The sequence below is a fragment of the Marmota monax genome, unplaced genomic scaffold (assembly GCF_021218885.2).
Source record: "Marmota monax isolate L192 unplaced genomic scaffold, Marmota_monax_Labrador192_F-V1.1 WCK01_AAM20220418_F8-fsc00151, whole genome shotgun sequence".
NCBI lineage: Eukaryota > Metazoa > Chordata > Mammalia > Rodentia > Sciuridae > Marmota > Marmota monax.
Genome location: NW_026694226.1, coordinates 3,729,476 through 3,801,564, shown reverse-complemented (window position 1 = coordinate 3,801,564; position 72,089 = coordinate 3,729,476). Strand labels below are relative to the sequence as shown.

The 72,089-nt window shown below is 37.5% G+C and overlaps 3 protein-coding genes and 1 pseudogene across 3 annotated transcripts; all 4 read left to right on the top strand.

Moving 5' to 3' along the window:
• Positions 1 to 24,364: 24,364 nt before the first annotated feature.
• On the top strand, positions 24,365 to 25,303 carry LOC124108280 (olfactory receptor 6C2-like). The gene has a single exon (XM_046466729.1). The coding sequence runs from the start codon at positions 24,365 to 24,367 to the stop codon at positions 25,301 to 25,303; it is 939 nt and encodes a 312-aa protein (XP_046322685.1).
• Positions 25,304 to 36,272: 10,969 nt separating this feature from the next.
• Positions 36,273 to 37,211, top strand: LOC124108290 (olfactory receptor 6C2-like; annotated as a pseudogene).
• An 8,321-nt stretch (positions 37,212 to 45,532) lies between these two features.
• Positions 45,533 to 46,048, top strand: LOC124108206 (transmembrane protein 203-like). The gene has a single exon (XM_046466607.1). The coding sequence runs from the start codon at positions 45,533 to 45,535 to the stop codon at positions 46,046 to 46,048; it is 516 nt and encodes a 171-aa protein (XP_046322563.1).
• An 18,893-nt stretch (positions 46,049 to 64,941) lies between these two features.
• Positions 64,942 to 65,871, top strand: LOC124108205 (olfactory receptor 6C4). Its single transcript, XM_046466606.1, has one exon. It carries the CDS (start codon positions 64,942 to 64,944, stop codon positions 65,869 to 65,871), a length of 930 nt encoding a protein of 309 aa, XP_046322562.1.
• Positions 65,872 to 72,089: the final 6,218 nt, after the last annotated feature.

Sequence of the window (72,089 nt, the reverse complement as noted above, 5' to 3'; positions counted from 1 at the left end):
CCCCAGGACCAGCACACAACTGTACTATTCAACAGGGGTTTGGCTATTGCACCCCCCCCAAAAAAAAAAGAAACCATTTCATAAGAATTTTAACAAAAGAAATTTACAAAATGTGTCATATATTTTACCACTCCTACTTTTAACATATATCAGGCACTTTAGAACATCTAGAAAACCTAGATATTTAAAAAAAAAATATTTAGCATTTTCAACTATATACACTAATGAGTAATAAAATGCACACGCAAAACAATGGTTATTATATGAAAAATGTCTTTTACGTAAAACCAGTCTGGCACAGGACCTCCTTCTCATGGTCAGTCTTCTCCATGTCCAACAACCCACTGAACAAACGTGGACAAGTGTCGCTCCTAGAGGTGGTCTAACAAATTCATTTCAAAGTCACTTCCAGAAAACATTTCTGATTTTTTCAAACAAACGGACATTTACAAGACGTTATTTTCTAACTCTATCATACGTCAGGCATCCTCTTTACATTTAGAATGTCCAGATGCAGCACAAGTTTTAAAAGGTTGGGGGGGCAAGTTGAGAGCAGCTTTTTCATATTATATACACAGGCCTTTTACAAAGGGCCAGGAAATCTCCCCAAAGGGTGGCGGGCGTTTCCAACCGGGTAGATGTGGCTTGTGACTCTACCGTTTCTCTCTTTGGTAGAAGGAACACCAACCGCCCGAGCCGCTAACCGTTCCACCCGTCGTCTTCCGGGGCTTCCCTCACCTTCCAGGACGGTTCTGGTCTTTGTTGGCCGAGACAAGGTGCGGTCTCGAGGAGCCGGCACTGAGCACTCACGGAGAGCCCTGGTCAGTGCGGCTCCGCTGTCCAACGCGTGGTCGAGCTTCCAGGCGTCCATCCTCCTTGGGACCTTGAAGCCCCTGCCGGCCTCCGCGGCATACGGGTGGCCGCCATTCTTCTCGCCATGCCACGCCCGCTGCCATCCAAAGGCACCACGTCCCAGGTGGCGGCTTCAGCTGGGACGGGCACGATTGAGCCAGGAGACCCGGCAGCCCTCGGGGTCCGGGGCCGACAGGTCGCCGCCGCCATCAGGTCATCCATCTGGGTGGCAGGTTCACCGGTCCTTCACAGCCAGGGCCAGCCAGTGGGCACTCGCAGCAGGAGCTCCGGAGGTCTGCAGGAGATGCCGTGTCCTGTCCTCGGGCCCCCCAGCGCACCCACCAGCCTGGGGCCGGGGGTCCCAGAGGGCCCAGGGGAGCAGGCCGCACTCCCGTTTCTCACCACGCTCTCTGCCAGAACTGTATCTGACTATTTTAGACACCATATTTAATCAGAAAGGAAAACAGATAAAGAAAACTCAGTTATTACAATTCTTAAAGATTGTAGGAGAGTTTTGCCCTTGGTTTTGTGAACGAGAATCCCCAAATTTACTTACTTGGGAGAAACTAGGGAGGAAATTACAAAAAGTTTGTCTTTCTAATGAATTACCTGGAGGCATAGAAAATATTCAGAAAACTTGGACGCTCTGGAAATTTGTCTTTTTGAATATATGGGCCAGAGTTCATGGCCCCCTGAAGATCTATTGAAAGGCATTCAGAGAGCTATTAGGTCTATTCAAATGGAAAATCCGCCTGAGGCTAAGTTAATTCCCTTTCCCTTGAGCCGTTTAAAAACAAAGGCTCTAGGGGCTAAACCGAAAGTTAGGAATCTGACTTTGAACTTGCTTGATTAGGCTAGCCCACAGGGAGATTATAGAGAAGAAGGTCATAGAAGAGAAACCTCCGCAGTCCTAGAAAATCCTCCGGAGGAAAATCCAGAAGAGATTCTTAGAGAGGCACAGAGTTCTTCTCCACCACGTGGCTTAGAAGCCCAAATTCAAAATGGTGACAGCGGAGATTCTACCCATGAGTCACAGTCTGAGGGAGAAGAATCAGACTATGAAATTCAGGACTTACAGAGAAATTTTAACAGGCTGCGTTTAACACCGCCTGCCCAGGCTATTAGAATTTGGCCATTACCTGCTAAAAGGACAAAATTTAACAGGTACTCTGAATTAACAATGACCTTTCTTACTCCGTTCCAGCGAGGTATTAAGAAGGCACAGGAAGCCAGGGAAGACATTAGCGGTTTTCAACTATTCCCAGTTTTTGAACAGATTAATGAGCAAGGCCAGAGAGTTAGAGTTCATGCTGTAATCCCATTTAAAACCATTAAGGAATTGAAAAGTGCATGCAAGACATATGGTCCGAGTACGCCTTTTGTATAGAACTTAATCGATAATATCTCCTCGCAGCCTCTCCCACCTAGTGATTGGATTTCTTTAGCCAGATCTTGTTTGAGTGGAGGGGATTTCTTACTTTGGCTTTCTTATTGGACTGATTTTTGTACTGAACAGGCAGAAAAAAATAGAAGACAGAATTTACAGACCCCAGTAGAAATGTTTTTAGGAACGGGTGAATTTGCTGATTTGGAAAGACAGTTAAATTTTGAATTTGTAGTATATGATCAAATAACTAATTGTGCTAAACGTGCCTGGAAGCAAATAGTCTCCAAAGACCAGTCTAATTTAGTTCTTACCAGAGTCAGGCAGGGTGTGAATGAGCGGTACTCAGATTTTGTAGCCCGATTGTATCAGACAGCAAATAGGTCTATCTGGGACCCTGGGGCATGCGACTTTATTGTTAAGCAATTGGCATTTGAAAATGCGAATAAATATTGTCAGGACATTCTTAGACCGCACCGTAAAAAAGGGACAGTTTCTGAGTTTATCCGCTTGTGTTCTGAGATAGACTCTACCCATTTGCAGACAGTAACCCTAGCCACGGCACTAAAAGAAACTCTAAAGCTGCAGGAATTAGTATGAAAGCCCCGCGGGAGATGCTATCTTTGCGGGAGAAATAATCATTATGCGCGCGAATGTCGCATGCATAATTTTAAGTTCAGGGCTCCATCTACTGTTTATAATAGATATTGCAGGACTCAAACCCATGTGGCGGATCAAGATGGCGCAGATGAGCCCGCCTTCTTGTCATCATTTCCACCTGGCCAGAACACAAACTTCCAGTCGCCCCCCCCCCCCCCCCCCCCCGCCGAGAATAAGGAAGTAGATGATGGTCACGCAATTTGATGTCATCACGCCGACCATGGGGGCCGCCATCTTTATTTTACCGGAGCGGAACAAACAGTCTCTGTACAAACCCCTAATGATTTTCAAAAACTATTAGGAGATATTAATTGGCTGAGGCCATCCTTAAAACTAACTACTTCTGAGTTAAGTCCTTTATTTCAGATACTACAAGGAAATCCTTCTCCAACCTCTCCACATCAGCTGACCTTAGAGGCTAAAACAGCTTTAAAAAGTGTTGAAAATGCAATTAAAAATGCACAGCTTACTAGAGTTGATCCTAAAGAAATAGTGTATTTATTAATATTTCCAACTGAGCATACCCCAACAGGAGCCATATGGCAAAGATTAGGAGTTATTGAGTGGATTTATTTATCCCACTCCCCTCAAAAAAACATTAATTCCTTTTCATGACTCTATAGCTCAATTAGTAATTAAAGGTAGAACTAGGATTTTACAATTAATTGGATCTGAGCCTGATATCATAATTATTCCATTTTCTGTTCAACAGACTAATTGGCTTTTTCAAACTTCTAGCTTATGGCAGATATCTTTTGCTGGTTTTCCTGGCCAGATAGATAGCCATTACCCTCGTGATAAGATTATCCAATTTGCATCATTAACGTCACTTATTTTTCCAAAGATTGTACGTGCATATCCTATAGATGAAGCTTTATCGGTGTTCCCTGATGGTTCAAGCTCAGGTAAAGCAGGTTTTTATAGTCGTGTTCACACAGAGGTAAAGCAAACTTCATATACTTCTGCCCAAAGAGCAGAGCTTCAAGCTCTGATTTGTGCCTTAAATTACTTTTTCAAATGAGCCTATTAATATTTATTCCAACAGCTTATATGCAGTCGGAGTTACCAAAAATATTGAAACTTCAGTTATTGGATATACTTCATCACAAGAGTTATTTGAATTATTTCATAATTTACATAAGGCAGTGCTAATGCGAAAATACCCATGTTTCATAGGACACATACGAGCTCATACTAATCTTCCAGGACCTTTGTTTCAGGTAATGACAATATTGATAAATTAGTAGCTTTTTATCAACAGATGTCTTCATATGACTGTGCACAAGCTTCCCATTCCTTGCATCATCAAAATGCTTCTAGCTTATGTAAAAAATGTAATATTACCAGAGAACAAGCTAGTCAAATTGTAAGCCAATGCCCTCAGTGTGTTATTCACACACCATCTGCACCATCAGGGGTAAATCTCCGTGGATTAAAACCAAATCAAATATGGCAAATGGATGTAACTCATATTCCTCAATTTGGTAAGCAATGTTATGTGCATGTCATAGTGGACACATATTCCAGATTTATTTTTGCCACAGCACGTACTCAGGAAAATACTCAACATGTAATTTCTCATTGCCTAGCAGCTTTTTCTGTGTTAGGGTGCCCTATGCAGATTAAAACAGATAATGCACCAGCTTATGTAAGCTCTTCAACAATTTTGCCAAGAGTTTCAAATTAATCATAAAACAGAAATTCCTTATAACCCCCAAGGTCAAGCCATTGTGGAACGAGCTCATTTATCTATTAAGCTTCAATTACAAAAATTAAAAGGGGGGAATAGGGTTATGACTCCCCAAAATAGCCTCAATCATGCTTTGTTCGTTTTAAATTTTTTAAACTGTGACACAGAAGGTCACACTGCTGCTGAGAGGCAAATGTCTCCCTCAGTAACAGGCCCTTTAGGCAGAGTTTTGTGGAAAGATTTACAGACTGATCAATGGAAAGACCCAGACCCAGTGATTATGTGGGGCAGAGGTCATGCTTGTATTTTTCCAGAAGGTGTTTTCGTCCTATCTGGGTGCCTGAACGTGCAAGTAGACATGGAAGAGATAGAACCGAGATTCAAGTGACTGAAGATTGACCCGGAGGAGCCCCCATCCAAAAGGAAGAGATATCAGAAAAAGATGAAGAAAAACCAGATTGACCCAGCCAAAAAGCTGATTTCATGGGAAGACGTGAAGAAGCTAACAACACAGGCTTCCCGAATACTTCGACTCCTAGGAAAAAACAGGACCCCAGTCTTGATGGTAGCAACAATAATTGCCCTGCTGAGCTGTCAGGTAAAGGGAAATCAGATAGACACTTACTGGACATATTTCCCAGATCCGCCCCTGGTACACCCAGCTGTGTGGACTGGAGAATCTATTCCAGTATTTACTAATGACCAATTCATGATGAGAGGATTTACAGATACTCATATTACTCCCAATCATGTGACTAGGTTTAATTATTCTGGCTACAGTGCCCAATTACCTTTGTGTTGGTCCCACGATAAACATGCTGGCTGTCCAAAAGTATCATTTGAGGAAAAGACAGCGATTGGTAGACCTAAACTGACAAATAATTCTATTTATGGAGACTTAAAACCTTATAGTAGATCAGTAATTAAGATGGGACTTTCCCATAACAAGGCAGTCATTTCTGCAAAACCTCCATGGATACCCCACTGTCCAAATAGTTCTACAATTGAGATTGGCACCTTTCCTAGATGGATGGATTGTGTAAATAATTTTCCTGTACAACATAAGGTGTCTAAAGAAAGTGGGTATATTTTAGACTGGTCTCCAAAAATTGATAAGAGACAGTTACGAAAAAATTCTGCTATAACACCTGCAGGATTTGTTAGTAATATTTTGACTTACAGTGAGGGTGGTATTCAAAAGGATGTTTGGTGCCTAATTGCTGCCTCAGAATTCTTACATTTTACAGACAAGCCTTAACCAAAATTTGTTGGCAAGAACTGTAAGGAGGGATCTTGCTATGGCTTACGAGCCTGTGTCCAATCTCCTTATGTTTTAATTATTGGAACTGTAAAAGTTACATGGATAGATGACAGATATATTGTTATATGTAACAAAAGTAACCTAACCAATTTTATTACTAGGTATAATGGAGGAAAAGGAGTGCTGATATTTCATCAGCCCTCTTTTGTTTTATTACCTGCTAATATTTCAGAGCCATGGTATGCTGATACTGGTTTACAAGTCTTGCAGCAAATTCATGCCCAGAGAGCAAGACCTAAACATGCTATTAGAATTATAATTATTGGTGTTTTGGCTTTGGTCTCTTTTATTGCCTCCACTATCTCTGCGTCTCTGACATTATCTCAAAATATTCAGCATGCAAAATTTCTTAATAATTTAGCTCAAAATACTTCCAAGCATCTACGTAATCAAGTAAATATTGATGAAAGGATTGAGACTAAATTAAACACCTTAGAGGCGACTGTTATAGACATAGGTAATGAACTTTCAGCCTTAAAATTTAAAGAAAGGCTTAAATGCCATGCAAATTATAAATATATGTGTGTTACAGCTGCCAAGTACAATGCTTCTCTCTGGGATTGGGAGAAGGTTAAAAATCATTTCTTAGGTATTTGGCAAAATAGTAATAATAGCTTGGATATTCTGGAACTTCATCACCATATCCAAGACATTCAAAATAATAGAGCTGATTTTTCGGATCCTTCTCCTTTGGCTAACCAAATATTGAAGGAGTTAAATGGATTTAACCCTGGAAATATTCTTAAACACTCGGCCTGGTACATTATTGGATTGTTCTCTTTGCTGTTAATTCTCTTTTGTGTTGTAATTATAGGATGGTGAGTCTTCAGAACAAGAATGCAGAAACTCAAAAGAGTGAACCACCACCTCATTTTTAAGAGAAAAAAGGACGGATATGTGGGAAGCCATTCTCCCACAATTTGGGCACCTCCCGGATTGGGTGTGAGGTGCTCTGGCTAAACTGTGTCAGAGCTATACCAACCCTCTCCTGGTGCGAGAGCCTGTCCATGTGGGGGTGTGACTGACCACTGACCCTGAGGCCAATCACTGACCCTGACCTTGGAGTGCTGCCCCCCTCGACCTTCATTGGATGGAATTTTCCCCTGAATTTCTTGTTCCCCAATAAAAGGCCACTCCCTGGTGTGCTCTCCCTCTCTCTCCTGCTAGCCCTGAGTAAGCCTTGCTGCCCTACCAAGTGGTTTGAGGTGTGAGCCAGAGAGGTGAGAGCCGTCTCGTACCTGGTCATAGAAAAAGGTAACTGAGTCTGTGTGTTTATTTTGATCTCATTAGTTAACTTTTATGCCAAGAACCTCTTTAATGAAACCAGTGCACTGGTCACATGGTGAAAGTAGACTCATCAAGCTAATGTTCTCCCAGGAACATTTTTCTCTCATAATAAAAAAACAAAAATCAAACAATTTATTTTGCCTTCTTTTAAGTTTCCTTTATTCAGAATGGTTTCTTCAATAATTGCATGAACCAGAGATTAGTCAAAGTCCCAATGTCATAAAAAGGAAATGCAAAGCAGAAGTTGCATCTCTGGCCATATGCCCTTCTTATAATGTGGAATGGAAATATCCAGAGACCACTTCTCACTTCTGTGAGACATAAACTCACAGAGAACAAGCTCTGAATTTAGAAGCATTATGACTAAATTTTGGTTGGGTAAGTTCTGTAACTATTCAGATTTTCAGCACCTCTTGATTCAAGAACTTTAGAGTTTAGGAATATTGATCAAGTTACCAAAACAAGTTCATTATTTGGAATGTATATCGTAATATGTCAAAGATAAAATCAGATTATGAAAAACATGAATGGATCTATAGAAGGTGGACAGGGAAGGAAAAACAAATATTAGTCATGCATATAATTAGAACTCTATTGACTGATAAACACTCTTTTGTTGTTTTGTGCTTCATAATTATAAAAATAAACTTTTGTGCTTTTATAGTACATATGTAACAATTGTTTTTGTTTATCAAACATCAAATTATTCAACTACACTTTATATTTTGATCAGACATATAAATTGTTCATATTATGGCCATAGTATGGGTATAATCTTCCTTTATACTTCAAAATTATTGAAAAAAAATCAGACTATTGCCAAAGGGCATTCTTCTTTTTGCCTTTCTAAGACACCAACAAAACACAACCATATGTCCTCTAGTTTCTCTTCTGATCATTAATTTAAGCATATATGTGTGTGTGTGTGTGTGTGTGTGTGTGTGTGTGTATATATATATATGTATATATATATACACACACAGAGAGAGAGAGAGAGAGAGAGTTAATAACTTCACCCACATTGTGAGGTTTTAGCAAGCAGAATTTATGTGCAGAATAATGGGCCCCTCCTGGAGCTGGCCTGCGCAGGCACAAGCCTCTTGGAAAGGATAGTTATGCTTGTGGCTGTGGTGACTCCAGTGATTACTTTGGTTCTGGTGACAGTTTCCTTACACATACATCATCAGGACCACTCTGAGAATCCTCTCTGCCCAGCAAAGGACAAAGGCCTTTTCCACTTGCTCTTCCCACATGATTGTCATCTACCTGTCTTATGGCAGCTGCATGTTTATGTACATTAATCCCTCTATAAAAGAAGGAGGTGCTTTCAACAAAGGAATAGCTGTGCTCATTACTTCAGTCACCCCCATGTTGAATCCCTTCATTTATACACTAAGAAGTCAACAAGTAAAGCAAATCTTCAAAGACACTGTCAGAAAGATTGTGACGTTTTCAGAAAAAAAAGAACACCCTTCAATGAAAAATGTATTTGCACTTCATAAATATGTATTGAGAGTTTACTAAATTTCAAGGGTTGAACTGGATCTTGAGGATAAAAATACAGAAATCATATGTTCTAATGTACAAGGAATCTACAAATTTAGAATAGAGGTAAGATATATAGTCTCAACCTTTTTGGATAAATTTACAAAAACTAAATGAAATTACATAGTAAGTGGTACTAGAGACAGTTGAATGATCCAGCAAAGAAAAGAAAGACTTAGCTCTTCTTTACAAAATTGACTTCAAATTTAAGAAGCAAAACACTGCTTGTTAAGGAGAAGTGGTGAAGAATCTGGGGTGATAAAGAAGGCCAGATCATAAAGTATGTAATTGCAAACTGTGGGGTTAGTTGAGTGTCCTGAGTCAGAGGAGTGTTAAGAAATGCCTTATAAGCCTGGTGCAGTGGTGCATACCTGTAATCCCAGCGGCTCAGGAGGCTGAGACAGGACTGCGAGTTCAAAGCCAGCCTCAGCAAAAGCCAGGCGCTAAGCAATTCAATGAGAGCCTGTCTCTAATAAAATACAAAATAGGGCTGGGGATGTGGCTCAGTGGTTGAGTGCCCCTGAGTTCAATCCTCAGTAACCAATGCCTCCCCCCCCACAAAAAAAAGAAAAGAAAAAAGAAACTCCCTGTGGCCATTAGCATTGTGAGGCACTGACCTTGTTCCTCAGTCCCAGACACTGTGCTTCCATTAAAGTGTAATTTCATTTCTCTCCTTTATCATTTAGGTTTCAGTTATACCCATTGCAATCTCAATCCTTTTGTAAGAGAAAAATGAAAGGAAAGAGTATACATTTAGTCCACTTCATTCAAATTAGAAAAAAACTCTCTAGATTTTGTCACCTTACATACCCACTTTCTAGAGGTTAGGGTTAAAAGAGGCTCCTAGAGGAAGGTTGGAGGCCTCTCTGTTGGTGCCTCTCCTTGACAGAATGTATTGTTTATTTCCTTTTTTTTATTTTTTTTTTATTGTTGGTTGTTCAAAACATTACATAGTTCTTGATATATCATCTTTCACACTTTGCTTCAAGTGGGTTATGAACTCCCATTTTTAGCCCATATACAGATTGCAGAATCACATCAATTACACATCCATTGAATTACATATTGCCATACTAGTGACTGTCGTGTTCTGCTACCTTTCCTATACTCTACTATCCCCCCTCCCCTCCCCTCCCCTCCCCTCTTCTCTCTCTACCCCCTCTACTGACCTTCATTTCTCCCCCTTGTATTATTTTTCCCTTTCCCCTCATTTCCTCTTGTATGTTCTTTTGTATAACCCTGAGGGTTTCCTTCCATTTCCATGCAATTTCCCTTTTCTCTCCCTTTCCCTCCCACCTCTCATCTCTGTTTAATGTTAATCTTCTTCTCATGCTCTTCGTCCCTACTCTGTTCTTAGTTACTCTCCTTATATCAAAGAAGACATTTGGCATTTGTTTTTTAGGGATTGGCTAGCTTCACTTAGCAAAATCTGCTCTAGTGCCATCCATTTCCCTGCAAATTCTATGATTTTGTCATTTTTTAATGCAGAGTAATACTCCATTGTGTATAAATGCCACATTTTTTTAATCCATTCGTCTATTGAAGGGCATCTGGGTTGGTTCCACAGTCTTGCTATTGTGAATTGAGCTGCTATGAACATCGATGTAGCAGTGTCCCTGTAGCATGCTCTTTTTAGGTCTTTAGGGAATAGACCAAGAAGGGGAATAGCTGGGTCAAATGGTGGCTCCATTCCCAGCTTTCCAAGAAATCTCCATACTGCTTTCCAAATTGGCTGCACCAATTTGCAGTCCCACCAGCAATGTACAAGTGTACCATTTTCCCCACATCCTCACCAGCACTTGTTGTTGTTTGACTTCATAATGGATGCCAATCTTACTTGAGTGAGATGGTATCTTAGGGTGGTTTTGATTTGCATTTCTCTGACTGCTAGAGATGGTGAGCATTTTTTCATGTACTTGTTGATTGATTGTATGTCCTCCTCTGAGAAGTGTCTCTTCAGGTCCTTGGCCCATTTGTTGATTGGGTTGTTTGTTCTCTTATTGTCTAATTTTTTGAGTTCTTTGTATACTCTGGATATTAGGGCTCTATCTGAAGTGTGAGGAGTAAAAATTTGTTCCCAGGATGTAGGCTCTCTATTTACCTCTCTTATTGTTTCTTTAGCTGAGAAAAAACTTTTTAGTTTGAGTAAGTCCCATTTGTTGATTCTAGTTATTAACTTTTGTGCTATGGGTGTTCTATTGAGGAATTTGGAGCCCGACCCCACAGTATGTAGATCGTAGCCAACTTTTTCTTCTATCAGACAGCGTGTCTCTGATTTGATATCAAGCTCCTTGATCCATTTTGAATTCACTTTTGTGCATGGCGAGAGAAAGGGATTCAGTTTCATTTTGTTGCATATGGATTTCCAGTTTTCCCAGCACCATTTGTTGAAGATGCTATCCTTCCTCCATTGCATGCTTTTAGCCCCTTTATCAAATATAAGATAGTTGTAGTTTTGTGGATTGGTTTCTGTGTCCTCTATTCTGTACCATTGGTCCACCCACCTGTTTTGGTACCAGTACCATGCTGTTTTTGTTACTATTGCTCTGTAGTATAGTTTGAAGTCTGGTATCGCTATACCGCCTGATTCACACTTCCTGCTTAGCATTGTTTTTGCTATTCTGGGTCTTTTATTTTTCCATATGAATTTCATGATTGCTTTCTCTATTTCTACAAGAAATGCCATTGGGATTTTGATTGGCATTGCATTAAACCTATAGAGAACTTTTGGTAATATCACCATTTTGATGATGTTAGTTCTGCCTATCCATGAACAGGGTATATTTTTCCATCTTCTAAGATCTTCTTCTATTTCTCTCTTTAGGGTTCTGTAGTTTTCATTGTATAAGTCTTTTACCTCTTTTGTTAGGTTGATTCCCAAGTATTTTATTTTTTTTGAAGATATTGTGAATGGAGTGGTTGTCCTCATTTCCATTTCAGAGGATTTGTCGCTGATATACAGGAATGCCTTTGATTTATGCGTGTTGATTTTATATCCTGCCACTTTGCTGAATTCATTTATTAGCTCTAATAGTTTCTTTGTAGAGCCTTTTGGGTCTGCTAGGTATAGAATCATATCATCTGCAAATAGTGATAATTTAAGTTCTTCTTTTCCTATTTTTATGCCTTTAATTTCTTTCGTCTGTCTACTTGCTCTGGCCAGCGTTTCGAGAACTATGTTGAACAGAAGTGGTTAAAGAGGGCATCCCTGTCTTGTTCCAGATTTTAGAGGGAATGCCTTCAATTTTTCTCCATTCAGAATGATGCTAGCCTGCGGCTTAGCATAGATTGCTTTTACAATATTGAGGTATGTTCCTGTTATCCCTAGTTTTTCTAGAGTTTTCAACATAAAGGGATGCTGTACTTTGTCGAATGCTTTTTCCGCATCTATCGAGATGATCATATGGTTCTTATTTTTAAGTCTATTGATGTGGTGAATAACATTTATTGATTTCCATATATTGAACCAGCCTTGCATTCCAGGGATGAATCCTACTTGATCATGGTGCACAATTTTTTTGATATGTTTTTGTATCCGATTCGCCAGAATTTTATTGAGGATTTTTGCATCTAGGTTCATTAGAGATATTGGTCTGAAGTTTTCTTTCTTTGAAGTGTCTTTGTCTGATTTAGGTATCAGGGTGATGTTGGCCTCATAGAATGAATTTGGAAGTTCTCCCTCTTTTTCTATTTCCTGAAGTAGCTTGAAAAGTATTGGTGTTAGTTCCTCTTTAAAGGTTTTGTAAAATTCTGCTGTATACCCATCCGGTCCTGGGCTTTTCTTAGTTGGTAGTCTTTTGATGGTTTCTTCTATTTCCTCGATTGATATTGGTCTGTTTAGGTTGTCTATATCCTCCTGACTCAATCTGGGCAGATCATATGACTTAAGAAATTTATCTATGCCTTCACTATCTTCTAATTTATTGGAGTATAAGGATTCAAAATAGTTTTTGATTATCTTCTGTATTTCTGAAGTGTCTGTTGTGATATTGCCTTTTTCATCCCATATGCTAGTAATTTGAGTTCTCTCTCTTCTTCTCTTCGCTAGCATCGCTAAGGGTCTGTCGATTTTGTTTATTTTTTCAAAGAACCAACTTTTAGTTTTGTCAATTTTTTCAATTGTTTCTTTTGTTTCGATTTCATTAATTTCAGCTCTGATTTTAATTATTTCTTGCCTTCTACTTCTTTTGCTGTTGTTTTGCTCTTCTTTTTCTAGGATTTTGAGATGAAGTATGAGATCATTTATTTGTTGGTTTTTTCTTTTTTTAAGGAATGAACTCCAAGCAATGAATTTTCCTCTTAGAACTGCTTTCAATGTAGATTCCGATATGTTGTGTCTGTGTTTTCATTAATCTTTAAGAATTTTTTAATTTCCTCCTTGATGTCTTCTATAACCCATTGATCATTCAGTAACCTATTGTTCATTCTCCAAGTGATGTATGCTTTTTCCTTCCTTCTTTTATCGTTGATTTTCAGTTTCATTCCATTATGATCAGATAGGATGCATGGTATTATCTCTACTCCTTTATATTGTCTAAGAGTTGCCCTGTGACATAATATATGATCTATTTTTGAGAAGGATCCATGTGCTGCTGAGAAAAAAGTGTAACTGCTTGATGTTGGGTGGTATACTCTATATATGTCAATTAGGTCTAGGTTATTAATAGTGTTATTGAGTTCTATAGTTTCCTTATTCAACTTTTGTTTGGAAGATCTGTCCAGTGGCGAGAGAGGTGTGTTGAAGTCTCCCATGATAATGGTATGGTGGTCTATTAGACTCTTGAACTTGAGAAGAGTTTGTTTGACGAACATAGCTGCACCATTGTTTGGGGCATAAATATTTATGATTGTTATGTCTTGTTGGTGTATGGTTCCCTTAAGCAGTATGTAGTGTCCCTCTTTATCCCTTTTGATTAACTTTGGCTTGAAATCTATTTTATTTGATATGAGTATGGACACTCCTGCTTGTTTCCGAAGTCCATATGAGTGATATGATTTTTCCCAACCTTTCACCTTCAGCCTATGTATGTCTTTTCCTATCAAATGCATCTCCTGTAGGCAGCATATTGTTGGGTCTTGTTTTGTGATCCATTCTACTAGCCTGTGTCTCTTAATTGGTGAGTTTAAGCCATTAACATTTAGGGTTATTATTGAGGTATGGGTTGTTCTTCCAGCCATATTTGTTTATTTCTGTTACTAAACATGGTTTGTTTTCCTCTTTGATTATTTTCCCCCCCTTTACTGTCCTACCTCCCACTGTTGGTTTTCATTGTTATTTTCCATTTCCTCTTCCTGTAATGTTTTGCCGAGGATGTTTTGAAGAGATGGTTTTCTAGCTGCAAATTGTTTTAACTTTTGTTAATCGTGGAAGGTTTTAATTTCATCTTCCATCCTGAAGCTTAATTTCGCTGGATACACAATTCTTGGTTGGAACCCATTTTCTTTCAGTGTTTGAAATATGTTATTCCAGGATCTTCTAGCTTTCAGAGTCTGTGTTGAAAGATCAGCTGTTATCCTGATTGGCTTACCCCTAAATGTAATCTGCTTCCTTTCTCTTGTAGCTTTTAAAATTCTCTCCTTATTCTGTATGTTGGGCATCTTCATTATAATGTGTCTAGGTGTGGATCTCTTATGATTTTGCACATTCGGCGTCCTGTAGGCTTCTAGGATTTGGGATTCTGTCTCATTCTTCAAGTCTGGGAAGTTTTCTCGTATTATTTCATTGAATAGATTGCTCATTCCTTTGGTTTGAAACTCTATCCCTTCCTGTATCCCAATGACTCTTAAGTTTGGTCTCTTAATGTTATCCCATATGTCTTGGATGTTCTGCTCATGGTTTCTTAACAGTCTTGCTGAGCTGTCTATGTTCTTTTCCAGTTGAAATACTTTGTCTTCATTGTCTGATGTTCTATCTTCTAAGTGTTCTACTCTGCTGGTAGTATTCTCCATTGAGTTTTTAAGTTGGTTTATTGCTTCCTGCATTTCTAGGATTTCTGTTTGTTTGTTTTTTATAACCTCTATCTCCCTGTATAGTTGATCCTTTGCTTCCTGGATTTGTTTATGTAATTCATTGTCGAAGTGATCTTTCATTGTCTGATTTTGCTGTCTAATGTCTTCCTTGATACTCCAGATCATCTGAAGCATATATATCCTGAATTCTTTATCTGACATTCCATCTGCTGCAGCTGTTACCTCTTCTAAAGTTGAGTTGACCTGCATTGCTTGTTGTCCTTTCTTTCCTTGTCTTTTCATACTGCTTGTGTTTCTTTCTTCTTGGTGAAACTGTTGTGCTTTTGAAATTTCCCCCCCCCTATATATTTATATTGCTCTTGTATAGTTGAAAAGTCTCCCTTGCAGGTGCGGGCGGGGGCTCTGCTCTGCCCCTCCTCCAATTGGTGTGAGGTGTCTACCACGCCCGTGGACCCCTGGGCCTGATCTGCTGGTCTGTTGCAGGTCTGCCTACCTTGCAGGTGGGGGCGAAGGCTCTGCCCTGCCCCTCCTACCATGCCCGGGGACCGCTGGGCCTGATCTGCAGGTTGGTCACTGGTCTGCCCACCTTGCGGGCATGGGTGGCAGTTCCGCTCCGCCCCCACTCCAATTGGGGTCACGTGACCACCACACAGGCGGGCCGCTGGGCCTGATCTGGGCGCGGGCGAAGGCTCTGCTCTGCCCCTACTCCAGTTGGGGTGAAGTGTGTACCATGCTGGCAGGCTGCTGAGCCTGATCCGCCGGTCTGTCGCAGGTCTGCTTACCTTGCTGGTGCGGGCGGTGGCCCCGCTCCTCCCCTCTGGCTCGACGACAAAGTGAGAGAGACTCGGGTATCTGTGACTCACCCTCCCTACCAGGAGACCAACTGTTTCCGTCGCCGCTGGCACCGATGAAGTTCTCTCCTCGGCCGCTCTCCGATGACATCAGATCTCTGCCATGCTGGCATCCCCTGTTCTATGGCTGAATCCCATTTTCTTCTCTTCCAATAGGCGGAGCTGTGCCCTCCGAGCCGAGCTTCTGCCCTCTATGTGCTGTTAACGTGGATTCCGCTGGGAAGGAATTCTGTCGGCGGAACTCTGGTGATGTCTCCTCTCTGCTATGGCGGGCCCCAGGCTCCTTGCCGGAGTGTCCGAAGGGAGGGGTGGGACTGGTTTGTCTCTGGTTGGTTTCAGCTCCCGGTTCGCTATTTCATGAAGGCTTGGCGAGAGACCTCTTCCTAGAGTCCCTGCACCGCTCCTGCTGCGCTGCGCCTCGGAGGCTATCCGCCCTGACGCGGGGGCCGCATGCAGGCAGCTGACAGTCGCCAAGTCGCACGGACAGCAGCTGGCGGGTCTGGACCTCTGCGCTGCGTGGTGGAGATTCACTCGTCTAGGACAAACTGTCACCTCCAAAAATCCTTCCAATTCCCGGCCGGTCTCTCTTTAGTGGAATTTTGCTAGGAGTTTCTCAGCAGGTTGAATCTAAGCGTATCCATGCGTCTCTCTGACCCCGTTGTTGAGGAGGTACTGAAAGCGCTGCCTCCCCACTCGCCGCCATGTTGAAAAATCTGTATTGTTTATTTTCTTAGATGACATATTTTTAAGTTAATAGCAAGAGATTTTCTCTCTCTTTGATAGTTTCTGGTGATGTTTTTATTTATATCCATTCATTATAAACATTAATGGGGTTCAGTGTCATATTTCAACTACATGCAAACACTGTACACGGATCTATTCCTTTATCCTATTATGGTTTTATTTTCATCTTTTTGTTTATATTGATTAGATACTAAAAAGCACAAATTTTGTGGTCTGCTCTATTCCATTAACTTCTTCAAATATACTGCTTTTGTTGCTAACATAAGCCACCCCAGATATCTATTCTGTGAAGTGAAAATAATATAAGGTATGGATTTAGTTTTATATCTAGATATTCCAATTTATGAGCCTTAGAAAATAGCAGGAATAAACTACCATACAAAAAAACTCATCAAATGGATTCAGGGTAACAACTTAAATTTTAACAGGTACTGGTAGGACCTTGATTTCAATGGAAGGACATTTGTTTTTTAATCTGAGCATGTTTATGTAGTTTAATGATATCCTAACATGTTGTGGGATGTTGTTTACTGTTTTGAGTACAAATGCAACATAACCCAGTATATTCATATACTTTATATATGCTAACATGAGCATGGTGCTTCTCAAGCATTTAAGGTAAAAGCTGGATTGTACTGATCATGAATACAAATTGTCAGACCCACAGAAAGTATTGGAGCATGTATAGTATTTCTGAATAAAGGGCTTGTATGGAAAGCCTCTGCAATTTTGAATTTCTAGTATTTAATTTGATTTTCAATTTATTCCAGATTCATTGAGGTAACATTTAACTGATACAGAATGTCCTTAAACAATCACACCTACATTATTAACTTCCTCCACATCCAAATTTCTCTCAAAATCTGTGTGGTAAAATAGAAGCAATGCCACACAGTGATTTAAAACATAGGCTTTAGTTCAAGTCTCAGACTCTCAATGATCTATCAGAATTACCTAGGGTTATTTTCTTGAACTTAATGAAGCTTATCTTTCTCAACTCTAAAATATGGATATTAACAGTGTCTGTTTTATAGGGTACTGGGAAGAATAGATATTAAATTGATTTCTTTAATATAATAGGATTATAAAATGTTGGCCATTCCACTTGAAATCCTTCTGCAACAAGAGGTATATATTCTACTCCTCCTGTATCTAATTCCATGCTTAGATCAGAGATCAGTGAAATTCTTTCCTATGTTCCAGATAAAGACATCAGAATAGTCAGCAATGAATAGTCAGAATTTGGTTAACATTAGCCGAATGTACACAGAATATCTGTGGGAGAGAGGAAATGTATGAATATGCTGGGAGAGAGTGGTAAGCACACCATGTAAGTCAAAGCTTAAAACCACAAGGCAGGACATCACTATCTTCATAAAAATGTTTAAGATCTAATAGTTAATATATATGTTCATTTTAACTCATTTCTATAACTGGAGAGAGTCAGGAGTCTACTTTCAGACTTCTGCATGTTGATATCCAATTCTCCCAGAACCTTTTAGGGAAAAACTCTCTAATTTTGTCAAAAATCAGTTGGCTTAGATGTATATATTTCTGTTTTCTTCTAGGCTATTTTGCTCCACTGGTCTATGTCCCTGATTCTATGCCAAAACTATGCCATTTTGATTACTACAGTTTTACACTGTGTTTTCAACTTAGGTAACAGGATGACTCCTGCTTCATTATTTTTTGAAAGGTTATTTGTAGTTGATTGATTTGGCTATTTGGGTTTTCTTTGGTTCCATACAAATTTCAGAATTATGCTTTCAGGTTTGGTGAAAAAGCCATTGGCATTTTGATAGAGATTTCATTAAACATGTAGATGGTTTGGGATGTTATAGACATGCTAACAATATTGATTCTTCTAACCCAAAAACATAAGATATCTTTCCATTTTTGTATGTGTGTCCTCTTCAATTTCTTTCATCTAAATTTTATAGTTTTTATTATATAGAGAGATCTTGCACCTCTTTGCTTAAATTTATTCATAAGCATCGATTTTTTAACTATTATGAATGAAATTTCTTTCTCGATTTATGATTCAAGTCATTTCCTATTGGTGTATTCAAATGCTATTTATTCTGTATGTTCATTTTGTGTGCAACTTGAATGAATTTGTTAGTTCTAGTTAGTTTTTATTGGAGTTTGGAGGTCTTTCTTTATATATAAGGTCATGTCATCTTCAAAAGTGACAGTCTGACATCATCAGGGTGTGTGCCCCACTGCACTACACCAGAGGCAAAAGCAGTTCATGTAGTACTCCCCCCAACCCAGGATGCTCCATTTGAGACCCAATCCAACTGTGTTCTTCACCCAGTGCAGTGAATGAGTTGCTCTGTGGAGCTGCTGCTATACCCCCCGCCACCAAACTGTGCTTCCCATGGTGATTGAAAGGTACAGGTTGCACAGAGTATGATGCATTACCTAGGTACATTAGAGTGACCCCAACCCACACACAGGCCCTAGAGACTGGCAGGGGCATGACACATACCACAGGCAACCTTCCCAAGCTGCCAAGTGACTGCATTTCACCTGTCTGGTGCAAGTACAATAGCCCCACCCTTGAGCAACCTTGGATACTGACAGGTGACCTCCTGCTGCTATGTTTGCATACAATAGATGATTAATAGAAAAGTGAGAAATAGTTGATAGAATGATGACAGATCAATGATAGATACATAATAGATACAACCAAATAATATTTCCCCTAAGATGGAATCAATTAAAAAGCTTCTGCACAGCAAAGAATTAGGAAGGTGAAGAAAGAACCTACAGAATCACAGAAAATCTTTGCTCACTACTCTGTGACAGAGGATTAATATCTAGAATAAATAAAAAACTAAAAAATACTTAACACCAAAAAATCAAATAACCCAATTAATAAATGAGCAAATGGATTAAACTCTTCTCAAGATAAAAAATAGAAATGGTCAACAAATAGATGAAAAATGTTCAACATCATTAGCAATTAGGAAATGTAAATCAAAACTACACTGAAGGCTGGGCACAGAGGCTCACACCTGTAATCCCAGAAGCTCAGCTTAGAAAGCTAAAGCAGAAGGATTGTGAGTTCAAAGCCAGCCTCAGCAAGGGTGAGGTTCTAAGCAACTCAATGAGATCATGTCTCTAAATAAAATACAAAACAGTGCTGGTGATGTGGCTCAGTGGTTGAGTGTCCCTGAGTTCAATCCCTGGTACCAAAAAATAAATAAATACATAAAACCTACACTGAGATTTTATCTCACACCATTCAGAATAGCAAGCATCAAGCATACAAATAATAATAAACTCTGGAGAAGATGAGGAGAAAAAAGAACACTTTTACACTGTTGGTGGGATTTGAAATTAGTACAACTACTATGGAAATCTGTATACAGTTTCCTCAAAAAACTAGGAATGGAACTAAGAAGCAGGGGAAGGGATTTCACAAAAATCTATTATCAGCCATAATCTTAGCCATGAAGCTACATCAGCTGTCAGGGAAACTGGGTAGTATTTTACCTGGGCACTTTGTCACTGTCAATAAAACTAGCATTCAGTAAATATAAATAAAAAGAAGTAGAACAAGGAGGGAATGACCAGTGTTAGCTAAAGCTCATCAGCTATTCCTCAAAACTTCACTCAAAAAACAGTAGAATGAATTTTGCATAACTTTCCTCTGTTCATATATGAATATACCATCAGTGTAACTCCACATCATGTACAACCACAAAAACAGGAAATTATACTCCACGTATGTACGATATGTCAAAATACTTTCTAATGTCAGGAATATCTAAAAAGAATATATTTTAAAAAACTTTACTCAATAAAGACACATGTCCTTTATCTACAACCTATCCCCTTTATCAGGGATGACAGACAGACACTGTCTGACAGTGCCTCTAGTGGGTGTGGAACAGTGCTGAGAGGGACAGGCAAGACACCTGCTGCAGTGAAAAACTCCATCATGTGACAAAAGAATCAACAGGAACAGCAGGAGCTGGAGTCCAGAAATCATGGCAGAAACAGTCAAAGAAAAAGCCCTTAGTCACTTCCACAAAGTAGTGAGAAGTCAAAGTAAAAAATATATAGAGAGAGAGAGAATGTATCCTAGGACCAAGGACTTTTCATTCAGTGCTTAGATGTAAAATTCTCTGTTGCTTTAAACATCACAGGTAGGTCCACTGCTTATCTGAAAAGATACAAGTAGGAAATGGGGGGTTGACAATGCGGGACAGGCAAACTGGGAGAAAATCACATCTGAAATGCCAGTGAGCCTCCTAATTATTGGGGGAAAGAGCTCATGTTGTGTTCGACAGAAGCAGATACTGGAGTATAAAATAAACTTTTGTTCAAAACCTGCACCACCCCTGGAATCACACTGACTCGCAGTCCTCTGATCCTCAGTTTTCCTATCTGAAAACAGGACTTCTTAAATTTTCTTTGAGTAGAAGATTTTTATTTTACACGACATTTAGGTCAAAAAATACATAACATATAATACAAATGAAGTACTAGGCAGGATTTAGTCCTGGGGGAAATACAGAGATTCAACAAAGTAATCAAAAGAGAATTCAAACATATTAAACTCTCCAGGTCTCTGAGGACACTGTCCCTATTGCTACATAAATTTTTACATTGTTCATTAGACTGCCACCAATTTGTGAATAATTTCTCAAACTGAGTCATCAAGGACTGAGTTGTTTGCTCTGTTGTTCCCTGTGCACTGGTAGCAATATAAAGCAAAGGCTGCTATTACAGAAATTTCAGGGAAGCCTGCCTCCCTGACCAAGACCACATGAGCTCTCCAACAGACTAGAATTTCCCTTTTTACTCTACACCACTATTTTTTTTCTTGAACTAACAGAGTCAAAGGGTAATCTGGTATAAGATGCCATTTTAGATGTGTGGATAGCAGGAGTGATGAAAATCTAGACAGGAACTGTCAATTGCCACACTTGCCTGAGTGTGAGTGTGTGTGCATAAGTGTGTCCACATATACATGTACTCGTGTGGAGGCTTAGGGTGGGGACTGAGATAGGTGAAACATAGTGGGCACAGAATACACACAAAGCTCCTCCACAGCTAATGTTCCTACACTGTGGTTCTGTCAAAGCTCTCTAATGAAGACAGGTCCAAAAAGTAAGTATATAATTAGTATGTAATTTTTGTGACATATTTTCCATATTCTGAAAATCAGGCAGAGGGTGTACAATCAGTTTTAAAATCTTATATTTGGTTCATTGAAGGGGGTTGACAATTAATTCTATAAAAGTGTCATTCTGAAGAAAAATGAAATTAGAATTTTCCTCTGTTGGCCAGTTTCTCCTTTATCCTGGCCATGAGTATCAGTTGAGGAGACTGTTTTAACTCTCTAGAAACATAGAAGACTACAGAAAAGACACCTCTGCTCAGAAGTGTGTGCTAGTGTCATGGATATCAAACAATATCCATATTAGATATGTTATTAGAAGAAACATCCCCTTTTTATCCATCAGGTATTTAAGTCCTTTTACCACAGATTTGGCAGATGCAGAATTCAAACTCTTCTTGAACCTAAACTGTCCAATCTGTGAGAAGTCTTGGTCACAAATGAAGACTAAATGAGGTTTGTTTCAAACATAATATACAAGTGTCTGCAATATATTTTAAAAATGCACTAGACAGCTCATGAAAAAAAATAAAAACCGAATCACCAAAGTAACTAAGAATACATGGGAGAGAAGAGAGGGAGGGAGGGGAACAGGGGTAATTCAGTGTGAATAAATAAACCTGGTCTATCACCTTGTATTTGCCAGGGGCCCTGATGGTACAATACGATCTCTCAGGTGAATTATTCCTCCCATGCAGTTTTCCTGTTCTAAAATCATCTACTTGTACCCTAAGCCATATGTTCTGCTTTTGGTGACACCTTGAACTGCCAAATTTTGTACAGAGCCTGTTGGATCTAAACTGATATAGGAAAATATGAATATATACTAGTATAACTAAGAATAAATGTCAAGGGAGAAGCATAATATAGTTACTATTTTGAATGCAAAATTACATTTCTGCTGTTATCCTGTGTTACCATGTCAATGAAAATGTGTTAATATGCAATAGTATTTTCTACTGGTGACCTCAAATCTTCTTTAGGGAGCAATTTTTTCATAGGTTAACCTATAGGTGAGTATCTGATATAATGCTCTACACATCATAAGTAATTATTGAATATTTATTTGAATGAAAGAATGTTGATTGTTTTCTTGGACAGTAATAAATAAGAGAAAAGAAACTTGTCTTTGATTCTCAAATGGACCACAAACATTGGATGCAAATGAGGCAGTTGTTTAAAAAATTAAAAACTTAGTTTCTTCCTCTTTTATAAAAAAGTTTGTAGTATTTTTTCTACAAATTATGAGCTATATCTAAAACTGAACATTTAACAATCCCCCTTCTAATATACATATTTTATAATGTCATATTTTATAATAACATTTTATAATTTTTAAGTTATGAAATATGCATACACATTGCTGATAATGAATTTATAATATTTTCTTTTACAAGTTGCATATCTGAAAACAGCTGCTTAAAATATGGAACTGCAATGAGGGTTTAAGTTTGGATACAAAGTGAAGCAGAATTCCCTGAGCCCATATTTAACGTGGTTCCTGAAAATACATCAATTTGAATACAAGGAGGCTTGAAACTTCTGGGAAGTGCTGAAATGGACAGAGATAGAGGCCAAAGAGAAAGGTAGGGAACTTTATTATTTGTTTACAAAGATGAGTTTGTAAGAGTCCATCTGTTCCTAGATGTTGCCTGAGCTAGTTACATTACCAAAAACCCAGAGAACATAAACAAGATTAGGAAGACAGTTGGTAAATTAGCAGGGAGAATGATTGGAATGAAACAGCAGGAATCATTAAAAAAGAGGTCACAGACAGACTCAGGTGACTGAGTGGCACTAAGAAGACTGGGTGGACCAGGCTGCAAAGAAAGCAACACCACAGATCTCTCCTCCTGGGCTCTGTCCTTGACCAACACCACAGCAGGACTCAATCAGGTTCATGCTCAGGTTCCAGAAAATGGTTCTTTATACCACTTCAAAGGTTCAAGAAACACAATGCCTAAGAGTCTCAAAACTGTCTACAAATTCTTTTCACTACAGAAGAGAGAACAGTGGAGTAGAGGAAAGGGATCAAGGAAGAGGGAGGGGAAGGGGGAAGAAGGGTGGAATGAATCTGACACACTTTCCTATGTACATCTATGAATATGCCCCAACCAATTGCATCTTCATGTATGTCCAGAAGGCATAAATATAAAAATTATAAATAAATAGAAGGGAAAGAGGAAGTAGTGAGGACTGAATCAGAGAAAATTACATTCCATGCTTGATAAATTATATTAAAATGAACGCCAATACAATGTTTCACTCATACTGTGTATCCTAAAATGAACTCATAAAAAGAAATACTTTTCATTCAAAAAATATAAGAACAAAAAAGTTAAGATGCACCTTTGTGATCTAACTTATCACCCTTTTTAGAGATAATTTAAGCACAAAGAAAAAATTAACACTAACATGAATGTGCTGCTGTTAAAATTCATTGCAACAACATTAAATGATCAACATAAAATCCTAATTAACAGATCGTCCTTGATTTGCAAAATAGAACATTACAGGATGGCAGGGGAAGGCAAAGAAAGATAAAGATGGGAGAAGAGAAGTCTAAAATTGTCATAGTTCTTCCAGAATAAGAACACATAGAGTATCACCTGCAGGCAATATTGTTAATAAACTGCATTCTGCACATACGATTTATGTTTTGTTTGGTTTTTATTTGACACTTTTACAATGCAGTTTGTCATCAGAGAATTACAAGCATAAGATCTATATTTAAAATTTCCTATAGAAACTTTCTTGTAAGATGTCAATGGTATGGGTGTGTTCAATATGATAATTGATTATCAGGTAAAGGAATATTAAGTGCAGTGAGCTGTCTGGCTGGGATGTCTCCAGTCAGGCTCCAATGCTGGCTTCTTTTGACACCTCTCTTCAGGTCCACTCGCTTGTGACTTGGCACAAGGCAGGAATGAGAAATCATACAGCAATAACAACATTCATCCTGCTGGGATTGACGGATGATCCAAAACTACAAGTTCTAATTTTCATATTTTTGTTTCTCACTTACATGTTGAGTGTGGCTGGGAACCTCACCATTATCACACTCACACTTTTGGATTCTCATCTTAAAACTCCCATGTATTTTTTCCTCCGAAATTTCTCTTTCCTGGAAGTCTCATTCACCACTGTTTGTATTCCCAGATTCCTGTACACTATGACAACTGGTGACAACACTGTTACTTACAATGCTTGTGCCACCCAGGTATTTTTTGTTGTCCTCTTTGGAGCAACAGAATTTTTTCTCCTGGCTGCCATGTCCTATGACCGCTATGTGGCCATCTGTAAGCCTCTGCACTACACAACCATCATGAGCAACAGAGTCTGTGCTACACTTGTCCTCGGCTGTTGGTTTGCTGGCCTTCTGATCATCCTCCCACCAGTTGGCTTAGGCCTCCAGTTGGAATTCTGTGACTCAAATGAGATTGATCACTTTGGCTGTGATGCGTCTCCCCTTCTACAGATAACCTGCTCAGACACAGTGTTTTTAGAGAAAATAATCTTAAGTTTTGCCATACTGACACTAATTATTACCTTAGTGTGTGTCTTTCTCTCCTACACATACATCGTCAAGACCATTCTAAAATTTCCTTCTGTCCAACAAAGGAAAAAGGCCTTTTCCACCTGCTCCTCCCACATGATTGTGGTTTCCATCACCTATGGCAGCTGCATCTTCATCTATGTCAAGCCTTCAGCAAAGGAAGGAGTGGCCATTAACAAGGTGGTGTCCATCCTCACTACTTCAGTTGCCCCTTTGCTTAACCCTTTCATCTATACACTTCGAAACAAACAAGTAAAAGCAGCTTTCAAAGACACAGTAAAACGGATTGTATTTCTCTCAAAGAACTGAGAGCCTATTGATGTTTGCTGAGGCTTACTTACATTTAAATCTGAATACCTGTGAGCACTGTTCATGAAAATGACAAACATGGCTTCTTCCAATTTGGTAGATGCATCAAGCTAATGTTCTCCCTGGAACATATTTCTCTTATAATACAAAAACCAAAATCAAACAATTTATTTTGCCTTCTTTTAAGTTTCCTTTATTCAGAATGGTTTCTTCAATAATCGCAGGGCCCAGAGATTAGTCAAAGACACAATGTCATAAAAAGGAAATGCAAAACAGAAGTTGCATCTCTGGCCATATGCCCTTCTTGTGATGTGAAATGGAAATATCCAGATACCACTTCTCATTTGTGTGAGACATAAACTCACAGAGAACAAGCCCTGGATTTAGAAGCATTATGACTATATTTTGGTTGAAATGACATAGTAAGTGTTACTAGAGAAAGGTGAATGATCCAGCAAAGAACAGAAAGACTTAACTCTTCTCTACAGAAATGACTTCAAATTTAAGAAGCAAAACACTGCTTATTAAGGAGAAGTGGTGAAGAATCTGGGATGATGAAGAAGGCCAGAGCTACAGTGTGTAATTGCAAACTGTGGGGTTAGTTGAGTGTCATGAGTCAGAGGAGTGGTAAGAAATGCCTTGTGAGTCCAGTGCAGTGGTGCAGGCCTGTAATCGCAGCGGCTCAGGATGCTGAGGATTACGAGTTCAAAGCCAGCCTCAGCAATAGCCAAGCGCTAAACAACTCAATGAGACCCTGTTTCTAAATAAAATACAAAATAAGACTGGGGATGTGGCTTAATGGCTGAGTGATGCTGACTTCAATCCTGGGTACCACTCCAAAGAAAAAAAAAGAAAAAAAAAACCCTGTGGCCATCAGCATTATTTCAAGGGGAGAAGCACTGACCTTGTTCCTCAGTCCCAGAATCTGTGCTTCCATTGAAGTGTAATTTCATTTCTCTCCTGTATCATTTAGGTTTCAGTTGTAGCCATTGCAACCTCCATCCCTTTGTAAAAGGAAAATGAAAGGAAAGAGTATACATTTAGTCCACATTATTCAAATTAGAAAAAAAAATCTCTAGATTTTGTCACCTTATATACCCACTTTCTAAATGTTAGGGTTAAAAAAGACTCATAGAAGAAGGTTGGAAGCCTCTCTGTTTGTGCCTATCCTTGACAGAATCTATTGCTTATTTTCTTAGATGACATATTTTTAAGTTAAAAGCAAGAGATTTTCTCTCTCTTTGATAGTTTCTGGTGATGTTTTTTATTTATATGTATTAATTGTAAACATTAATGGGGTTCAGTGTCATATTTCAAATAAATGCATACACTGTACATGGATCAAATCCTTTATCCTATTATGATTTTATTTTCATCCTTTTGTTTATATTAACTTGATATTATAAAACACAAATTTTGTGTACCATTCCATTGATTTTCCTCAAATATACTGCTTTTGTTGCTAACATAAACCACCATGGATGTCTATTCTATGAAGTGAAAATAATATAAGGTATGGATTTAGTTTTATATCTAGAATATTCCAAATGATGAGTCTTGGGAAATTGCTAGGAATAAATTATCCTACTAAAGAAAACTCAGCAAATAGATTCAAGGTAACAACTAAATTTTAACAGGTGTTAGTAGGGTCTTGATTTCAATGGAAGGACATTTGTTTTTTAATCTGAGCATGCGTATATAGTTTAATGATATCCTAACATGTTGTGGGATGCTGTTTATTGTTTTGAGTACAAATGCAACATAACCCAGTATATTGATATACTTTATATGTACATGAACATGCTGCTTCTCAAGCATTTAAGGTAAAAGCTGGATTATACTGATCATGAATACAAATTGTCAGACCCACAGAAAGTATTGCAGCATGTATAGTATTTCTGAATAAAAGGCCTTGTATGAAAAGCCTCTTCTATTTTGAATATCTAGTAATTAATTTGATTTTCAATTTATCCCAGATTTATTGAGGTACCATTTAACTGATACAGAATGTCCTTAAACAGTCACACCTACATTATTAAGTTCCTCCACATCCAAATTTCTTCCAAAACCTGTGTGGTAAAGTAGAAGCAATGCCACACAGTGGTTTAAAACACAGGCTTTTAGTTCAAATCTCAGAATCTTGAAAATCTATCAGAATTACCTAGGGTTATTTACTTGATGTTTATAAAGCTTATCTTTCTCAACACTAATATATGGATATTAACAGCATCTATTTTATACAGTACTGGGATGAATAGATATTAAATTGGTTGCTTTACTATAACTAGGACTGTAAAACATGGGCCATTCTACTTGAAATCCTTCTACCACGAGACACATATATTCAACTCCTCCTGTGTCTAATTCCACCAGATCAGTGAAGGTCTTGCCTATGTTCCAGATAAAGACATCAGAATAGTCAGCAATGAATCGTCAGAATTTGGTTAACATTAGCCTCATGTACACTGAATATCTGTGGGAGAGAGGAAATGTGTAAATATGCTGGGAGAGAGTGGTAAGCACTTAAGTCAAACCTTAAAATCACAAGGCAGGACATCACTATCTTCATAAAAATATTTAAGGTCTGATAGTTAATATATACGTTCATTTTAACTCATTTCTGTAACTGGAGAGAGTCAGGAGTCTACTTTCAGTCTTCTGCATGTTGATATCCAATTCTCCCAGCACCATTTAGAGAAAAAACTGTCTTATTTTGTCAAAAATCAGTTGGCTTAGATGTATATATTTCTGTTTTCTTCTAGGCTATTTTGCTTCACTGGTCTATGTCCCTGATTCTATGCCAACACTATGCCATTTTTATTACTACAGTTTTACACTGTGTTTTCAACTTAGGTAACAGGATGACTCCTGCTTCATTATTTTTTGAATGGTTATTTGTGGTTGATTGATTTGGCTATTTGGGATTTTCTGTGGTTCCATACAAATTGCAGAATTATGCTTTCAGGTTTGGTGAAGAAGCCGTTGGCATTTTGATAGAGATTTCATTAAACATGTAGATGGTTTGGGCTATTATAGACCTGCTAACAATATTGATTCTTCTAACCCAAAAACATAGGATATCTTTCCATTTTTGTATGTGTGTCCTCTTCAATTTCTTTCACCAAAATTTTATAGTTTTTATTATACAGAGAGATCTTGCACTTCTTTGCTTAAATTTATTCATAAGCATCTATTTTTTAACTATTATAAATAAAATTTCTTTCTCAATTTCTGTTTAAAATAATTTCCTATTGGTGTATTCAAATGCTATTTATTCTGTATGTTCATTTTGTGTGCAACTTGAATAAATTTGTTAGTTCTAGTTAGTTTTGGGGGTAGTTTGGAGGTCTTTCTTTATATATAAGGTCATGTCATCTTCAAACAGTGACAGTCTGACATCATCAGGGAGTGTTCCCCATTGCACTACACCAGAGGCAGAACCCAGTCCATGTAGTACTCCCCCAACCCAGACTGCTCCATTTTGAGACCCAATCCAACTGTGTTCTTCCCCCAGTGCAGTGAATGAGTTGCTCTTCTGAAGTGCTGCTATGCCGCCCCCCAACTGTGCTTCCCATGGAGACTAAAAGGTACAGGCTGCACAGACTGTGGTGCATTATCTAGGCACATTAGAGTGACCCCAACCCACACATAGGCCCTAGAGACTGGCAGGGACATGACACATACCACAGGCAACCTTACCAAGCTGCCAAGTGACTGCATTTCACCTTTGTGTTGCACGTACAATAGCCCCACCCTTGGGCAACCTGTGGATACTGACAGGTGACCTCCTGCTGCTATGTTTGCATACAATAGACAATTAATAGAAAAGTGAGAAATAGTTGATAGAAAGATGACAGATCAATAATAGATACATAATAGATAGAAACAAATAATATTTTCCCCTAAGATGGCATCAAATTAAAAAGCTTCTGCACAGCAAAAGAAAGAATTAGGGATGTGAAGAGAGAACCTATAGAATCAAAGAAAATCTTTGCTAACTACTCTGTGACAGAGGATTAATATCTAGAATATATAAAGAACTCAAAAATCTTAATGCCAAAAATTTAAATAACCCAATTAATAAATGAACAAATGAATTAAACCCTTCTCAAGATAAAAAAAATAGAAATAGATGAAAATATGTTCAACATCATTAGCAATTAAGAAATGTAAATCAAAACTACACTGAAGGCCGGCCGGGCACAGAGCCTCACATCTGTAATCACAGAATCCCGGCTTGGAAAGCTAAAGCAGGAGGATAGTGAGTTCAAAGCCAGCCTCAGCAAGGGTGAGGTTCTAAGCAACTCAGTGAGATCCTGTCTCTAAATAAAATACAAAATAGTACTGGGGATGTGGCTCAGTGGTTGAGTGTCCCTGAGTTCAGTTCCTGGTACCAAAATAAATAAATAAATAAATAAATAAATAAATAAACCTGCACTGAGATTTTATCTCACACCATTCAGAATGGCAAGCATCAAGCATACAAATAATAATAAATTCTGGAGAAGATGAGGAGAAAAAAGAACACTTTTACACTGTTGGTGGGATTTGAAATTAGTACAACTACTATGGAAATCTGTGTACAGTTTCCTCAAAAAACTAGGAATGGAGCTACTATGTGACCCTACTGTACCAGACCCTGATATTTATTCTGAAGAATTAAAGTCATCATTCTATAGTGATCCATGCATATCATGGTTATAGCAGCAAAATTCACAATAGCCAAACTAGGGAACCAGTCTAGATATTCATCAATAGAAGGGTGGATAAAGAAATTATGATACTGATGTGCATATGTGCACACACACACACAGTTTTATCCCATCATAAAGAAAAATGAAATTATGTCGCTATCAGGAAAATGGATAGAATTTGAGGCCATTATGCTAAGTGAAATAAGCCAAACTCATAAGATCAAAGATCATATGTTTTCCCTCATATTTGGAAGCTAGAGAGGTAAAAGGAAAAGGATCAGGGGAAGGGATTACACAAAAATTAAAAGGAGATGATTAGAGAAAATTGAGGAGGGAAAAATTGGGAAGGAACAGGGAAGTGCTGGGGAGTGATATTTGCCAAATTACATTGTTCTATTGTGTGCAGGCAGGAGTCTGTAACAACACGATGTATGTAACAACATGGAGGGACATAACAGTATGTTCAACTGTAAAGCACCAGTGAAAAAATGTGGAAGGAATGAAAAAAGAATTCTCCTAAAAAAGATGAACATGCTGGCATTTTGACAATATGTATGAACCTAGAGAATACTACTCTAAATTAAATAACTCAGACACTAAAAAGGGTCATTATTTAATCTCTTGCATAAGAAATGTAAAATGGGTAAAAAGCAGAAGAGAAGCAGAAAATAGAACAGTGGCTGTGGGTGGGAGAAGCAGGGAAATGTTTGGTCAGTGGGTACAAAGTTTGCTAAGCAAGACAAGTAAGTTCTGGAGAGCTATGGCACAACAATATGACTATACTTAGCAATGCCATGGCATACATTTTTAATGTGTTAAGAGAGTGAATTTCAAGTGTTGTCACCATGGAAAGACAGAAAAACTATGAGGCAAGAGGAAGAAAAAATAGGCAGCAGCAATGGCAACCCTGCTGCCTAAAAGAAAGTAAATTTTAATATAAGACAGAAATTGAACAACAGATTTTCAGAATGAAATAGCACTATACAAAAAGTTTGATGATAGCCTATAACAAATAATAATACATTGCATTATCCACATTTTTTAAAATTTGGAGTGACCATATTCACAATGAACAATGTAAATTAGACCAAAGAATTTTAGTAGAGATAACAAGTTTGGGGATGATAAAAAGCTCTATTCTTTAAGAAACCATAATTCCTCTAAGTGTTTGTGCATAGAATAATGCTTCAAAATATAGAAAGCATAAACTGATTAAACTACAAGGAGATAAAGACAAATACACTATTATAGTTAGAAACATTGAAACACTTGTGTCAATGATTAATTGACCTAATATAGAAATTCAGTAAGTATATAGGAGACTTAAGCAAAACCCTCTATAACTATGGCCTTCCTGACTTTATTTACACAACACTCCACCCAAAGAAGAGCAGAAATGTTCTAAAGTTCACAGAAAATATTTACTAAGATAGACAGTATTCAGGGCAGATCTAGATGAATTTCAAAGGATTCAAACTATACAAAACATAATATCGGGTCAAAAGAATTAAGATAGAAATCATTCACAAGAGAAACTTAACTGAAAATACATCTAAAGCAGAATTCACAGGGAAATTGATGGTTCTATAGCAATAATAGCAATTAATATGTGGAAAGTCTATCATCAGCCATAATCTTAGCCATGAAGCTACATGAGCTGTCAGGGAGGCTGGAAAATATTTTATCTGGGCACTTTGTCACCCTCAATAAAACCAGCATTCAGGAACTATGGATAAAAAGAAGAAGCAGAACAAGGAAAGAAATGACCAGTGTTAGCTAAAGCTCATCAGCTATTCCTCAAAACTTCACTCAAAAAACAGTAGAATGAATTTTGCATAACTTTCCTCTGTTCATATATGAATATACCATCAGTGTAACTCCACATCATGTACAACCACAAAAACAGGAAATTATACTCCACGTATGTACGATATGTCAAAATACTTTCTAATGTCAGGAATATCTAAAAAGAATATATTTTAAAAAACTTTACTCAATAAAGACACATGTCCTTTATCTACAACCTATCCCCTTTATCAGGGATGACAGACAGACACTGTCTGACAGTGCCTCTAGTGGGTGTGGAACAGTGCTGAGAGGGACAGGCAAGACACCTGCTGCAGTGAAAAACTCCATCATGTGACAAAAGAATCAACAGGAACAGCAGGAGCTGGAGTCCAGAAATCATGGCAGAAACAGTCAAAGAAAAAGCCCTTAGTCACTTCCACAAAGTAGTGAGAAGTCAAAGTAAAAAATATATATATAGAGAGAGAGAATGTATCCTAGGACCAAGGACTTTTCATTCAGTGCTTAGATGTAAAATTCTCTGTTGCTTTAAACATCACAGGTAGGTCCACTGCTTATCTGAAAAGATACAAGTAGGAAATGGGGGGTTGACAATGCGGGACAGGCAAACTGGGAGAAAATCACATCTGAAATGCCAGTGAGCCTCCTAATTATTGGGGGAAAGAGCTCATGTTGTGTTCGACAGAAGCAGATACTGGAGTATAAAATAAACTTTTGTTCAAAACCTGCACCACCCCTGGAATCACACTGACTCGCAGTCCTCTGATCCTCAGTTTTCCTATCTGAAAACAGGACTTCTTAAATTTTCTTTGAGTAGAAGATTTTTATTTTACATGACATTTAGGTCAAAAAATACATAACATATAATACAAATGAAGTACTAGGCAGGATTTAGTCCTGGGGGAAATACAGAGATTCAACAAAGTAATCAAAAGAGAATTCAAACATATTAAACTCTCCAGGTCTCTGAGGACACTGTCCCTATTGCTACATAAATTTCTACATTATCCATTAGACTGCCACCAATTTGTGAATAACTTCTCAAACTGAGTCACCAAGGACTGACTTGTTTGCTCTGTTGTTCCCTGTGCACTGGTAGCAATATAAAGCAAAGGCTGCTATTACAGAATTTTCAGGGAAGCCTGCCTCCCTGACCAAGACCACATGAGCTCTCCAACAGACTAGAATTTTCGTTTTTGCTCTACATCACTATTTTTTTTCCTTGACCTAACAGAATCAATGGGTAATCTGGTATAAGGTGCCACTTTAGATGTGTGGAATAAAGAGAGGATAGAGACTGGTCTCATGATAGCAGGAGTGATGAAAATCTAGACAGGAACTGTCAATTGCCACACTTGCCTGAGGGTGAGTGTGTGTACATATGTGTGTCCACCCATACATGTGCTCATGTGGAAGCTGAGGGTGGGGACTGGGACAGGTGAAAATGAGGGGGCACAGAATACACATAAAGCTCCTCGACAGCTAATGCTCCTACACTGTGGTTCTGTCAAAGCCCTCTAATGAAGACAGGTCCAAAAAGTAAGTATATAATTAGTATGTAATTTTATGACATATTTTCCATATTCTGTAAACCAGGCAGAAGGTAAATAATCAGTTTTTAAATCTTATATTCAGTTCATTGAAGGGTATTCACAATTAATTCTATAAAAGTGTCATTCTAAAGAAAAATGAAATTAGAATTTTCCTTTGATGGCCAGTTTCTTCTTTATCCTGGCCATGAGTATCAGTTGAGGAGACTGTTTTATCTCTAGAAACATAGAAGACTACAGAAAAGACACCTCTACTCAGAAGTATCTGCTAGTGTCATGGATATCAAACAATATCCATATTAGATATGTTCTTAGAAGAAACATGCCCTTTTTATCCATCAGGTATTTAAGTCCTTTTGCCACGGATTTAGCAGATGCAGAATTCAAACTCTTCTTGGACCTAAACTGTCCAATATGTGAGAAGTCTTGGTCCCAAATGAAGACTAAATGAGGTTCGTTTCAAACATAATAAACAAGTATCTAAAATATATTTTTAAATGCACTAGACTGTTCATTTAAAAAAATAAAATCGAATCACCAAAGTGACTAAGAATACATGGGAGACAACAGAGGGAGGGGAACAGGGGTAATTCAGTGTGAATAAATAAACCTGGTCTATCACCTTGTATTTGCAGGGGCCCTGATGGTACAATACCATCTCTCAGATGAATTATTTCTCCCATGCAGTTTTCCTTGTTCTAAAATCATATCTGTGTACTCTGAGCCATGTGTCCTTCTTATGGTGAAACCTTGGACTGCCAAATTTTGTACAGAGACTGGTGGATGTGAATTGATATAGGAAATTATGAATAGGTACTAGTATAACTAAGAATAATTATAAAGGAAGAAGCATGAAATAGGTTACTGTTTCAAACACAAAATTACATTTCTGCTGTTACCTTGTGTTACCATGTCAATGAAAATGTGTTAATATGAAACAGTATCTTCTACTGGTGACCTCAAATCTTCTTTAGGGAGCAACTTTTTCATAGGTGAACCTATAGGTGAGTATCTGATATAAGGCTCTATACATCATAAGTAATTATTGAATGTTTATTTGAATGAAAGAATGTTGATTGTTTTCTTGGACAGTAATAAATAAGAGAAAAGAACCTTGTCTTTGATTCCCAAGAAACCATAAATACTGGGTGCAATTGGTGCAGTTGTTTAAACAATTAAAAAACTTAGTTTCTTCCTCTTTTATTCAAAAGTTTGTAGGATTTTTTTCTATAAATTATGAGCTATATCTAAAATTGAACATTTAACAATCCCCCTTCTAACAGACATACTTTATAATTTCATATTTTAGAATAACATTTTATAATTTTTAAGTTATTAAATGCATATAAACCGCTGATAATGAATTTATAATATTCTCTTTTACAAGTTGCATATCTGAAAACAGCTCCTTAAAATATGGAACTGCAATGAGGGTTAAGTTTGGATACAAAGTGAAGCAGAATTCCCTGAGCCCATATCTAATGTGGTTCCTGAAACTACATCAATTAGTATACAAGGAGGCTTGAAACTTCTGGGAAGTGCTGAAATAAAGTGAAAGAGATAAAGACCAGAGAGAAAGGTAGGGAACTTTATTATTTATTTACAAAGATGAGTTTGTAAGAGTCCATCTGTTCCTAGATGTTGCCTGAGCTAGTTACATTACCAAAAACCCAGAGAACATAAACAAGATTAGGAAGACAGTTGGTAAATTAGCAGGGAGAATGATTGGAATGAAACAGCAGGAATCATTCAAAAAAGAGGTCACAGACAGACTCAGGTGACTGAGTGGCACTAGGAAGACTGGGTGGACCAGGCTGCAAAGAAAGCAACACCACAGATCTCTCCTCCTGGGCTCTGTCCTTGACCAACACCACAGCAGGACTCAATCAGGTTCATGCTCAGGTTCCAGAAAATGGTTCTTTATACCACTTAAAAGGTTCAGGAAACACAATGCCTAAGAGTCTCAAAACTGGCTAGAAATTCTTTTCACTATAGAAGAGAGATAAGTGGAGTAGAGGAAAGGGATCAAGGAAGAGGGAGGGGAAAGTGGAAGAAGGGTAGAATGAATGTACACACTTTTCTATGTACGTCTATGAATATGCCCAAACCAATTGTAGCTTCATGTATATCCAGAAGACATAAATATAAAAATTATAAATAAATAGAAGGGAAAGGGGAAGTAGTGAGGACTGATATCAGAGCAAATTACATTCCATGATTGTATAATTATATTAAAATGAAGCCCAATACAATGTATCACTAATACTGTATATCCTAAAATGAACTCATAAAAAGAAATAATTTTCATTCACAAAACATAAGAACAAAAAAGTTAAGGTGCACCTTTGTGCTCTGAATTTTTCACCCTTTTTAGAGATAATTTAAGCAAAAAGAAAAATTAACACTAACATGAATGTGCTGCTGTTAAAATTCATTGCAACAACTTTAAATTATCAACATAAAATCCTAATTGACATATCCTCCATGATTTTGAACATAAAACATTACAGGATGGCAGGAGAAGGCAAAGAAAGATGAAGATGGGAGAAGAGATGTCCAAAATTGTCATAGTTCTTACAGAAGAAGAACACATAGAGTATCACCGGCAGACAACATTGTTAATAACCTGCATTCTGCACATACGATTTATGTTTTGCTTGGTTTTTATTTGACACTTTTACAATGCAGTTTGTCATCAGAGAATTACAAGCATAAGACCTATATTTAAAATTTTCTGTAGAAAACTTCTTGTAAGATGTCAATGGATGGGTGTGTTCAATATGATAATTGATTATCAGGTAAAGGAATATTAAGTGCAGTGAGCTGTCTGGCTGGGATGTCTCCAGTCAGGCTCCAATGCTGGCTTCTTTTGACACCTCTCTTCAGGTCCACTCGCTTGTGACTTGGCACAAGGCAGGGATGAGAAATCATACAGCAATAACAACATTCATCCTGCTGGGATTGACGGATGATCCAAAACTACAAGTTCTAATTTTCATATTTTTGTTTCTCACTTACATGTTGAGTGTGGCTGGGAACCTCACCATTATCACACTCACACTTTTGGATTCTCATCTTAAAACTCCCATGTATTTTTTCCTCTGAAATTTCTCATTCCTGGAAGTCTCATTCACCACTGTTTGTATTCCCAGATTCCTGTACACCATGACAACTGGTGACAACACTGTTACTTACAATGCTTGTGCCACCCAGGTATTTTTTGTTGTCCTCTTTGGAGCAACAGAATTTTTTCTCCTGGCTGCCATGTCCTATGACCGCTATGTGGCCATCTGTAAGCCCCTGCACTACACAACCATCATGAGCAACAGAGTCTGTGCTATACTTGTCCTCGGCTGTTGGTTTGCTGGCCTGCTGATCATCCTCCCACCCGTTGGCTTAGGCCTCCAGCTGGAATTCTGTGAATCAAACGAAATTGATCACTTTGGCTGTGATGCGTCTCCCATTCTACAGATAACCTGCTCAGACACAGTGTTTATAGAGAAAATAGTCTTGACTTCTGCCATACTGACACTAATTATTACCTTGGTGTGTGTCACTCTCTCCTACACATACATCATCAAGACCATTCTAAAATTTCCTTCTGTCCAACAAAGGAAAAAGGCCTTTTCCACCTGTTCCTCCCACATGATTGTGGTTTCCATCACCTATGGCAGCTGCATCTTCATCTACATCAAGCCTTCAGCAAAGGAAGGAGTGGCCATTAACAAGGTGGTGACCATCCTCACTACTTCAGTTGCCCCTTTGCTTAACCCTTTCATCTATACACTTCGAAACAAACAAGTAAAAGCAGCTTTCAAAGACACAGTAAAACGGATTGTATTTCTCTCAAAGAACTGAGAGCCTATTGATGTTTGCTGAGGTACTTACATTTAAATCTGAATACCTGTGAGCACTGTTCATGAAAATGACAAACATGGCTTCTTCCAATTTGGTAGATGCATCAAGCTAATGTTCTCCCTGGAACATTTTTCTCTTATAATACAAAAACCAAAAAATCAAACAATTTATTTTGCCTTCTTTTAAATTTCCTTTATTCAGAATGGTTTCTTCAATAATTGCAGGCCCCAGAGATTAGTCAAAGACTCAATGTCATAAAAAGGAAATGTAAAGCAGAAGTTGCATCTCTGGCCATATGCCCTTCTTGTGATGTGGAATGGAAATATCCAGAGACCACTTCTCATTTGTGTGAGACATAAACTCACAGAGAACAAGCCCTGAATTTAGAAGCATTATGACTAAATTTTGGTTGGGTAAGTTCTGTAACTATTAAGATTTACAGCATCTCTTGATTCAAGAATGTTAGAGTTTTAAGAAGATTGATCAAGTTACCAAAACAAGTTCATTATTTGGAAAGGATATACTAAGATGTCAAAAGATAAAATCAGAATTTGGAAAACAGGGGTGGGTCTAAAGAAGAGTGCAGAGAATGAAAAAAAGTAGTAGTCATTCACATAATTGGAATTCTATTAACTGATAAACCATCTTTTTTTTGTTTTGTGCTTTATAATTATGAAAAATAAACTTTTGTGCTTTTATAGTACATATGTAATTTTGTCTATGTTTATCAAACATCAAATTATTCAACTACGCTTTATATTTTGAGAACACCTATAAATTGTTCATATAATGGCCATAGTATGCGTGTTCAATCTGTGTTCAATCTGGGTATCACCCCAAACAAAAAACAAAAAGAAAGAAAAGAAAAAAGAAATATCCTGTGGCCATCAGCATTGTTTCAAGGGGAGAGGCACTGACCTTGTTCCTCAGTCCCAGAGACTGTGCTTCCATTAAAGTATAATTTCATTCCTCTCCTTTATCATTTAGGTTTTAGTTGTAACCATTGCAACCTCCATTCCTTTGTAAGAGGAAAATGAAAAGCAAGAGTATACATTTAGTCCACTTCATTCAAATTAGAAAAAAACTCTCTAGATTTTGTCACCTTACATACCCACTTTCTAGAGGTTAGGGTTAAAAAAGACTCCTAGAGGAAGGTTGGAAGCCTCTCTGTTTGTGCCTCTCCTTGATAGAATCTATTGCTTATTTTCTTAGATGACATATTTTTAAGTTAAAAGCAAGAGATTTTCTCTCTCTTTGATAGTTTCTGGTGATGTTTTTATTTATATGCATTCATTATAAACATTAATGGGGTTCTGTGTCATATTTCAAATAAATGCATACACTGTACACAGATCAAATCCTTTATCCTATTATTATTTTATTTTCATCCTTTTGTTTATATTAATTCGATATTAGAAAACACAAATTTTATGTACCATTCCATTGATTTTCCTCAAATATACTGCCTTTGTTGCTAACATAAACCACCGTAGATATCTATTCTATGAAGTGAAAACAATATAAGGTATGTATTTAGTTTTATATCTAGAATATTCCAAATTATGAGTCTTGGGAAATAACTAGGAATATATTATGCTACTAAACAATACTCGGCAAATGGATTCAAGGTAACACTTAATTTTAACAGGTGTTGGTAGGGCCTTGATTTCAATGGAAGAACATTTGTTTTTTAATCTGAGAATGTTTATGTGGTTTAATGATATCCTAACATGTTCTGGGATGTTGTTTACTGTTTTGAGTACAAATGCAACATAACCCAGTATATTGATATACTTTATATGTACATGAACATGCTGCTTCTCAAGCATTTAAGGTAAAAGCTGGATTATACTGATCATGAATACAAATTGTCAGACCCACAGAAAGTATTGCAGCATGTATAGTATTTCTGAATAAAAGGTCTTGTATGGAAAGCCTCTTCTATTTTGAATGTCTAGTAATTAATTTAATTTTCAATTTATCCCAGATTCGTTGATGTACCATTTAACTGATACAGAATATCCTTAAACAGTCACACCTACATTATTAAGTTCCTCCACACCCAAATTTCTTCCAAAACCTGTGTGGTAAGGTAGAAGCAATGCCACACAGTGGTTTAAAACACAGGCTTTTAGTTCAAATCTCAGACTCTCAATGATCTATCAGAATTACCTAGGGTTATTTACTTGATGTTTATAAAGCTTACCTTTCTCAACACTAATATATGGATATTAACAGCATCTATTTTATACAGTACTGGGAAGAATAGATATTACATTGATTGCTTTACTATAACTAGGACTGTAAAACATGATGAGCCATTCTACTTAAAATCCTTCTACCATGAGACACATGTATTCAACTCCTCCTGTGTCTAATTCCACCAGATCAGTGAAGGTCTTGCCTATGTTCCAGATAAAGACATCAGAATAGTCAGCAATGAATCGTCAGAATTTGGTTAACATTAGCCTCATGTACACTGAATATCTGTGGGAGAGAGGAAATGTGTAAATATGCTGGGAGAGAGTGGTAAGCACACCATGTAAGTCAATGTTTAAAATCACAAGGCAGAACATCACTATCTTCATAAAAATGTTTAAAGTCTAATAATTAAGACATGCATTCATTTTAACTTGATTTCTGTAACTGGAGAGTCAGGAGTCAAAGATCAGTTGGCTTATGTTTCTGTGTATGTTTCTGTTTTCTTCTAGGCTATTTTGCTTCACTGGTCTATGTCCCTGTTTCTGTGCCAACACTATGTCATTTTGATTACGAAGTTTTACACTGTGTTTTGAACTTAGGTAACAGGATGACTCCTGCTTCGTTATTTTTTGAATGGCTTTGGGGGGTTGATTGATTTGGCTATTTGGGGTTTTCTGTGGTTCCACACAAATTTCAGAATTGTGCTTTCAGTTTTGGTGAAGAAGTCGTTGGCATTTTGATAGAGATCTCATTAAACATGTAGATGGTTTGGGCTATTATAGACCTGCTAACAATATTGATCTTCTAACCCAAAAACATAGGATATTGCTCCATTTTTGTATGTGTGTCCTCTTCAATTTCTTTCATCAAAATTTTATAGTTTTCATTATATAGAGAGATCTTGCACTTCTTTGCTTAAATTTACTCATAAGCATTGATTTTTTAACTATTATAAATGAAATTTCTTTCTCGATTTCTGTTTCAAGTAATTTCCTATTGGTGTATTTAAATGCTATTTTGTCGCGACCCCTTGCCCGCAAGGAAGACGCAACTCAGGAATCTTCTTTCAGCAGTTTATTCAGGCCCTTGATATTTCTTCTTCTCTCTCTCAGATGCCCCTCCCAGCCTTAATAAAGCATCTCAAGCCCCAATGCGAAGCTGCCATGTGGAGCTTTCTCATAGGGTGGTGAAAAACCATGCGCCAACTCTCCCAAATAAGGAGTTGTTTGTCACAGACCACAGCGGAGCCAGCGCCATCTTGTAATGGCGACCATAGTCTGCAGAAACGGCAGAAGCGGCTCACCACACTATTTATTCTGTATGTTCATTTTGTGTGCAACTTGAATGAATTTGTTAGTTCTAGTTAGTTTTTGTTGGAGTTTGGAGGTCTTTCTTTATATATAAGGTCATGTCATCTTCAAAAGTGACAGTCTGATATCATCAGGGTGTGTGCCCCACTGCACTACACCAGAGGCAGGACCCAGTCCATGTAGTACTCCCCCCAACCCAGGCTGCTCCTTTTGAGACCAAATCCAACTGTGTTCTTCCCCCAGTGCAGTGAATGAGTTGCTCTGCTTAGCTTCTGCTATACCCCCGCCCCGAACTGTGCTTCCCATGGAGACTAAAAGGTACAGGCTACACAGACTGTGATGCATTACCTAGGCACATTAGATGACCCCCAACCCACACACAGGCCCTAGAGACTGACAGGGGCATGACACATACCATGGGCAACCTTACCAAGCTGCCAAGAGAGCTGCATTTCACCTGTCTGGTGCAAATAGAACAGCCCCAACCTTAGGCAATCTATGGATACTGACAGGTGACCTCCTGTTGCTATATTTGCATATAATCAATGATTATTAGAAAAGTGAAAAATAGTTGATAGAAAGATGACAGATCAATGATAGATACATAATAGAACCAAATAATATTTTCCACTAAGATGGCACAGCAAAGGAAAGAATTAGGAATGTGAAGAGAGAACCTACAGAATCAAAGAAAATCTTTGCTCACTACTCTGTGACAGAGGATTAATATCTATAATATATGAAGAACTCAAAAAACTTAACACCAAAAAATCAAATAACCCAATTAATAAATGAGCAAATGAATTAAACTCTTCTCAAGATAAAAAATACAAAGTTCAACAAATAACCCTTTCATCTATACACTTCGAAACAAACAAGTAAAAGCAGCTTTCAAAGACACAGTAAAACGGACTGTATTTCTCACAAAGAATTGAGAGTCTATTGATTTTTTTTGAGGCTTACTTACATTTAAATCTGAATAACTGTGAGCACTGTTCATGAAAGTGCCAAACATGGCTTATTATTTGGTAGACTCATCAAGCTAATGTTCTCCCTGGAACATTTTTCTCTTATAATACAAAAACCAAAAAATCAAACAATTTGTTTTGCCTTCTTTTAAGTTTTCCTTTATTCAGAATGGTTTCTTCAATAATTGCATGCCCCAGAGATTAGTCAAAGACCCAATGTCATAAAAAGGAAATGCAAAGCAGAAGTTGCATCTCTGGCCATATGCCCTTCTTGTTATGTGGAATGGAAATATCCACAGACCGCTTCTCACTTGTGTGAGACATAAACTCACAGAGAACAAGCTCTGAATTTAGAAACATTATGACTAAATTTGGTTGGGTAAGTTCTCCAACTATTCAAATTGACAGCATCTCTTGATTCAACAATGTTAGAGTTTAAGAAGCTTGATCAAGTTATCAAAACAATTTCATATTTTGGAAAGGATATTCTAAGATGTCAAAGATAAAATGAGAGTTTGGAAAACATGGATGGGTCTAGAGAAGAGTGTGAAGAAGAAAAACAAGTACTAGTCATGCACATAATTGGAATTCGGATAACTGATAAAAAGTCTTTTGTTGTTTTGTGCTTTATAATTATGAAAATAAACTTTTGTGCTTTTATAGAACATATGTAACTATTATCTATGTTTATCAAACATCAAACTGCTCAACTACACTTTATATTTTGATCAGACTTATAAATTGTTCATATAATGGCCATAGTATGGGTATAATCTTCATTTATACTTCCAAAATATTGAGAAAAAAATCAGAGTATTGCCAAAGGGCATTCTTCTTTTTGCCTTTCTAAGACACCAACAAAACACAACCATGTGTCCTCTAGTTTCTCTCATTAATTTTATCATATATCTTTGTGATATATATATTTTCTGAATTAATAACTTCACCCATATTGTGAGTCCTTATCAAGCAGAATTTATGTGTAGTAATATTGTTTTCCTTGATTGATGAACAGAAAATTAACATTATAAAGTTTATCTTTAAAATCTTCCCAATTTGCCACTCAGGAACCAAGTGCCTATGGATAGGACCAACACTTGACATGAAGTAGGTTCCGACAAGCTTATCACCTACTTCTGTTCTGGACAGTGCAGCATTCTTCTCTTGTACCCACTCATAAATGGAGGGCATTGGTCAAGTCTCTGTAATCTCAACATGGAGTGCATCAAATAACTGAGGACCAGAATTAACTTTGCCAACTCTGATTAATGAAAATATTCAGAACTTTGTAGAGTTTAATTTTACATGTAGGGTAGAGGGATTTTATACCAAGTGGCAAATTTTAAACATATATGTACGCAATGTGTATATGTGTGTCACCCTGTTTGCCCTCAGCTTTTCCTGATCTATGCCCAATTTTAGTCACTCAGCATTATTATTTTTTTCTATGAAAAATTCTTATTTACTTCTCATACACCTATCATTGCTATCACAGTTCTAATCTAAATATTCAGTCTCAACAAAAATATTTTTATTCTACATTTTTTGTCACTATAATCCTACTGGTTTTCAATGTTTGTGTTATGTATGTATTAATCTTGTTTCTATTATTCTTTGAGGGCAAATGCCTCTGACAGAGGAAGAATTAAAAACTCTTGATAACAGATGCCAGTTCATCACCTATATATGGTTGTCAGATTTTAATACATAACCTAAAATCTTTCTGATGTCATACACAGTTCAATAATATAAATTAAAGATGTGCTTTTTAAAAATATATATATTTGTTTTACTTGTAGGTAGACACAGTATCCCTCATTTATTTTTATGTGGTGCTGAGAATTGAACCCAGTGCCTCACACATACTAGGCAAGCACTCTACTACTGAGCCACAATTGCAGCCTGAAATATCTTCTTAATTAGATATGATCTAGTTTGGTGTCACTTAGACCTTATGCTAAAACTGCTATTTGCATGATTAAGGAAATGAGAGTGTGGTCATGGAAATGTGCTACAATGCAAGATTTAAGGGCAAGGAAGAAAAGACAGTACTATAGTTATTATTTATATCATTACATTTTACTCAAGGCAAGCAAGGAAAATATTCCTACCACTTCCCTCTAAGAACTGCCATTTTAATTTCATTTATTCATTCAACAATTATTTATTGAATAACTGCTTATGGTAAGCATTGTTTTATGCACTGAGAATATGACACTAAACAAATAGGGAAAGATCCCTGGTAACATGGAATTTATATGTCACTCTCAGAAAGAAAAAAAGTGAGTGCTCATAAGGCAAACAGGACTGCTTACATTCACCCCTGACTTTGGTATCCAGAACATTTCTTCAAGTATGAGCCTCCTGAACCATCTTTTTAAGTGCAATTATATAGATAAGGTATGTTAGAAGTACAGAGAAGCAACTGAAAGAGCTGGAACAATTTGGGTAACAAAATAAATAAAATATTATCAAATTATAATACAAAATATCCAATATTCAAGAGTCCACAGTGGTACAAATAAATATTTAAATAAATTAATAAATGATGGGAAAGAGACATCCTGTACAGAAGTAGTCCAAACAATTTATGTAGGTAAATATAAAGCAGGGGAACATAGCTCCCCACTCCTTAGGCGAGGTACATAGGACTTTCTTCCCAAGAGTATCGTATAGAAACAGTGTGGGGAGGAGGGAATCTTTACAGTGGAGAAGTGTGACAAACAGTCTGAGCCAGGAGATCCAGGCCAACATCAACAGTCATACATTATGTTGATCAGTAACCTCAATGTGACAGGCCAAAAATTGTGCTTCACCTCTATGGTCATCCCAAACACAGCAGACAGATTCCAATACTGGAGCATCGTGCAAAATACCTGACCAGTACCCCCTCAAAAAATACCAAGGTCATCAAAAATAAGGGAAGTCTGAGAATCTGGCACAGCCAAGAGGAGCCTAAAAATACATGACAACTCAATGTAATGTGCTATCCCAGGGATTCTAGAATAGAAAAAGGTATTAGGTAAAAGTTTAAAAGTCTGAATAAACTATGGGCTTTATTTAATAATAATGTACCAGTATTGGTTAATGAATTATAAGAAGTGCATTATACCAATGTAAGATGTTAATAATAGCGGATATTGGGCATAGGATATGTGGACACCCTCTGTATTATTTTCTCACTCTTCTATAATATAAAAGTGTTCCTTAATAAAAAAAAAAAAAAGTCTACTAAAAAAATAAATACAATCCTTAAGTTAAATGACTACTTTCTCCATGATGAGAAAGATCTATGGCTACCTAAATGATAGATTTGAGAAAAAAACTTTAAAATGTCTTTTGCAGGCTAATCAATGTAAGGTTGGCATTCAATCCGTTGCTCCATCTCTGCTGCTCTTCTCTCCAGCCTGCTGACCACTTGCCTTTGATGATCCCATTGCAACTTCCTCACAAGTCTCTGTGGAATGGCTTCTCTTAAATATCCATTTAATCTTTGTTCATTAAAGAACAAAGTGTCTTTGTTAGTACCAACACCCCCAGGGGACATATTCTTTGTTAGCACAATTGATCCCAAAGTGGCTTCTCTGAAAAGATTGGAAAATTGCTATTTTGGATATTAAAAACCCTACACAGACCAGCAGGACAAGGCCTTTGGCCACCCTAAGCCCTGGGTGAGGCTGGGGATCAGGGGTGCTCCCGGGCCTGGTCCAGGAGGGGTGGGCGGGGCCGGGCAGGCGGGGCCGCCAGGTGCCTCTTGCTGGAGACAACCCCAGGAAGACAGCCAGAGGGGGCGCAAGGCCTCTAGGCGCGCGCAGAGCTCAGCCCGCACTCTGCCAGCACAATGCTCTTAGGACTAAAGAGGCTGGTTCAGTGGCTGGGCCTCGCCGCCTTCCAGATGGTCCTGCACCTGCTGCCCCTATTGGTGTTCCCCACGCTTCTAGCACTGCGAATGGACGGCCTGGCCACAGGCCTCTCCTGGTGGAACGTGTTCGTGCCCTTCTTCAACCCTGCCGGGTTCAGCACCTGCTTTACCACTATCCTAACCCTGCGCCTCTTCCAAGACTGGGAAAAGCACCTGGCAGTGCTGCGTCTCTTCTGGGTTCTTATGGTCCTTAGCCTCAAGTGCGTCTTTGAAATGCTGCTGTGCCAGAAGCTGGTGGAGCAGACAAGAGACCTCTGGTTCGTCCTGACCGCACCTCTAGTCTTCATTCTGCTGCAGCTGCTGGTGATCTTCAGGGATTGGGAAAAGAGAGCTGCACAACTGAACTGCGGGGCCTCCAAACTGAGTCCCTACATGCATCACTCAGAGAAGAGATCCTGGTCTAAACACAACACAGCACCTGCTTGGCCCGGCTGAGTGACCAGTTTACTCTGTGATGTCTAACATTGTTTCTTCTGCAGGTATTTTGGGTTTGGGGGGGTTTTGGGGTTTGTTGTTGTTGTTGTTTGTTTGTTTGTTTAAAGAGAGAGCATCCTCCGTCTTTAGAATGTATTTCCTGTTATTCATGCTTTGAATACCTAATCCTGAATTGAGATCCTAAGAAGGGACCCAGCCCAGACAGTCCTGAACTATTCGGACAGTAGGAAACTGCACGTAATTAAAATGTCCCGAAGGGCTCTGAGTATTCAGCATGGATCCTGAGGGTATACTTTATGAAGGTGGCAAAATGAATTAGGATTTTATCCAGCCAGCAGCACTGATCAAAGAGCTCACAGCTCCCCTGAGCCTTGAGAGAGAATGGCCCTTTATTCATTCCAGCTCAGGCAGAGACAGAAGAATGCTGACAATGAGCATGATTAGGACCCTATCTGGTTCTGCCACCTGAGAAAAGAATCCCACTAGCAAGTAGTAGCTTGGCTTCCTGTTCCAGCAGATTGCAATTTCAGGACTTTCCCACCATCTTGTGGCCAGCACCATTAGTGCATCTGAGACAGATTTAGGCCTTTCAAAGGAACCAAAGACAGAAATAGGTGTTCTGATATTCCTGACATAAAGACCAATTTACCGGGGCTTGTGAGCAGCCCAGGTTTGTTGGCCTGAGGTCTTTGGTTTGATGCCAGTTAGGTGCCAAGTGAGAACATTCGCTGAGATGATAATAAGATAATGCTTTCCTGAAATGAAAAACGAACAAACAAACAAACCTACACAAAGTTCAGTGTCTCTCACTCAGGTAATCATTTCTCCTGGCAACAGAGAAAGCCCTAGAACTCTACTGTTCAATACATTTTGTTCACACCTTAATAGATATTTGAAAGTATATTCATCATTATGCTGTGTAGCATAGAAATACAAAACTAAATAAATAAATCTGCCCCAGAACAATAGAACAATATATAAGATATACAACCATGAAAGGTTAACAATACAAGAAACTTCACAAAACAGCATACATTGAAATGCCACCTGAGTGGCAAACATGAGTGTCTCCAATACAGAAGAGATTTTTCCTATGGTCAAGTAAAATAATAAGAGCACTTACATTGTTTACTATATGCTAGGCATCACACTAAGAAATATGTATGGCAATAATAGAGTCAACTAATAATCTATAATTATTATGATCATTACTTGTTATTAACTAAAAACAATATACCATTCTTATCATTCTTGTGTTACAGATAAAGAATATGGAGCCCAGGGCCAAAGACACACAACTAATCATAGGCGGAATTGCTGAGATCTGAACCCACATGATCTGGATCCAGATTCCATACACATCACCAGAACGCAATACTGCTTCCTATTGTGACAGACCCTGTGAAGATAACAGAACTCTACTTAGACCTAGAAGATATTTAGAAAGATGGAAGGATACGAAGTGAACAGCATATCTTGCAAGAGAACATGATCAAAAAATGGATTGGACTGTGCTTCAAGCCCTTTGAGTAAGCTTTCCTATGTGGGCAAAATTTTATCTTAGGCAGATATAAAAATTAGAATTAATTAATGATATTTACTATCTGGTTAATAAATGAGAGGAAAATTAAGTCTAAGTCACTCATAGAATTTAAGTCTACATGACTGGAAATACACTGCCCTTGGCATTAAGAGGTAATTAACACAGTAAATCAGTATTGTTCTTCTTTTTTAATTGGTACCTTATAGTTTCACCTAATTTAGGGGTTTATTTTTACATATTCATAACATAATTTGCTCCATTTCAATCCCCATAACTAACCCCTTTCCTACCTTCTGACCTTCACCTGATCCCTTTCCTCTACTCTATTGGTCTTCCTTCTATTAATTTAATTTTTAATTGGTATATTATATGTAAAAGTGGGATTTATTCTGATACATCCACACATGCACATGGCATAATTTAGCCAGTTTTATTCCATGACTCGTCCCCTTTCCCATCCCTCATCCCCTCCCTTGAACCCATTCCTCTATTTCATTGTTCTCCCTTCTATTTTTACAAGGTCCTCTTTTTAAAAAATAATTCATTATTTCTCTCTAGCTCCCTAATATGAGAAAAAACATTAAACCTTTGACTTTCTAAGTCTGGCTTATTTCACTTAGTTCCCAGCAAATGACATAATTTCTTTTTTCTTCCTTATGACTAAAATGCCACATTGTGTATATATATAACCTTTTCTTTATCCATTTGCCTTTTGTGGGACACCTAGGCTGATTCCTTAACTTAGCTATTTTATTGTGAATTGTACTTCTTGGTCATTTTCCCAAAATTGATCTTTCTACCTTCATTTAAATCCTTATTCCTTAAATCCATCATTACTATTATTTCCAGAATAATCTTACAAAAAGAAATACAAGTTCTTCTCATGCCTCAAAAATTCTTCAGTAGCTGCCTATTGAGAACAAATTAAAGTCCAATCTCCTTAAAACAGCATTTCAGAACTTTATTGACCTAGTATAAATTCCTTCCCACTGTCCTTTCTAACACTTTCCCATACCATAGCTTCAGTTTGGCCACAGGAAATTACCCACTAGCCTCTGCAACACAGTCTACTCAGCCTGGAAGAACCATCCTCCTTCACCTACCAAATATGTGATTCATCCTTAAAAGACTCAAACAATTCAAAAAGAACTTCCAAAAACTCCCACCCTCACATGGGCTCTGTGAGCATATGCTTTACTTTCCCTCCTGTTACTACTGAGGGATTGTGATAAGTAAATCATCCCGGGGTGGGAGTATTAACAAAAGGACAGTGGTGGCCACTACCCCGAACTAGCGTGTTATAGATTTTTCAGAATTTCCCAGTAAACAGGAAATAATTTAAAGTGTTTTTCCCCTGATAACTGAGTCAAACTTGTCTAGGGATAACTATCCACCAAGGCCTCTTAAATAGCTTTCAGGCAGTCATATAACTCAGTCAGAAAAAAAGTAAAATTCATTCCTTTTTGACTGTCCCTATATGAGCTCATGGATTTTTTTCCCTCACCCCTCACATTCCTGTTTATTTTTTAAACATCTTAATGATCTTTTTTCCCACATATATACATAAATCTACGTGCACATAACTGAATAGATTGGAGACCAAACCTTCACTATGCAACAGACCACACGACTACTCAGAAAAACACTGCTCCCACAGTCAGCCCCCTCTCCTCCTAAATCATCAGCTTTTAACTTACACATTGTTCTCATGCCCTTACATGCACATAATTTATTCCATTCTAAAATCCCCTTCCCTATCTCCATCAGTGACTTCATCTTCCATTTCTCTTTGGATTTTTCCATAAATACTTCTTAGATTCCTTCTTAGTCATCTCTTCCCATTCACACATAAACCTATTCCCATCAGGCTTTTGCTCTCACCAATCACCAAAATAGCTTTCTCAAGGTCACCAGTGACCACCCTATTGCTTTTTGTAATGATCAAAGTTCACTCATCATCTTATTTGATTGATCTATCTGCAGTACTACACTCGGTTAATCACTCCTCCTGCTGGGGAACATTTTCTTGCTTACTCTTTCAGAATACAACATTCTCTTCTTTTGGTTTGCTTGTTTCTGGATCAAATCACCAGTTAATGGACATTAGGGTTGTTTTTTATATTTGCTATTATTGTTAAAATTGTAATGAACATCATATATAATTGTTTTATAGACATATGTTTCATCTATCTGGGATATTGCTATGCTATGTGACAAATTTATGTCTAACACTACAAAACATTGCCAAGCCACAAACATACATTGGAGAAAAGTAGCCTCTTCAATTAATGGTGCTAGGAAAACTGGAAATCCATATGTAGGAGAATGAAATAGAACTGCTATCTCTTACCTTGACAACTCAAAGTGGATCAAGAGCCTAGGCATGACAACAAAGACCCTGTGCCTACTAGAAGAAAAAGTAGGCCCAACTCTCCATCATGTCAACTTAAGAACTAACTTTCTCAACAAGATTCCTATGCTGAAGAAATTAAAATCAAGGATCAAGAAATGGGATGGTATCAAACTAAAACCTTCTTCACAACAAAGGAAACAATAATGTGAAGACAGCCTACAGAATGGGACAGAATCTTTGCCACTTGCACCTCAGATAGAGCATTAATCTCCAGGATATAAAAAGCCTGAAAAAACATCAGAAAATAAATAGCTCAGTCAATTAATGGGCAAAGGAACTGAACAGACACTTTATACAGGAAGAAATATAAATGATCAACAAATATATGAAAAAAAGTTCAACTGATCTCTAGGAGTTAGAGAAATTCAAATTAAAACTACACTGAGATTCCATCTCACTCCACTCAGAATGGCAATTATCAAGAATACAAGTAACAATAAAATTTGATGAGGATGTGGGGAAAAAGCTACACTCACACATTGTTGGTGGGACTCCAAACTGGTGTAACCACTCTGGAAAGCAGTATGGAGATTCCTCAGAAATCTTGGAATGGAACCACTATTTGACCCAGTTATATCATATACACAAAGGTATTAAAATCAGCATTCTACAGTGACTCAGCCACATTAAAGTTTAGAGCACCTCAATTCACAATAGCTAAGTTATGAAATCAACAGATGAATGGATAAAGAAAATGTGATATGTATACACAATGGAGTATTACTTAGCCAAAAAGAAGAATGACATTATGAGATTTGCCGGTAAATGGATGGAACTGGAGACTATCATGCTAAGTGAAAAAAGCCAATCTCAAAACACCAAAAGCCGATTATTCTCTCTCATATGTGAATACTAATAAACAATGTGGAGGTGTTAATAATAGAAGTTCACTGGGTTAGACAAAGGGGAATGAAGGGAAGAGCTGTGGAAATAGGAAAGACAGTAGAATGACTAGGATATAACTTTCCTATGTTCATATATAAATACTCCACCAATGAAATTCTACTTCATGTATAACCACAAGAATTGGATCCTAATTAGAGTAAGTTATTATCCATGCATGTATAATATGTCAAAATACACTCTATTATCTTGTATACCTAAAAAGAACAAATAAATTCTTTTAAAAAAAATAAGACATTGTCAACCTAGTTTTCAAAGTAATTACAACATTTTGCCTCCCCAAGATTAATGCAGAAAAATTGCTATTGCTCCACATCCTCACCAACACTTGAAATTGTTCCTCTGGAAGAAGATGGTGGAAGGGAGCTTGGCAGCAATTTCTGATCTCCTAGAAACACAGAAAGAAGTCATGAAGGAAAAGTAGAATTGAGAGGTGCTTGAAAAAATGAATGCTCTAAGATTCACTACTACAAAGTCTGAAACCTGGAGTGACTGGGAGATTGGTTCCCAGGGGTGAAAATAAGTGCAGAGTTTCCTAACCCTGAACCCAAACCAGGGTGAGAGAAGGGACAAGGGGCAACAGAGAAAGGGAGCCAAAAAGCTCAAGCTCACTCACTTAAAAACATTTAGAAAGGCAGACAAAATTTAAAGCATGATGGAAACTGCAATGTCCTTGAAGGATATAAAAGAGTTTAAAACCAAATAGTGAAAAGACAGCTGGGGGGCAGGGCAGCAATAGGGTATTCACAGCCATTTTATGGAGCCCTCAACCAACTAGTCACCCCCTTAAATCAACACAGCATCTTTCCACACCCAAATAGATGCAAATCAAACCACACAGAAGTCCACTGCAGCAGGATCACTTAAGGATTTGACTAAAAGAAATTTCTAATTGGATCACTAGTAGCATAACCAAAAGTTGCTAAAAACCCCTCCCCCTCACTGGTGAACGAAGGGAATGGAATGGAACAGACCTGGGCCTGGGAAGGGCACCTAACTCACTACTCCACTCAGCCTCCTTGTGGGCGGGGCAGAGGTGATAAGCTCCCTGGGACCTCCATGGGGTCCAGGCAGAGATCAGCATGAAGACAGATTTGATCCTGAACAGACTAAAGGAGATCCATTGTGACCACACCAGCCCCAACAACTGACACTGGGCAAGGCACCATGGGAAGCCTAGAGACTGTCCCTATGATCATAAGGCCACATGACAGGGAAGCTGCCTGAATATCCAGGAACATAGAAAATTGGTTCCCAGATGGTGGCAGCCACTGATAGAAAGCCAATAAAGAAAACATTGCATAAATACCCAGGAAAATTAAACAGAAGGTGCCTACAACCATATCCAGAGGGAGGTCAATTAACATGGAAAATTGCCTGATCCAAGACAGCAAGGAGTGACTGTTCCCAGCATTACCCAGCTCAAAGCCTGGCCCATGGCCTCAACTGGCTCCTGAAAGGGCATTGTTTGGAAACTATCTGGACCTTGCCTCACTCATAATCCACATACAGAATCAGCATCCACTATTCACAACCTGGGACAATGGAAAGTAGAACTCACATGAACTGAATTCCTTTACTACTATGCCCCAGAGAGTGATGTTGGCTAGCGTAATACTTCTGCACCACAGAACACCCACTGGAAACTCCACAAACAGAACTGTGCTTATAGACATCCACCTGGCATTTACCACCATGAAAAGGATCCTATAGAGGGAAATAGGTACATGGTGACTCACAGCAATCACAGAGACAATCCACAGCCAGCATCCTAAATTCCTGCACACAGTACAAATGACCAAAACATGAACACTGCACCTTCTGAGCAGTCAGTTGCAGGCCCCTGAGCTGACCAACCAGAACCAGATGGTGGGAAGCCTACAGCAACTAGGGAAGTGGCTCCTGAGACCCAGCAACTCTGGAGCGATCCACAGTCAAAGAATGATGGACATCTACTTAATGACCAAACCCCGATGCAATCCAAACCAGTATACAAAAATAATTTTCTTCTCCTTGGCAAGTTTTGCTAAATAATTCTAATGACAACTTTGATCATATTATCACTCTTTAACTTGATTGATAGTTGTTGCCCTAATAGCCAACATCGTATCTTCAATTCATTTGAATTTATATCTTTTAATAGTTTAAAACAGTCATTGAAATCAATCTTTCTATCATTGTTTCCCTAGCTCTATTTTATACTTTCTCCTCTTACTCCCCATTTGTCCTCTTACATTATCTGCTACAATTTCAAATACTCACCATCCATTTCTGTCTTTATATCTTGTGTGTATTAATCTTTTCTATCTTTCCTTTCTTTCTCCTCACTTTCCCTCTTTTTATCAAATCTTTCTTCTTACCCCCTTTTAGCCAAATCTTTCTTCTTACCCCCTTTTAGCCATCATTTAATATTATAGAAATTTTACTATTTTAATAATTAATTTTTCAACCTAGTCCAGAATTTTACTACAAGTTTATACCGGATTTTAGGAATTATGAAGAACAGATTCAATAAGATTGTTGTTGTTGTTGTTGTTTTTCCATAAGGTTGAATGGTGTGAGGCTTAGTTCTGAATTAATTGTAATAAATAGGGTTCAGTGATTTCTATCAAACTGGTGTAAAACTGTGATCAACCGAAGTCACACATTGAGTTAAAGTATTGATATCTGAATATCAGTCCAACTCAGGGTTCTTAAGAGAAAGAAGCTCACAAAGTAGTCTCATGTTAAAAGAAGAAGTGATAATTTCCAAGTATATGATTAAACATACAAACAATATGAAAAAGAAAAGCAAAAAATAAATAAATAAATAACCCACCCCAAACAGATCGCAATGCTTCGAAACTCACTACATCAACACTACAGTGGAGAAAATGTCAGCAAAAGAATTTTTTCACAGTTGAAATGTTCATCATACTTAAAGAAGATCTAAGGAGTGAAAATAGAGAAAATAAAGGAAGTGAAAACTCACTTCAATAAAGAGATAGCAATTTTGAGAAAGAACCAAATGGAAATCCTGAAACTGAAAGACTCAATAAACCAAATTAAAAATTCAATGGAAAGCATTAGTGATAGATTAGACCACTTTGAAGATAAATTTTCAGACCTTGAATGTCGCGACCCCTTGCCCGCAAGGAAGACGCAACTCAGGAATCTTCTTTCAGCAGTTTATTCAGGCCCTTGATGTTTCTTCTTCTTTCTCTCGGATGCCCCTCCCAGCCTTAATAAAGCATCCCAAGCCCCAATGCAAAGCTGCCGCGTGGAGCTTTCTCACAGGGTGATGTACAGGGTGGTGAAAAATCATGTGCCAACTCTCCCAGATAAGGAGTTGTTTGTCACAGACCACAGCGGAGCCAGCGTCATCTTGTAATGGCGACCATAATCTGCAGAAACGGCAGAAGCGGCTCACCACAGTTCCCCCTTTTCTGTTTTCTCAAAACAATACAGGCGAGAGTAGAGGTCCTATCCCACTGTGCAGAAGTGGCTGCATAGTATGACTCAGTCCTAAGGAGGCGCCTTCCCCAGACCTGAAGCCATATCAGCCGACGCCTTTTTTCGTGGGGCGGGGCGTGAACGCGTCTAACCCGCATGCAATAGGACATGCTCTCCTTGAGGTCCACGTCAAGGATCACTCAAGTGCAGTGCCTTGCCTCGCATCCTGCATCGTGATGATGGTGGACGAAGGGGGATAGCTGAGGCTGAACTGTGGCTGTTTATAATGACAAACAAGTTGACAGCACCCTGAAAGAAAGGCACGGACTTTAAGACGATAGAAAAGCACTAGTGTGGAAACCCATCTGCGTGCAATGGCAGTAAGACCGGCAGAGTGCAAGGGCTTTCCAACACTAAGAGAATAACAAGGAAAGTCATGTCGATCCCAGTGCAATGTTATAATAACTTGGGGTGTAACAACCATGACAAAGGTTTACTGCTTAAGATGCGCAAGCCAGACTTGAGGCGAGTAGCCATTTTCTAAAGCTACAAGAGCTTGTATGATCATAGCCTTTTCTTGTGCATGGCGAGTTTTAAGGCGACAGAGAAGCCACAAACAAAGTACAACACCAAAGCAACACATTGCACCAAAAATGCCTATTCCCACCCATTCTTTGAAGAAGGAAAAGGCAGAAGATATCCAATCGGTGAATTGACCCAAAGTCACAGGATCGACACGGGTACTGTTCAAAACGGCATTCTGAGTTAGTTGAGACTGGATCAAGTTTTCCGCTGCCATGGACCAATTTCCGGATAGATACTCTCCGATGATGCGGGAGGCATTTCTGGAATCATAAAATCTGACAGAGGTTATACATAAATGTGCACGTTGATCAACACAACCCAAATGTACTAGGTCAGACAATTCCTCAACTTGAGCTTGAAGCAGATCTATCCTTTGATTAGCAGCCAGAATCCCAGATAAAATGTGTTGATTAATTCTACTTTGAGATTTAAGTATGGTGGATGTTTGTTGAATAACCTGATTAATAGTAGCAGCAGTTTGTACTTGACTGGCCATGGCCACTCCGGCCGTAACCGCTGCAGCAGCAGATACCGCCACAGCTGTCACTATGGCTGCCGTAATTCCAAAATCTCTACGGGCTCTAATCAGTTCAACAATAGGAAAAGACTCTGGATCTGCAGTAACCGGGATCGGGACAAAAGTTGGAATTTTCATAACCATTGCCATAGGCCAGGATCCATTCCAACACTCAGACAAATAACAGGTAATATTAGAGCAATTAAGCATCCCCTGTAATGTAACATTAGCCAAAAGAAACAGGAACAGAGATTGGAGACAGACTGCTGCAGAAGGTAATGTAGCATTAAACAATTGTGAATTATTTGTAGAAATTTTAAGTTTCCTACCTCGCTCCGAGTCTTGGGTACTGTCAGAAACATTAAACAGCCAACTTTGGACTCCTAATATTTCCCTGGGGAAACACAAGTGCGGACTAGACTAGCCCAATCTGAGGGAGTCATGCAAAATCTAGTAAGTCCCTCCACCTGAGTGAGAGTGAAAGCGGCATCTATGCCATAAGTGCGGACAGATTCTGCCAAGGTTTTAATTATCTTAAAGTCTAAAGGCTCATGATATCTTCCCCTGTTATTGTCCTGAAATACAGGGTATGCAAGTCCCATATCTGTATTAACTGTCCTCCAAACTTGTGCATGAAAAGATCTCCCGGAACCTTGGCTCCCCCCACATACGGAGGTGGGGCAATCGGCACCATACCTTCTTCTAGATATTCTACCTCCTCCTCCTCAGAGTTTTGTTGACCGATGTTAACTCCCTTCCCCTTCTTACAGTAGGCCTGCGTGCCCTGTGTCTCCTTTTTCTTCTTTTTCATTTTTATCTTATGTAGTTGTTGTAACAATATATCAAGGTCCTCAGAACTCTCTGAGTCGCTTGTGTTCTCAGGCATTTTTAATTCGGTCAAGTCTGGGTAGAGCCTTCTCCTATTTTTATCTTCAGGCTCTTTTGCCTTCTCACTACTGTTACTTTTAATACTCTCTGCCACTTCACTACATGATCCTTCAGATTTTTCCTCATGCAGCTGCTCAAGAATAGCTTGACCCTCACTCACAGCTTCCTGGCATTTACCATCTGTTATACATCTTCTAACTAACTTCCAAAGTGGTATAATGCCACCCTGCAAGGTACCTTGCTCATGAGCGAAATCTAGATCTTTCCCTAATTTGTCCCAGCTGGAAACCGTAAGACTCCCTGAAAAAGCAAACCAAGGAGCCGCTATATCAGCTTCTCTTAAAAACATCTGCAAAGTACTCTGCTTTATCTTAAGTCCTTTTGAATGTAACAACCCATCTAGGGCCAACAAAATTGGGCTTGAACAAGCAACACCCATAATGTTTTTAGAGCTATAAAGAAAGTGAAAGTACAAAAGTCCCCGCTCTCTTCCTTTTACAGGGGAGCGTTCCGTTCTATGAATTCCCCGCTCTCTTCCTTTTACAGGGGAGCGTCCCTGTCGTAACAACAACAAAAGAAGCACAAAAAACAAAAGCGAAAGTACACAGTGCAGCTGCAATAAAATGTAAGGCTCTCTCTTTCTTTACAGAGGAGCTGCCCCGCTTTGGTCGCGGATCCCACTTACCTGGGACTAACCCCGCTTTGGTCGCGGATCCCACTTACCTGGGACTAACCGGTGCACCACCCCTGACTGCTGAAAGTTCTGGTTCCCGGGTCTCGGCACCACTTGTCGCGACCCCTTGCCCGCAAGGAAGACGCAACTCAGGAATCTTCTTTCAGCAGTTTATTCAGGCCCTTGATGTTTCTTCTTCTTTCTCTTGGATGCCCCTCCCAGCCTTAATAAAGCATCCCAAGCCCCAATGCAAAGCTGCCGCGTGGAGCTTTCTCACAGGGTGATGTACAGGGTGGTGAAAAATCATGTGCCAACTCTCCCAGATAAGGAGTTGTTTGTCACAGACCACAGCGGAGCCAGCGTCATCTTGTAATGGCGACCATAATCTGCAGAAACGGCAGAAGCGGCTCACCACACTTGAAGACAAAATAAAGAATACTGAATATAAAGTAGACCATACAGAAAACATTTTAAGAGACCATGAGCAGAATATTCAACAAATCTGAGATAACATCAAAAAGCGAAATTTAAGAAATCTTGGGGTATATGAAGGCTCTGAAATACAAGCTAAAGGGATGCACAAACTTGTCAATGAAATAATAACAGAAAAACTTTCCAAACTTAAGGATGAGATGAAAATTCAAATAAAAGAGGCATGTAGGATTTCAAATATACAAAACACAGTAAATCCACTCCAAGACACATTATAATAAAAATACCTAACATACAAATTAAGGATAGAATTTTTAAATCTGCAAGAGAAAAATGGCTGGTTGCATTTAGAGCTAAACTTAAATGAATTTCAATTGATTTCTCAACTCAGACCCTAAAAGCCAGAAGGGCTTGGAATAATATATAACAAGCTCTGAAAGAAAATGAATTCCAACAAAGATTACTATACCCAGCAAAATTAAGTTTCAGAATTGATGTGGAAAAAAAACCTTCCATGAAATCAGAAGCTAAAAGAATTCATAACCAGAAAGTCTACACTACAAAATGTACTCAGTGAAGGACTTCATGAAGAAGAAACGAAAAATAAAAATGAAAAACGGCATAGGAATGAATTACAGTAGAAGAATAGTCAATTAAAGAGTGCAGTCAATTAAAGGACAGTATGAAGGTTTCTAAGAGGAAAATTTATAGCATTGAATTCAAGTCTGATTTAAATATTAGAAATACATCAAAATGAAATTAAATAAATAGCTACTCTGTATAATATGGAGTGTAAATGATCTAAACTCTTCGGTAAAAAGACATAGGTTGGAACACTGGATTTAAAACAAGACCCAAGCTGGCTGTGGTGGTGCATGCTTATAATACCAGTGACTCAGGAAGCTGAGGCAGGAGGCTAGCAAGATGCAGGCCAGCCTCATCAACTTAGTGAGACCCATTTCAAAATAAAAAATACAAAGGGCTGGGAATGTGGCTGAGTGGTTAAGCACTCCTTGGTTCAATCACTAATATCAAAAATAAATAAACACTCAACAATATCCTCTTTGCATGAAACTCACCTCACAGGCAAAGATATCCACAGACTGAAGGTGAATGAATAGGAAAAAATTATAACTTTATTTTATTTATTTTTATGTTTTATGTGGTACTGAGGATCGAACCTAGTGCCTCACGTGTGCTAGGCAAGCGCTTTACCACTAAGCTACAGCCCAAGCCCCAGAAAAAGATTTTTTAAAAAAGAATGGTACTAGGAAATAAGCAAAGCTAGCTATTCTCACATCAAACTCAGTGAATTTCAAACCAAATTAATCAGAAGGGACAAGGTCCTTTTATATTGCTTAAAGAAATCATACAACAAGAAGATATAATGATTCTAAGTATTTGTGTCCAAACAATGGTGCATCTCTATATGTCAAACAAACTCTTTTCAATAATAAAAATCAAATAGACTACAACACAGTAATACCAGGTTACTTTAACATACTGCTCTCACCACTAGATAGATCATCAAGACTTAAATTAAAATTCTACAGAAATAAAAATATGATTAATAATATGTAATATTTCATCCATATATGTAAAATTTCATCCATTAAAAACTGAATTCACATTCTTCTCAACAGCACATGGAATATTTTCCAAAATAGACCATATTTTAGGTCACAAACAAATCTTAGCAAACACAAAAAAATCAGAGATAATATCTTATATTCTATCAGATCATAATGCAATTAAATTAGAAATAAACAGTAAGATAAAAAAGACAGAAACAAATCTGGAGACTAAATAACACACTTTTGAATGATGAATTGACTGCAAAAGAAATCAGGGGAGGAATTTTAAAATTCTCAGAAGTAAATGAGAACAGTGAGACAACATATCAAAATCTCTGAGGCAGTATGAAGATAGTTCTAAGAGAAAAGTTTAGAGCACTGAGTTCATACATCAAAAGAATAGAAAGATACCAAATAAGTAATCTAACATTACACTTCAAGACCCTAGAAAAAGAAGAACAAACCAACACCAAAATCAGTAGAAGACAGGAAATAATTAAAATCAGAGATAACTCAATGAATTTGAGAATAAAAAACAATACAAAAGATCAACAGAACAAATACTTGGCTTTTTGAAAGGATAAACAAGATTAATAAACTAACCAAAGGAAAGAGATCACTCAGATTAACAAATTTCAATGTGAAAAAGGAAATATCATATAGACACTAATAAAAATCCAGAGGATCCTGAGGAATTATTTTGAAAATTTATACTCTGATAAATTAGAAAATCATAAGATATCAACATTTTCCTAGAGACATATGACCTAACCAAATTGAAGTAGGAAGATATAGAAAACTTACACAGTCCAATATCAACTCATAAAATTGAAGCAGCCATCAAGAAACCTTTCAATGAAGCAAAGACCTGGACTGGACAGGTTATTAGGCAAGTTATACCAGACCTTTACAGAAAAATTAATACTAATCTTCCTCAAATTGTTTTATTAAGTATAAAAGCAGGAACAGTGCCAAATTCATTCTATGAAACCAGCATTGCCCTGATACCAAAACTATACAAAGACACATCAAGAGTAGAAAACATCACACCAATATCCTTGATGAACACAGATGCAAAAATTTATAATAAAATATTGGCAAACCACACACAAAAATACATTAAAAAGGTGGTGCACCATAATCAAGTGGATTTCATTCCAGGGATGCAAGGTTGGATCAACATATGGAAATCAATAAATGTAATTCACCACATAGATAGACTTGTGGTCGTAATACTAAGAACCTAAAAGAATTAGTTTTTTAATATTGGTAATAATCCACAATGAGCATATACTTATTATTCTCATTGAAAAGAAAGTATTTGCATTCCCTGAACCAGGAAGTGCAGACCATTACTGAATCACTCACAGTTTCATGCCACTAAATGGTTTACCTAGGGTTTACCTATCTTATTCCAGGGCCCACACTCATTTCTATGACCTCCTGCAACTAACCTAGATGGACCCACTAGAGGAGATTAAAGGGTAGATTTTCAAGTAGCCTCAACCACATTCAGAGGGAAAAAAAGGGTAAAGAGAGGAACAAAACTGAAATCCTCAATTCTAAGCTATATCCTCTCACCCACAATCCCCTCCTCCACCACTTGTAAATGTAAGACCCAAAACTATGAAACTGCTAGAAGAAAACATAGATGGGAAAGCCCCATAATGCTGGTATAGGTGATGGGTTTTTTTATATCTGACCTCAGGAGCACAGATAATAAAAGAAAAGTTAGACTGATGGGATTACATTAAACTAAAAGCTTCTGTACAGCAAAGTAAGCAATCAATGGGGTTTAGAAACAACCCACAGATTGGAGGAAAGTATGTTCACATTGATAAGGGATTAATATCCAATGCAAATACCTCAATAATAAAATGAACGCTTATACACTGTTGATGGGAATATGGGTAGTACAACCACTATGGAAAACAAGAAAACAATTCCACACAAAAAATTTTAAAAGACATTTACCATATAATCCAGCAATCCTACAACTGGGACTATACCCAAAGCAAGTGAAATCAATATGCTGAAGAGAGTTTCACTCACATGTTTACTGCAGCATTATTCACAATAGTCAAGATATGGACTCAGTATGAGTATACTGCAGTGGATTAATGGATAAAGAAAATCTGATGTATACAATGTTTACAGCACCTCAATTTACAATAGCCAAGCTATGAACCCAATCTAGGTATCCTTCAATAGATGAATGGATAAAGAAAATGTGGTACATTTGCACAATGAAATATTACTCAGCCATAAAGAAAAATGAAATCATGGCATTTGCCAGTAAATGGATGGAACTGATGACTGTTATGCTAAGTGAAATAAGTAAATCAAAAAAAAAAGCCAAATGTTCTCTCTTATATGTGGATGCTAACTCACAACAAGGGTCAGGAGGGACAAATAGAAGTTCATTGGATTAGACAAAAGGGGAATGAAAGGAAGGGAGTGGGGATGGGACTAGAAAGATAGTAGAATGATTCGGACAAAAATTTCCTGTCTTTATACATGAATACATTACAGTGTATTTCCACATCATGTGCAAACGCAAGACTGGGATTCTAGTTAGAATAAGATTTACTCTACAAATTTATACTATGTCAAAATAAACTATACTTTCATGTATATCTAAAAAGAATAAATAAAAAAGAAACTTGAATTTGTATTTTAAGAAGAAAAAATGTGATGAATAAACAATAAAATTCTCTCATTTGCAACAATATATATGAACTTGAAAGACATTATGTGGTGATATAAAGACAATGCAGAAATAGAAAAGTCATTATATCACTCACATGTGCGTACCTGGGACTCATTGGAGCTTGGAGTGGATTGCAGAGTAACTAGTCGAAGAACACAAAATTTTAGGTAGACGGAATAAGTTCAGGAGATAATTTGGACAACAGAATAACTGTAGTTAATGACAATATATTGTAGTCTTAAAATAAGAAACAGTAGAAATTGTGCACTCACCACAAAAATTATAATTATGTGAGGTAATACATTCACTGGTTAGCTATATTTAACCATTTCACAGCCTATCTATATTTCAAAACATGGTGCATGTTGTACACAATGATACCTAGGTTTTCCATCAATTAAAAAATAAATAAAAATATATCAAATCAGTAGCTAAAGGCCCTAAATATAAGACATGAAACTTCACAATACTTCATTCAAAATATCCAAGCTTTCACAGATTGTCTGTATCCTACATAGTTCCTGACTGTGAGTTTTATCTTCAGATGGACCCAATATGCACTCAATAGTTGCCAACCTAATGGTGTATAGTTTCTTGCAGCTGAAGTCCATGAATGACTATGGTCATCATGGCAGATACAGAGATCCCACAAACAATGAGAAGAGGACATTAAAGCCTCTAGACTGAAGAAGGCTCTGGGTGGCACTAATGGGAATTCCTGTTGTATGAGAATTTAGACACACTCTAGCACCTTTTTCTGTTGGATGGCCCACCCTTAGGGGAATTATTGGTGGTTAACAGCATAAAGAATGTAAATAAAATCTGTAAATGAGGAATGTATTGCCTCTGAGATGTACGTAAACAGTGTGGGGCCCTTGGATCATCCTTGGGCTGACTAGTAATTTTTCTGACATGGTCGAGGCCTTTAATTTTATGGGAAGCAATTACTCAACCTCAATAGAAAAGTTCTATGACATGAGTTTATATATGCCATGCTAGTATATCCTTGGAATTTCCTCACATAAGGACATTGTCAGTGTAATAGGAGACATGTCTTCCTAGAAAGGTTGGATGTGGTTAAGACGTGCCTGTATCCAATTGTAACAGCAAACTGTTTTCCAGTTGCAATAATTCTATGACATTGAGGTTTTGGAAATCCCTTATAAAATACCATTCACTTATATCAGGTTTGAGCTCTGGACACCTGGCTTGTTTAAAAGATAAACAACAGGAACATTATCAAGGCCAGGCATACCCATCCCCAGGAGTCTCACTCCATGGCTCTCAACTTATCCACAAACCTCGTGGCTAAGTCATATTCACTTGTAGAATCCTTATATCATGGTCTCTGGAGCCTCTCTTCTCAGCCATATGTTTACAATTTGTTCTCAAAATTGTCAACAACTGAGGTTCATTATCACATTTTGAATTTGAGTCCACAGGGCATCTTTAGCTTCTACAGGAAATTGATCCCCATGCGTCTGCTCTAAAGAGAACAGATAAAACCTCTGTCACTCTTGGTAACATGGAAACTGCAAAGAAGCCTTTTGCCTGCCTTCTTACACATAAAATTTCTTAGGACAGAAATATAAGAAATTCTGATTCTCTCAAAGTCTTCCAATTCTATAACTGCTGGGGGAAAGTATTGGGTTTTTGTTTGGTTTTTTTTTTTTAAGTGCTTAGGATTTAACCCAGCACCTTGCTTTTGTTTTCTATTATATGTACGAAGGACTGTGCCAGGAACTATCATTTGATTCTGGCATGTACTCTTGGAATAGAAGATAATATTCTTTTCTAGTTAAGGCCCACAACTTTGGATACTTCCAAGGACAGAATGTGGAAGGCAATCTAAGGTTGTATGTGAAAGCCAATAGGAAGCATGTCAGACTTAAGATTACTCAGAGATTCACATGGCACACTTTATCTTTGTCTGACCTCTTAGGAATGACAAGGTAAACAGCACCCTACACACATTTAGATTGTCTAATGTATGAGCATCTTGTACTTTTAAAGTCACTAATGTTATAATTCTGTTAATGTGGGTCATGAAAGCAATCAATTGTAAAAAATCTGGAATAAAAGGCAGTACTTGTCAAAGAGGCAAAGGAGGATTGTTAGAGACCCAGTTCAATGTTTAACATCATCAGTTACCTCTAAAATCTATATGAGAAAATATAGAGATTGATGAGAATAATTTTGATATGATTTTTCTAACATTATGCATGAGAATTGGAGGGACCACTTAACCTTGTCTTTGCTTCTTCATCAGAAAAATCTAAAAATGCATAAAGAAGATCTAGACAAAGTTTCCTTCCCTGGAAATATGAATTTATCTATAAAAAAAACTCTTATTGTTTAAAAAAATAAGAATTATGTGGGGACCTCTCTTCCTGATCTCCATATTCTAAGAATAGATGGCAGTTTGGGCATGATGAACTGTCACCCTCTGGTGCCACTGAGGACACTTTAAAACAGTGCAAAATCCATTCTGTGATGCCGTCTGTGCATTGCTCAATAACTCAATTCTCAAGAGTGTATTTCAAATCAAGGTCCTGGAGGCACTGATGGTAAGAGACTTATAATAAAATGCTTATTAGTATGATTTATTGATGCCTAAGCTTTATCAGGCAGGAGAAAGTCTCACAGTATAAAATCAGAAGTTATTCAGCATTGCCCATGTGAGGGGAAGTCTTACTTGTTCCTGAAACAAGGAAGTCAGATATTTGGACAGTGATGAGATGGGGATCTACAGCAGATATCCACTGAAGCAAAAAATTTCAGAGAAATCAAAGAAACAGAAAACAGCATCAGGTGGAAATATTTCTACCAAGAGTGAGAAGTAAGAGAGATTATTAATAGAGTCAGAGGAAAGTGCTTTAAATGTGGAGGTTTCATAAGCACTTTGAGAGGAAAGAATAGTTCCAAAAACATTCATTTGAAAAAAATTGTTGGGTAATTATTCTATTATACCTTTTGTTAAGTGCCTGGGAATATATAAATTTGAGGAATTACAAAGACTTTAGGAATAAGGTCATTTATATAAAAGATATGGGGCTTCCATGGAGCCAAATGTAATCCAAGGAACACTGATTTGGGCCGATAGGATGAAGAGCAATGTGTGACCTCATTCTGTTCTTAAAATAAGCCTTATCTCTTCTACTGGGGAATTCTGCAGTTTTCATCTTTCTCACTTTTCCCCTTTTAGATCTGCTGGAGGTCAACTATGAAAAACAGGACCATGCTGACTGAATTTATTCTACTGGGCCTCACAAGTCAACCTGAACTTCAGGTGGTGATGTTCATCTTTCTGTTTATCACCTACATGCTCAGTGTCCTAGGAAATCTAACTATCATCATCCTCACCTTACTGAATTCTCAGCTCCAAACCCCCATGTATTTCTTCCTCCGGAATTTCTCCTTCTTAGAAATTTCCTTCACATCCATTTTTATTCCCAGATTTCTGACCAGCATGACAACAGGAAATAAGGCCATCAGCTTTGCAGGCTGCATCACTCAGTATTTTTTTGCTATATTTCTTGGGGCAACAGAGTTTTACCTCCTGGCTTCCATGTCCTATGATCGTTATGTGGCCATCTGCAAACCCCTGCATTACCTGACCATTATGAGCAGCAGAGTCTGCACACAGCTTGTGCTCTGCTCCTGGCTGGGGGGATTCCTCGCTATCTTACTGCCAGTCGTCTTGATGAGTCAGGTAGATTTCTGTGCCTCCAATGTTCTGAATCACTATTTCTGTGACTATGGACCCCTCCTGGAGCTGGCCTGCTCAGACACAAGCCTCTTAGAAAGGATGGTCATGCTCATGGCTGTGGTGACTCTAGTGATTACTTTGATTCTGGTGACAGTTTCTTACACATACATCATCAGGACCATGCTGAAGATCCCTTCTGCCCAGCAAAGGACAAAGGCCTTTTCCACTTGCTCTTCCCACATGATTGTCATCTCCCTGTCTTATGGCAGCTGCATGTTTATGTACATTAATCCCTCTATAAAAGAAAGAAGTGCTTTCAACAAAGGAATAGCTGTGCTCATTACTTCAGTCACCCCCGTGTTGAATCCCTTTATCTATACTCTAAGAAATCAACAAGTAAAGCAAGCCTTCAAGGACACTGTCAAAAAGATTATAAAGTTTTAAGGAAAAAAAAAAGAAGGAAAAATGTATTTCCACTTCATAGAAATATTTTGAGAGTCTACCAAATATCAAAGGCTTAACTGGCCCCTGAAAATAAAAATACAGAAATCACATGTTCTAATGTTCAAGGAATCTACAGTCCAGAGGTAAGGTGTGTAAACTGTAAATTTTTGGATAAATTTACAAAAACATGACATAGTAAGTGTTACTAGAAAAGGATTAATGAATCCAGCAAAAGAACAGTTGGGAAGAATTAACTCTTCCTTCCAGAAATGACTTCAAATTTAAGAAGCAAAACACTGCTTTTTTGGGAGAAGAGTTTGGAGTGACAAAGAAAGCCAGATTGTAAAGTGTATAATTGCAAACTGGAGTTAGTTGAGTTTTATGAGTCAAGAGGAGTCTTAAAAAACACCATGTGGCCATCAGAATTTTTTCAAGGGGTGAGGCATTGGCCTTTTTCCTCAGCCCCAGAGACTGTGCTTCCATTAAAGTATAATTCCAGTTCTCTCCCTTTATCATTTAGGTTTCAATTGTAGCCACTGCAACCTTCATCCTTTTATAAGCGGAAAATGAAAGGAAAGAATATACATGTGGTCCACATCATTCAAATTAGAAGAAAATTTTTTAGATATTGTCACCTTACATGTGTCCCTTCTAGAGGTTAGGGTTAAAAGAGGCTCCTAGAGGAAGGTTGGGAGCCTCTCTGTTTGTGCCTCTCCTTGACAGAATCTATTGCTTAATTTCTTAGATGACACCTTTTTAAGTTAATAGCAGATCTGCTTCCTCTCTCTTTCATAGTTCCTGGTGATCTTTTTATTTGTATGTATTAGTTGGAAACATTAATGGAGTTCAGTGTTATATTTCAATTACATGCAAACAGTATACACTAATCAAATCCAGCCTCCCTTTATCCTATTATGATTTTATTTTCATCTTTTTGTTTATATTAATTAGATATTAGAAAAGACAAATTCTATGATCTGCTTCATTCCTTTAACTTTCCCTCAAATATACTGTTTTTGTTGCTGACACAAACCACCATGGATAACTATTTTGTAAAGTGAAAAGAATGTAAGATATGAATACAGTTTTCTATCTAGAATGTTCCAAATTATGAGTCTTGAAAAACAGCTGGGAATAGACTCCCCTACCAAAAGAAGTGGACACATGGATTCAAGATAACAACTTAAATTTTAAACGGTGTTGGTAGGACCTTGATTTCAATGGAAGGACTTTTTCTAATCTGAGCATGTCTGTGTAGTTTGATGCTATCCTAACACACTGTGGGATGTTGTTTACAGTTTTGAGTACAAAAAGTGGAACATAATCCAGTATATTGACATACTTTATCTGTTTTAACATGAGCAGCATATTGCTTCTCAAGCATTTAAGGAAAAGTTGGATTATATTGATCATGAGAACAAATTGTCAGACCCACAGAAAGTATTGGAGTCTATGTTGTATTTCTGAATAAAAAGTCTTTTATGGAAAGCCTCTACTATTTTGAATATCTGGGTTCTTTTATTGCTAGAAATTAGTAATTAATTTGACTTTCAATATATTCCAGATTCACTGAGATATCTTTTAATTGGTACAGAAATGTTCTTAAACATTTTAATAATCTGCATTATTAAGAGCCTCCACATCCAAATGTCTCCGAAAACCTGTGTGGTAAACTGGTTTAAAACACAGGCTTTATTCAAATCCCAGATTCTCAATGGTCTATCAGAATTACGTAGATTTAGTTACTTGACCTTTATAAGGCTTATCTTTCTCAACTGTGCAATGTGGATATTAATAGTATCTATTTTATAGGGTTCCTTAAGAATTAAATAAGATAACAGACATAAAATAGAGAGCCAGTATTTGTGACTTAATAATAACCACTTAATTGTAAACCATCATAACCACATAATTGTAATAATATCTTTTTTGAAGAACTATAGCTTAACTAAGAACATATATTAAATTGATTGGTTTAATATAAATAGGACTATAAAACATAGGCCATTTCATTTCTATATGAAATCCTTCTGCAACAAGACCAATATAGTTCCACTCCTCCTGTGTCTCAGTGCATGTTTGGATTGCCAGATTAGTGAAGGTCTCACCCATATTCCAAGTGAAAATATCAGAATACTCAGAAATGGGTTGTAAGAATTGGGTTAATACTAGCCTCATGTATACTGGGTATCTATCGGAAAGAGTGATGTCTGAATATTCTGGGACAGAGTAGTAAGCACATCAAGTAAATCAAAGTCTATAATCACAAGGCAGGACATCACTGTTTTCACAATCTAAGCATTTAGAAATGAATTTGGGAAGGAAAAAAAATTACCTTCCCAAAAATGCAAAAAATAAAAAACAATTCATGTTATTCTGAAGGTGTTCATCTAGACTGGCTTTATGTTCATACATTCTTGGAATATACCCTAGGTCAGAGATAAGCAAAAGTAATGATTTCATTGATTCTGAGACTGAGTTACTGGAATGTTCAATACTAAGTATGTGAATTGATGAGTTTTATTCCTCCTATCAATACTGTAGACAAGAATCAAAAGATACAGATTTAGGTACCTAGTGGTCTCAGTATAATTTCATTGCAGTGCTAGGGTGATATTACGAAAATGAGGGAGGGCTGATCTGCCACTCTTGGACATTCATGCTCCCATTGCCTCTTCTTAACACCTCCAGAGCTTGTGGACTTATGGCTTTGAAATCTAAAGAGGTAGTCAACTCCAATGCCAAATGTGAACAAAGAGTTCAAAGGAAAATTCAAAAGAAAAAAACTTTTAGGAAATCTGTTAAGGTATAACAAAGAGATGGTTAAGAACAGTTCTGTAATACCATGAGTACTCTAGCCTAAGGACCATTTTCAATCCTTTCTTTAAAATCACCCAGAAGGTCACAAATGAGAGCTTAAGCATCTGTCATACCTATCAATAAGAAGTACAGCTGAAACTCTACTAGAGTCATACACTCTGAAATTAATACCACCACCCATCTGAGGAATTGACCACTGCGGGAGGGGCGAGATCATTCCCTGGACAATATATGATGTAAAGGAGAATTATTGAAACAGAAGCATCAAAATTTTTAAATCAGTATAATATTCTGGAAAAATATATGGAAGATACTGATACTATTAAAAAACATAAAAATTAAGAGGTGAAAATATTTCTGAAAAGCATAATAAATGAAATGAAGAAAATGAGAGTAATACAAGGAGAGGTAGAGTCAAAGCATACACAACAAGATAAAATGTAAGTTCTGATAAAATATACAAATACAACCAAAGACAATAAAAATATTTGACTAGAGAGAGATTATAGGTAAGTACATATGTAGGTAATAAATGATATATAGACACCAAAAGACGAGTGCAAATGCCAAAATAAATCTAGATAATGGGAGTCATAGGCAAAGGGAAATAGAATAATGGCGATGGGTATCATAAAATGTGATGTAGGATGGAAAAATAAAGACTAGAACTTTAAAAATAAGGCATCACATGTACTAGAACAATAATTTTAAAATACCTCAGAATGTTTGCTGCACATACATGAGAAAAATTGAAAACAATTTTTTTTTATTTTTTTTGAAAACAATTTTTAAAGAAACAAATAAGAAGGGAGATAAATCCAGAAGGATGATGAAAATGATATGAAACATTAAAATTATAACATAATTTATATTATCTATAAGTATATTTTAAAAAAATAAGACTCAAGAAAAAAGAAAATATGTCTATAACTAGAAATAAAATTCTATAAAACATACGCATGATGGGATTGCAAAGAAAGACCAAAGTAATATATAAGAAAGAAAATATGTTGTGGTCAAAGGAAGAAATAAAAAGCATAAATTAATCAGCAGATGAAAATGAACAAGTATGAGTCTTAAAGTATCCATGATAAAAATAAGAGGTAACTGAGCTGGGACTGGGACTCAGTGACAGAGCACTTGCCTTGCATATGTGAGGCACTGGGTTAGATCCTCAGCACCACATAAAAATAAATAAAATAAATATATGGTGTCCATCTAAAAAATTTTTTTAAATAAGAGCTGATTTATAACTTTTAAATCAACAAAATTAAAATTATTATCCAATAAAAGAGATCAAATGATTGAAAAGTAATAAAAAAATAGAAAACATGGCAACAAAGGGTACACTAACCTTCTACCCCCACAAAATACAAGAAATGCACAGTTTTTCGTGATAATAGCCTTTGTAGGGCTCCAGTGACCATTTAGGAACCTACAGAAACATGGAAGAACAAACAGAAATGGAGACTAGCCACACAGGAAGGATAAGTGGGGAGGTAGACATATCTGAGATGTCTGAAAATGGCTAGGAACAAAGAAGTGGTGCTAAGGCTTATGTAAGGGGCTTCAGTAATATGAAGAAAAAACTGATTTAAAAATGTGTGAAAGACCTGAGTAGACATGTCTCAAAAAAACATACAAATGACCATAAGTATATGAAAAATACTTAACATCTCTAATCATCAGGGAAACACAAATTAAATCCTAAATGAGATATTACCACACATCTGTTGGAATGGCTAATACTAGTAGGGCATGGTGGTGCACATATGTAATCCCAGAAGTTTAGAAGACTTAGCGAGGGCCTAAGCAACTCAGCAAGACCCTGTCTCTAAATAAAATATTTAAAAAGGACTGGGGATGTTGCTCAGTGGTTAAGCACCCCTGGGTTCAATCCCTGGTACCAAAAAAAAAATGGATATTATCAAAAAAAAAAAGATACATTTTGGTGAGGATGTGAAGAAAGCTCAACTTTTACACTGTTTTTAGGAATGTAAATTAGAAGAGTATGGAGTTTTGGGGGCAAACGAAAAATAATACTACCATATGATCTAGGCATCCCACTTCTGGGTATTTCCTCAAAAGAAATGAGATCAGGATACTGAAAAGAAGTTCACACTCCCACATTCATTGCAGCACTGCTCGCAATGACCTAGTTATATAATCAACCTACAAGTCCATCACAGACTAATGGATGAAGAAAATTCAGTGTATATATGCACAAAAGAATACTATTCAGCCTTTCAAAATAAAGAAATCCTATCATTTGCTACAATATGAATGAAATTGTAGAATATTATGCTAGTAAGCCAGTCACACAAAGGCAAATACTGCATGTTTTCACTTATTGTTGAATCTAAAACAACAGAACTCATAGAAGCAGAGAGTAGAATCATGATTAGCAGAGATTAGGACATGGTAGAAGGATGGTGGTCAAAGGGCAAGAAGCCTCAGGAGAAATAAGATCAGTCCATTTTTAGATCTATTGCACAGCTTGGTGAATATAGTTAATAATAGTGTAGTATACATTTCAAATCATTGAGTAAGTTTCAGGGGCTGGGATTATGGCTCAGTGGTAAAGTGCTTGCTTAGCATATGTAAGGCACTGGGTTCAATTATTAGCACCACATACAAATAAATAAATAAATAAAAATTTCATCAACATTTATAAAAATATTTTTTTAAAAAAAGAGTAAGCTTCAAATATTTGCACCACAAATATAGTAAGTATTTTCAGTGGTAGATACGTTAATTGACTTGATTTAATTGCTCCACACTATTGACATCTAGAAATCAATCTATTTAATCATGATACTGACAAAATAAAAAACAAAACCATGTGACGATTTTAGTAGATGCAGAAAAAGCATTTGACAAAGCCCAATATTCACCCTGAGGAAAGCTTTCAACAAACTTTAGAAATAGAAAGTAATTTCCTCATCCTGTTAAAGGGTATCAGTGAAAAAGCTTCAATTAACCACTTTTCCCCTTGTTTTCCCCTTGATAAAAATAACAAGGGAGGAATTTCTGCTCATACCATTTCTACCTCCAATATCTCAAATTAGATAGTCCAGCAATCCTGATCAGACAAGAAGAAGAAATAAAAGAAATCTAGGTTGAAAAGAAAAACTAACTGTTGATATTCACAAATGACATGGTACTCTATGTAGAAAAATCTGAAATGATGTTCAAATAAGTGTCTCCCAAAAACTCATGTAGCACACTCCCAAAAACTTGTAGCACCAAGACAGTTTAGAGGTAAAATTATTGGGTCATGAGAGCTTTATTTTTTTTTCTTTTTTCTTTTTTTAATTTTTTATTGTTGGTTGTTCAAAACATTACAAATTTCTTGACATATCAAATTCCACACTTTGATTCAAGTGGGTTATGAACTC

Excerpts from the sequence above, each read along its gene's own strand:
- LOC124108280 (XM_046466729.1), top strand. The coding sequence starts at position 24,365 with ATGAGAAATCATACAGCAATAACAACATTCATCCTGCTGGGATTGACG.
- LOC124108206 (XM_046466607.1), top strand. The coding sequence starts at position 45,533 with ATGCTCTTAGGACTAAAGAGGCTGGTTCAGTGGCTGGGCCTCGCCGCC.
- LOC124108205 (XM_046466606.1), top strand. The coding sequence starts at position 64,942 with ATGAAAAACAGGACCATGCTGACTGAATTTATTCTACTGGGCCTCACA.